The sequence below is a fragment of the Erigeron canadensis genome, chromosome 9, assembly GCF_010389155.1.
Source record: "Erigeron canadensis isolate Cc75 chromosome 9, C_canadensis_v1, whole genome shotgun sequence".
Lineage (NCBI taxonomy): Eukaryota > Viridiplantae > Streptophyta > Magnoliopsida > Asterales > Asteraceae > Erigeron > Erigeron canadensis.
The window spans coordinates 15716212-15788300 of record NC_057769.1 but is presented as its reverse complement, the minus strand read 5'-3'; the positions used below and the strand labels follow the sequence as shown (position 1 = coordinate 15788300).

Sequence of the window (72089 nt, the reverse complement as noted above, 5' to 3'; positions counted from 1 at the left end):
AACTGAGCCATAGATCTCATCAGGAAGTGCTTGGTACAAGCATGACCTAGCTCTGTTGTCAGCAGCAGTATGATCTCTTTGTTCGGCGTTCAAAAGATCAGGAGTCAAAATAGTGCGGGTAGTAGGATGACGATGCATAGCAAGTCCATTGATGATTGAGTCCTTAAGCATGTGACCATTTGTCTGTCGTTCAATGTAATCCATGAACCTTTTCTTCCAAAGTCCATAATTACCACGATAAAGAACTGGTGGTCTTGTATCAGTACCTAGAGATAATGCTTCACGAGTAGTCATTTGAAATTGATTTGTGTTGAGAATTGAATTGATTTTGAAGAAATTGGGAAACTCTGAAACGATCTAATTTTGGAATGAAATGAAATGATCTGAATTGAAATGAAAATGAAACGATTTGATTTGAAGTAAGAATGAAACGATCTGAATTGGAATTAAAATAAAACGATCTGATTTGAGATAAGAATGAAACGATCTGAATTGATTGAAGAAAGAAACGATCTGAATTTGAATTACAATGAAACAATTTGTTTTGAGATAGGAATGAAACGATCTAATCTTAAAACGATTTTCAGAAGAAGGAAAAATTCTAAGTATTCTGAAATGATTTGGGCAGAGTTTTGGTATGAAATGGAATAAAATGAATTGAGAAAAACCAATCACGAAGATCAGTTACCCAAAAATAGTTTGATTTCCAAACACATCTCTTCAGGCATTACTTCAAACTAGAGAAAATTCAAGTGAAACTTGAAACGACCTAAAAGAGATCGTTCTTCTTTCTAGGAAAACTGAAACGATCTAAAAGAGATCATTTTGGTTTCTCTTCAGAATTTCTCAATAACTTGTGTATTTTTCAAGAATTGAATTGACCAATACCAATCCAAAGGATCAGTTAGCCAGAATCAGTTCTACACAACACAACCACACTTGTCAAAACGATCTAAATTGAATCGTTTTACAAGCTACAATCACTGAAGTAAATATGAAGTATGTAAAACTGAAACGATCTAAATTAGATCGTTTTAATTTCACTTCATCTTCTCCAACAGTTCAGTTTCAACATAAAACTCCATTGATGAACCTTAAAACTTCAATAACTTTTGATTTTCTGGGAATTAGAACATGAAACCACTTGCAAACTGTTTGTTTTCACCTTAGTAACAATCCGATTAAAACAATTCACCTCAAAACATAACAGATTCAAAACCCAAATTTTGAGCAAAAAATCTCAAAATTCAAACTCGCAATTCGGATTGAATTAGAACGTGAAATTTGAGAGGATTATGTTTTTAACTATCAGGAATCTATTGGTGAACAAATAATTGTGATTTCATGTGATTTGTGAGATGATCAAATGATGAACAGTGAAGAAAACGGTTTTGGATAAAAAATTCGAATATTGATGAAAAATTGATAGAAATTGCAACAAATTGAGCTCTGGATCGTTAACGTGTAGTTATTTTTCTCTGATACCAAATGTAATCAACACGATTTTATCAACCGAATTCACATCAACAATGGTGTTTGGTTAGTGTGTGTTCTTGGTGTTTGTGTGTGTGTTGAGAGAGAATTGGGATCAAGAGTGTGTTATTTAGGTGTAATAATATGGAAAATTATGTCAAGAGTTATGCTTATGTTATGCAAAAGTCATGATTTCTAAGGAATTGAGGGCTATATATAGTCTAAACTATCCAACTATGCTAATTAACACTATTAGCCCCTCAACCTTAGAAATCATCAACTCATGACTTAACAACAAGTATGTCCATAACTTAAATTACAATGTATCACTATTTTTGGATTTCTAACAATCACTGATGTATAAATAACAAAGGAGGATGGATTGAGGCTTTTTGATATGGTGGTTTCAAGGGAAGGAAGGGTCCCATCAAAATACAATCAGGTTTCAGTGCACGAGTTCGGGATCTCAGAACATAAAGAGATGATCCCAATTCTGAGGGCAAAGCCAAAGTCTCATTTGATAGGAGCATTCTTAAAGAAGATTCAGCAGAAATTGCAGGCTAAAAATGAGATGGAGGCCAGATTGTTCGGGAATAAGGATTCCCCTCTAAAGAGCAAAGCTACCGATGCACCTTCTGGCTCAAGGGCTGCAAAGAAGTAGTTTACTCTGTAATTTTCTTGTACTTGTAATTATTTTCAACTTTTATGTACTTGTAACAAATTCTGAGATTCTGTACTGTATATATGTTGCGAGTCTTTCATTACAAGTAGATAATAGGTTTAAGTTAGAAAACTCACAAGTTAAATTTCTAAGGCATCAATGATCTATAAGATGTCCTTAGAAAATTTTCATATAACTTAAACAAAACTTGCATTTTAGACTTACAAACATGTATAGATAGAAGTCTAAAAATGCATGTAATATTTCAGAACAAATAGGGGGAATTTGTTAGCTCGAAAATCGACCAAGTATAATTTATTCAGAAATATTGAAGTTCAGAGAAAATACTTATACAGAATTTCTGAGGAGTCTCTCAGAATTAGTTCTCTGAAGCTTCGCTCAGATCAAGATCAACACATCTGAAGACATTCATTCTGAAGTCGAAGACTGAAGACTGAAGAAGAGAAACTTCTGAGAAGCAGAGCTCTGAGAAGATTCTATCTGATTGAAGATCTGAAGCCGTCCAGTGAAAAAGTATTTACAACACTTTTTCACTTATTACGAGGAAGTCTTTTTACAACACTTTAACTGCCTTTACCCGGTTAATAACTTTATACCCGGTATTGTGCTAGTTTTAGTAAAAGGTTGGGAATAAAGTATGTCAAGTCACATCAAAGAAACTTACATACTTTACCTTAAAGAAACATGTTATGGATTTGTCCTACGAATCCATAAATGCACCCAACCATATTTGTACGGCATTTGCCATGTCATCAAGACATGTTTGCCTATAAATATAAGACTTCTCACACTTGCAAAATTGCTTGGAACTTTGGCATTGCAACGTGTGATATATACTCTAAGTAAACTTACGAGTATTTCCTTGTTGTTTAGATCATTTGTATTTCAAGGTTGTTTAGATACTTTCACACTTGTGACTATCTTTGTTCCGCAACAACCTTTGTATTTTGTTTATAGAAATAAATAAAATACATTGAAAATTACATCTCGACTCCTTGCCATAATACTTGATTATATTTAGTATTTATATAGTTTCAAGCACTTGTTCTTAATTTATCTTACTTGTTCATATCCATTATCTGGATCGTAATTCTAAACTAGTCTTTATCTAGATTATAATTACTTGCCAGTCGGGTTACTTGATATACTTGTTATTATTGTTATATAATTGTGATATCTGGTATTCGACTAACATCTTGTGTAGGGGAACTCACACTGGTTGAAAGCTTGGAAAAGATCCAAAAGGATCAGAAATTGACGGATCTGAAGGTGGAGAAGCTGAATCAAGGTCAGACTGCTATGAAAGAAAATTTAAAAAAGAGCAGTTGACTTGATAGAAAAGAACCAAAGTAAGCTGATAGAGTCTCTTGATGGTCTCACTAAGGCAATCAATGAGCAAAATGAATTAAACAAGAGTACTCTGAGTCAGATTGAGAAAGGTACAACCAAGTTCACTAGAGTTGTATCCATTGAACTCAAAAATACCAACAAATCTCAATCTGAGTTCAGGAAAGAGTTAGTGGATGTCTCTAAATGTGTGGAAGCAAAATTGGCCAATCTTCACAATAATTATGTGGATTTGCACAAGGCCTGGTCTGTTAACAACTTCAGAATTGATCAAATAAGTACAAAACTCAGTGGAGTCTTTGCTACTCCTGTAAGCTCCTTCCCAGCTGATGATGACAAAAAGGGGGAGAAGAAAAGGAGTGAAGCTGAAATTGAAAAAGAAAGAATTGCAGTAGAAAAAGAAGTTGCTGAGTATCTGAGGAAGTTGGATGATAGAAATAAGAAGGCCAGAAAAGAAAGGAAAGCCAATGATGGAAGAATGGTTGTTTTTGGTTCTGAGGAAGCTGAGATAAAAATGACAGAATCTGAGTCTGGTGGCAGAGATAAGAAGGAAGAAGATGATACTGTTGAGGGGGAGACTAGTGAGAGGTTAGAAGATATTGGAGAGATAAGGAAGGATGATAATGTGGTGGAAGTTGGAGATAAAGGGAAGACCTCTCAATATGTCCCTGCACAAACTGACCCAATTCCAAAGGAAGTGATTGTTGACTCATCTTCCAGTAAAGATCAAACCACTTTGGGTCAATATATGATGAAGAAAAGAGATACTGGTGAAGGCTCAAGTGGTGTAAAGGTTCTCACTGAGGAAGAAAAGGACTGGGAGCTTGCTGCAGTGAATGCAAAAGAAATGGGCATTTCTGTTAAAGATGCAAACAAATTAATGATGGAAGACAAATTGGAGAGATTGAAGTTATCCTCTTTGGAATCTAATCCTGAGCTGGCCAAGGCACTACAAGAACAACTAATTGAAGAAGATGAAGAGTTGGCAGCTGTGGGATCAAGGAAAAATGAAAGCAAGAAGAGGAAGAAAGTGAAGGTTCACACTACTCCTTCACAGAAAGTGAGAGATGTCAAGAAAAGTGTTGAAGCTCATGCTAGATGGGAAGCTCTGGATGTGAAGAAAGTTCAAGAAAGATTAAATTACAGAAAAATATCCAGAGACTATCCTTCAAGTTCAGTTAAAAAGAAGAAAAAGTCAAACCATTCCCAGCATCAGATGTACAAGAGAAGGTTATGAAACTGCTTGGGAAACTTATGATCTAAACAATCTGTTTAATCTAGGTTATACAGAGTGGGTTGAATTACATGACATCATTTTCAACCAACCTGGCATTCATAGAGAGACTGTCTTGGAAGCACTTGAGAAGAAGTTGGCTATTGTTGTGAAAAACAAAATTAATGTGTCAAGTCTTCCAAAACCAAAGTATTATGATATGGAAGAAGATGAGTCTGAAGAGCCTCTCAAGAAAAGAAGAAGAAAACAAGTCAATCTTGATGGTCCTAAAGGAGATCACTCAGATTTCATAAAGAACTTAAATCCTTCAAAACTACTTGAGCAGTTGGCACCTGAAGCTCTAGACAAACTTCTCAACCATCTCAATCTGTCTCTACCAGTTGGTGTACAAGATGCAAGGGTTGGATTTCACATTACTGAGCCTGAGCATGGGATGTATTTTGCAAATGCAAGAGGGCAACTAGTCTTCCAGAGAATTGCAGAGATCAGGCTGGTACCTACAATGCATCTCTTTACCTTGTATAGATTTTGTATCAATTTTGGTGAGCAAGGTAACGGGTATGAGCCATTTCTGATTGATGAATGACTAGATAGAAAGATTGATGTTACAGTTACCCCTTCATTTGAAGTAAAACAAGAAACTATTGACATTTTAGGAGGTCAATAGATTTGATTTGGAAATTTTTTTTAAAGACTCCTATTTGTAATGCTTCATTTATATAAAATCAGTTTTCTTGTAAAAAGTTGTTATCAGATTGAAAAGAACCCAAAAGATATATTCAAAGGGTCATAAGCTATTAGTAATATTTTATTTGATTCTTTGTAAGCTGATAATTAGAAAAGCGTGTTTGGTTTTGTCATCATCAAATAGGGGGAGATTGTTGAGTCCCAATGCTATTTGTAAATTTCGTGATGACAAATCTGATGTATAAATACTTAGTAATCTTTTGGTTCTTGTAATCTAATCTGGATCAGACTAAGCTGACACAGCTTGCGATCTGTAACTGACCCGAATCATGCTTCATATATTGTGATTGTTTATCTTATGAAAGCAAGTGTTGTTCAAGCTGCATCAATTGCTCATAGCATTCAAACCAAGTCGAAGAGGAGGATTGAAGATAGAAGACCAAGCTGATAGTGGAAGTCAGCTTGGGATTAGCAGTCTGCTTGAAAACACTTGGACAGATTTACTCCTGACAAATGAGCGATATGTGTCTGACAATCAAGTGAAGAATGAAAACCTAGATTTTGTTGATAAGAACAAATGACGTGACTAGGAAGGTTCCTAGAATCTAGGTTGGTGACAGATATACATATGCGTGTCCATACTCTTATTGGAAGATCAAAATATTGTGCTGCAGGTTTAGGGGACCACAACTACGATGAAGGCACGATCAAATATTCCTTTGATCGTCCAACAAAAGAAGATTACGTGGCTTAATTGGATACCAAGAGAAGAATGGTTTTCGCCTATAAAAGCCACATTCCTTGTATACATATGGTGGCATTTTCCTTAGAATCATTCTTTGTATAAGTTCTCTCTATTCTTACACACAGCTTAGCCTGTAAGAAGTCAGTTTGGGCTGCTTCTCTTGAGCAAGAACTTCTTGATTGTTGTTTGTCATTTCAGGGGTTGTTTAGATATCGTAGGTTATCTTGTTTCCGCAACAACCCTGTAATTCTTTGTATAGATTATATCTTAATAACGGATTACATTTGAAAACCACAATTTGCGTTCAAGAATGATTGTTTACTGCTTTACTGTTTTATTGATTCTAGTTACTTAAAATTTATATTTTGCAATCTGAGTCTTTAAAGCTTTATTTCAAAAGATAGTTAAGAATTAAGGAAAAGTTGTATGGGACATAATAAATTATGATATTTACATGCTTACTAATTTAAAATAGTTAACATATACTAGCTCCCGATCCAGCCACATTAATTATATTTTTATTAAATTATAAACCTTATATAAATTTTAAAATATAGCAAGTTTTTACTTTTAAAAAAATTTAATATTCACGTAGACTTCTATATATGGGAACAAAATCTAGAATTATGATATTTTAAAAATAATTTAATAATAGATACGAATATGAACACCAATTATAACACAAATATTTTATCTATCTAATCTAATAAATTTATGAGACAGTTAATTTTTAACGCGTTAAACAGTATTCAGAACATGTTTGTGTATATTTTTTCTCAAAAGAATCATATTTGATTTAAAAGAAAATAAATACGTGAAAAACTTTTGGTCTCATGTACCCCGTCATGTTATCCAAAGCAACTGGAGAAGTAGGAAGAAAAAGGAGGAAGGCTTGATCTAAGCCCTTGATCGGACGACCAGGATTGATCTCCTTGTACTTTTTGGATTGCCTGCATTCTAATTATCTTTCCTATATATATATATATATAGGGTGGCTATCAAATGAGAACCAAATTAAAATGAGAACGAATGAGAACACTTAAAAACTACATTTTGATGTATTAAAAGTCCATAAAACTGACATAGTGCATAACTAATTATCATTATTTAAGTGTTTAACAACACATTGATCCGTCAAAATCAAAAAAATCACATTTTTTGTTGGATGCATCATTTTGATGAATATGCATCCAAGATGGATGCACAAAACAAAAAACGTGATTTTTTTTATTTTGACGAATCAATGTGTTGTTAAAAACTTAAATAATGATAATTAGTTATGCACTATGTTAGTTTTATGGACTTTTAATGCATCAAAATGATGTTCTTCAATGACACACCGTTCTTATTTTAAAAGTATTCTCACCGGAGTGTTACCCTATATATATATATATATATCATAGTATTGTCTTTTATGATTTATAAATATATATGTTTCATTATTTATGCTTTAACATATTTGATGTATATCATACATTCACAAACTATAATTTTTTTATTTACATTTGTAACACCCCGCTAAAGCGGAACACACAGGATGCACAGATAAGCACAATTGCACACAGTACAAGTTCAAAACACAACCATTGATCATTAAAGAACAGAAGTACGATAGTTATTACAGAACATGAATTGTACTCAGAATAGTCAATGAACAAAAGACAGAACAAGTTGTCTTTAAGTACCAAGTCTTGAACAGAACTAGCAAGAGAGGTCTTCACAGCTCCTGAACTTGTACGCTCGAACAATCGCCAAAAGAGATGAGCTTAAAGAGGAAGGCTCTTATGCTAAAGAACTATAATCCTAGCCTGAAAAGCATGTAAGTTCAAAAGGTCAACTACAAAAGTAGTTGGTGAGATTCACATAATGTACTTTTAGTTTACATATAAGTATATATGTATAATAAGAACAGGATCATAAGTTTTGTACGTTGAACCAATGTACTTCGTCATAATAAGAACTAGATCAAAAACTGCACTTTGGACATAAGTACTTTATATCGTTAAGAACTAGGTCAAGAACTGCACTTTGAACACGAGTACTTTATGATGGCATGAACAGAACGAGAACATATAATGAACTTTAGCTCAAGTACTTCAAATAAGATCTATGTCAGAACAATGACATGAACAAGAACAAGTAGTATGCATCCTCCTGAACTGTGGAGAATGAAGGTGGGCCTACCCTAAACAACGTTGTCCATAATTACCTACGGTTCATTCCCTGAACTGTGGGATATGAATTGATAGCAGTGAACAAGTACATGAACAAACTAGAACATAATGAAGATCAAGTACAGTAGTATAGATGTATTTAAGATCCTGCCCATTCAAGACTCAAATACTCTTTTAAACAGTTTAATAATCATATCATAAGTAGTCCAAGATCATAATGTAGTACGTAAGATAGTTCAAGAACATAAGTACTAGTACAAAATAGTTTTCATGCTTTTCAGTCCCCTATAAAGAACTTTGAACAAATGTAAGAAAGGGGGATTAGTGAACTCACAGTGATCTGGTACAAGCACAGAGAAAAAGTACAAAGATAGATAAGTTATATCTATCACAAGCCAAGCACGTCTCGATGGATGCCTAAGTACATAACATTGATCATAAATAAGTACATATATTAGTTCAAGTGATATTTAATCGCTGAAGTGTCCTTGATGAACTGATGATTTGGTCCTTTGAAGATCTTTGAACGTTTTGACTCAAAAGAGTTTTAAATGAACTTTAAGTACATGAACTGGACTCGAACTGAACGTCTTTGAACTCACACATAAGTACTTATCGTGTTAATGAGTTGAACATGTCTTTAATAATGAACTTTAGCCTTTAGAACTTTGATTTAATTGCTCATAGAACTTACACTTTAGTAATCAAGGTAGAACATGTCTTAAATGTACTTAATTAGGGTTTGCACTTTGTACGTTGTCTTAGATCGACTTATGAACTAGCTTTGGTGTTAGTACGTAGCCTTTGATGTGCTTAGTCAAATGATAATGATGTTATGAACTGATTTGGTGGTTAAGGATCAAGTGTGGTATGATAAAGAACAAGTACATGTTGTTTTGTAAGTGTACAAAGTCGTTTTAGGGTTTTGGATGCAGGATTGTCCTAGCTTCCCTTCAAGATCGTCCCATTGCTAGCCAAGATCGTCCCAAGGTCAGTCAAGATCGTCCCAAGGGTTCCAGGCACAAGATCGTCTCATTTAGTCTAGTACAAGATCGTCTCAGGTGTACATCAAGTGCAAGATCATTTCTAGTATTCATGAACTCAAGATCATCTTAAGGAGATAAGCATTAAGATCGTCCTAGAGGACAGGAGGCAAGATCGTCCTAATGGACAACTCAAGATCGTCCTAGGACTAAGGCAAGATTGTCCCATTCCAAGGACAGAACAAGTGTTTGAGCCAAACCAATCCAAAGGATTAGTTACCCATTAAACGTACCAACAATATCACAACACCACACAAGATCGAACGAACAAGAACCATGAACAATGAGGGCTGGCTAAGACGATCTTGGGCTCAAGATCGTCCCTCCAGGACCGTCCCAAGTGCCAAACACGGCTGAACAAGAGTAAGAACATTGCACAAAGATCTCGATTGATTCCGGGACATGTTAGAACATAGAACTTGTACATATACGCACAATAACATTAACCATTAACACTTTTAACGATTTCAAGACCATCTATTACACGAACAAGGTGTGGCACATCAAGAACAAGTTTTTCCTTCACTTTCAAAAATGGGTTTTGTAAATTAAAGCATGTTATGACCCAAATTTGTTCACACAAATGTTATTAAACACATTTAGACACAAACCCATTAATCATTAACACGATTTCATATCAAAATTTGGACCAAATCATCAAGAACATAGACTTGAAAAAGTACAATTGTAATTTGATCAAAAACTCATAATTTGTTGTTGTTACCTAAAATTTGATTCCGGAAATATGTTTTGATTATCACAAGGATGCTAAAAGTACAAATGATTTTGGTTTAACAACACAAAATCAAAGGATGAATTTAGTGTGTGAAAATGTGGCTGCACTATGTGTTTCTAGAGTGAGAAAGAAGAAAGAAAAAGAAGATGAGTATGAATGATTCTCTCTCTAGGTTTTCCATCTTATTCCTATATAAACCTTTCCCATATTTAATGAACTTAATAAATGCAAGGACCATTTGCGAACATTTTGAACTAGAACTTTAATGAACATGAACGTTTATGAACCGAACTTTAATATTTCATTGCACATAATTATGAACTCGTCATATCAATCAAGATTTAAGATCAAATTGACCTTCATATAAGCACATAATTGAGGTCTAAAGCATTTCAAGAACTTAATCAAATTGAACTGTCTGGCCGTTCTAGTGGCAAAAGTACGTTTCAAGAACTTAATTAGAACATTTCTAAGACGGTTGTTACAACATTAGTCGTAATCTGACATTTTTTTTATATTATCGTAAACTATGAATAATAATTTAACTATCAGCTATTGTATTTTATTTTTTTTATATTCTCAGTCAGCCCCGCATAATATACAGATTTAATCTAATTTAATCAATATATTTAGTTTTATAAATTTTGAGTTTATAAATTCATTTTTCTCTCTAAAATTGATACATTGTTTTAAATAAGAAATAAAAGGTATAATGCTCATATAAATTGTTATTAACAATTATTTTTTATCAAAAGTTGATTTGTAGTTATAACATCCATTTTTAAGGTGATGATAAGCAACAAATAGCATATCAAAAAATATAAATAAATATTATCTATGAATAAAATATTACAAAATATGAAATAAAATATATGCATTCAATGTTTTAGAATTATAATCGTTTATTTTTTACATATATTTTTCACATTTAAATTTACAAATTCAACAATTAACTTTATTTTAAAATATTATAAACAATCTGTGTATTTGACACAAACACAAATTTAGTAAATAGTTAAAGTAGAATAAAAATATATAAATGGACAATATATAAACAACAAAAGTAATATATTATATTATAAATTAAATTCGTAAACAATTCAATGTCTAATATACCTTAATTGTATTTAAATTTTTTTATTTTGTCATATAACCCTTATATGTGCCTCAATAATTTTTATGTGCATATTTAGTTACCTATAATATTTAGATTGGGGAAGAGAATATGACTGTTATATATTTAAGTTGGGTGAAAAACCACTCACATACTTTTTTTTAAACTATAAAAATCATGTGGGCCAAATATTTATCCAAAATATTAAAAAAATAGTATGTGAGTTTTTTTACCCAAGTTGGTGCATAAAAGGCCCATACTCATTATCTCTTTTATAAAATGATAATAATCCGTAATATTTTGATATGTATTGGGTTATCGATATTGTTGAAGTCATATTGTCTATCCTTTTTTTTTTTGGCTTCCTATTGACACCTCTCAGAAGGGGTGAAAATATAGAGCAGAAGGGGCGAAATTCGCCTCATCTAGCCTAACAAATTAAATCATCCCGTTTTGAGCTTTACGTCACCTCTACCTAACACGTCAGAGCAGAAGGGGCGAAATGGGAGATCAAAAGGGGCGAAATTATGCCAAAAGAACTTTTACCCACACCCCATCACCTTTATGTCACTTTTACCCATACTGTTTTTTACCCATACCGTTTTTTACTCATACTGTTTTTTACCCATACTGTAAATCAGCTTTATGTCACTTTTATCTGAAAATGTCGGGGGCAAAAGGGGCGAATTTCGCCCCATCTGCCATTCGCCCCTTCTGCTCTTGCTAACCTCCTGCCCTATATATGCATGTACGAATGATTCCATTTATAGTAAATTTCAAAGCGATATCCAAATATAAGGTACATCTGAATGTTGTATATTTTATAGCTAAATTAGTCATTGCTATTTTGTTGATTTATATATATATAGAGAGAGAGAGGAAAGTTATTTGTAGTACATGTACTTTTTATAGTACATGTGTAACATAACTTACTCACTTCTTCTTTCTTCTTCTTTCCATCTCCGACCACGACCACCATGATCATCTCCGACAACCACCATGATCCTCCGGCAACGGCGACCATCTCCGGCGAGACTTACACATGTGTAACTAACTTACACATGTGTAAGTACAACCTTTTTTTTAGCATTTTAGCGTTTAAAATTTCTAGGTTTTTTCCTTCGCGAGACAACCACCACCAGCCGCCATCATCTCCGACCACCCATCAACGGCGCCGGCGTCGTCAGCAAGGGCGGAGCCCGTACCGTAGCACACTGGAAAGTTAACTTACACCTTAAAACGAACCTGATTCTCGTCGGAAAGTTAACTTACACATGTGTAAGTTTCGCCGGAGATGGTCGCCGTCGCCGGAGTATCATGGTGGTGGTCGGATATGATCATGGTGGTGGTCGGAGTTGGAAGGAAGAAAGAAGAAGAAGTGTGTAAGTTAAGTTACACATGTTACACATGTACTATAAAAAGTACATGTACTACAAATAACCCGCCCCTATATATATATATACGTATATAATGTTGTATAATTTAAATGGATAAATCTGAAGATAACAACTCAGATGAGGGCGGTAATTTTGACTACGACGCTACTCCCTTTTATACTGATGAGGTATAAATCAACATATCTTTTCTTTAAGTATTTAGTTATTTAATACAAGTATGGGATTTATATTTTCTATTATAATAGTCGTTCAACTAAGTCGAAGAACTAATGGAATGGGCGCAAGCAACATCAATGTCGCTAGGTTATGTCCTAGTCAAGGGTAGATCAAACAAAGATGTAGAGGATGACGTTTCTAAAGTATTACTCATTTGTGATCGTGGTGGAACATACCGTAAGAGGAGTAAGGGCATCAAAACGAGTTTTTCAAAAAAATGTAATTGTCTATTCAAATTGCAAGGTTATTATTCGGATTCATATGGTTGGAGGGTAAATGTGATAGATCATACACATAATCATGACATAGATGATGTATATGGTCATGCATTTGCTAGACGTTTTTCTCCAGCCGAAGAAGAATGGGTACGGAGACAGTATTACTTAAACCTGAATGCGCAAGGTATTTTTGATGATTTGAGAAAGGAATTTCCAAACAACCTGTCTCTCATCAAAGATGTACACAACTTACTGGAAAGAATAAGAAACGAAGAGGCCCAGACGATTGGAAATAATCTAATGCAGGTTAGCTTTTTACTTCTACATATCCTTTGAGTTTAACATGTAGACATTAGGATTTCACAAATATATTTTATTTAAATGCAGGTGCTTTTGTCAGTGCTACAACAATTCCATTACACTTATGAGTATACAACGGACGTATATTCAAACCGGATGGAAAATCTGTTTTTTATGCACCCAAAATCATTTGAGATTTGACGTGCATTCCCTAACGTGTTGGTCATAGACTCCACCTACAAAACTAACAAATATGGAATGCCATTTGTTGAGATTGTAGGCGTCACTTCACCGGGCAAGACATTTCTTATAGCTGGTGCGTTTATAGTAAACGAACAGAAGGCCAACTATGTTTGGGTGTTACAGACTTTAAAACGGACACTTGGTGAAAGCTGGCCCGTGAGTCTTATAATTACTGATAGGGAGCTAGAACTAATGAATGCATGTCGGAATGTGGTGTTGAATGCTGCGCGACAACTCTGTAGAGTTCACATAAGGAGGAATATAATAAAACATTGTGAGCCGGTATTTAAGAATAAGGGGGCTCTTTATTCTTTTCTTCACTGTTGGAAAGTACTTATTGGATCTCACACGATTGAGGATTACATCACTAGAGATACAGCACTCCAAGAGTATTTGGATAGTTATCCAGGTATAGTTTTTTGGTGTAATCATTAGTTTTAAGTTTGGAAAAAGCTTATACATTATTCGTTTCATCATTACCATATTATTTTAATTTTCAAGTCTTTATTGTTATGTCAATTTAAGTTGGTTGTCACAATATAAGGAATTTTTTGTGTCTTGTTGGGTGGATCAACACCTCAACTTTGGCCAATACAATAGGAATAGAGTCGAGTCAGAGCATGCGCTGTTAAAGAATCACTTGAATGGCCAAATAGCGCGCCCACATAGGCTTGTTGAGTGCATTACTCATATCGTAGACGGTCAACATATAGCAATCAGAGAAAGCTTTTCAAAAAGCAAGATCAAACGCAACACATATCACGATTAACCATGCTTCAAACGACTACATGGGTTTGTTTCCCATGATGATTTGGAAATGATGCTACAAGAGATTAAACGTATCAAAGACGATGATATAGCGGGGGACCCTGCTCGTTGTGGTTGTAAGTTGTTTAACAGTTGTGGGCTACCATGTGCTTGCAGACTTGAATTCTATGTCTTGCATGGTTAGTATATCCAATTAAAATAAACCCATTTGTATAACAATGCAAAGTTAAAGATACTCATCATAATTATTGCAGGTCAAAGTATTAATTTGGATCAAATAAATATGTTTTGGAAAAAACGTGATCTTACACCGTCGACGCCTATGGAAGGAAATGATGTAGAAAAAGACGATGAGATCAACCCTGGTGTCATCGAGGAAAAAACAAATTCTTTCAAGGCAGCTTGTAAGCTCCAACCTAAATTTATAGTGAAGAGTTGGCTTAGGAAGCTAGGTGATATTTTTAACCCAAGTAAAACCCAAATCAAGGAACCCGTCATTCAAAAGAAGACGCGTGGTAGGCCCGCTACACAGAATAAGCTCGGTAAAAAGCTGCCTAATTTGAACAAGATGCCTTCGAACAGGGGACCTTCCAAGCTTGCAAAGTCCAACTCCATGCATTCATACGGATTTGATCGTACGTCAGGCACATCAAACTTCCCGGAATCACACAAAGCACCGCCAAGACAAAGCTGCCACGTGCCATCTGTATTACGTTTCGCCCCTGACACTTATTTTGATGCGTTATTCTTCCCACATACACAAAGTGCTAGACAGAGTTACTCCATGCCAGAAAATTCATATAGTTTCCCAGATCCTACTTACGACATGTCATACTTCCCGGATCCGCCTTTGAGCACGTCATACTTCCTGGAGTTGTTTGCACCAACGATGACACCACCCGTGGAGGTAACACCCAAATCCTTTTTAGAGGTGTCAATTTCTGAAATACCGGAAGTTTTTCAACCGTACGTTCGAAGAATCGTAAATGTTAAAGTTGATGGGAATTGTGGGTTTCGAGCACTAGCTGTTGCTCTAGGATTTGATGATAATGAAACTGAAAATCCGGGTTTTGAATGGGTTAGACAGGAAATGTTAGCAGAGTATAACAGTAAAAAAACATTTTACGACAAAGTCTTTGGTAAAAAGTCAAATGTGCACAAAGCCGTACAGTTTTCTTATCCAAAAGGTGGTCGTCCTCGAGAATACTGGATGTCATTGTCGGAGCATCTTATTTTGCTTGCCAATAGACTCGGTCTTGTCATAATTTGTTTAAGTATGGGGGAAAGTTCTGCTATGTTTCTTTTTTTCCAGGGTCCAGGTTCAAACATGTATCGCGATGCACCTATTTCCATTGCATTAATATGGAGTGGAATTCATTATGTCATGGTGGAACCGGAAGGAATGTACCCAATGGCAAGACCACACCCTAATTGGAAATCATCAAAGGAAATTACGAAGGGATGGACAGAACAATTTAAAGTCCAATTGGATCTCTATAAAGAATTGACTAAAAGCCCAATTAAACGCATAGTCAATGACTACGTTTAATTTTACTTATTTCCTGTATTATAATCATTTTTATGAATTGGATTGGAGAGCCCTATTCGCCTTATTTACTCGGGACCTACGCACAGAGCCCTCACTCACGAAAAAGTCTACATGCTTGTTCCAATCTCGAGGATCTATACCAATCGGAGGGTTTTCCCAAATATTGTCTTTATTTTTTACACCTCCTTTTTTAACGAACGGATCGTTCTTGAATCGAGACTTTCCATTTCTGTAATATTTGTTCAATGATGCAGTCACCCCGTTTTTTACTCCCTTTTGGATTATATTCTCTGAATGAAGCTCTTAGATGTACAGGCTCAAGTTAAAAAAATACTGCAAATGATAATAAATATCTTAGCATTGTATCACTAACTTTAAATAACAAATTTGTATTTAGTAGACGAACCCAACCTCTAGACGCAGCCAAACATGTTCCTTAGCCTCCTCAGGGACTTTCTCCCATGAATCATAGTAAAATGGCACCGACCTCGCCAAGGTTCCCAACAATGGTGCAAAATACTTTGCATTCGGTCCAACCGGATTATACGTTTCGGTTCAGATATCAAACTCGATGTCTAGCGATGCAACATTGTCATTTCTTAGCTTTTATAGCTCTAAATTCTTGGCATACGAACGCAACTTCTTACCTACAAAGGTGTGTTAAAATTAGTAAAAAGTATACTAACAACTTATAAAATACAACACAATAACACATATTAATTCAAAATTTCTTACTACTCGCAAGACATCCTGATTCTGGCTTCCAATATGGAGCCAGCGGATCACCAGCACCATCTCCGCCATGTCCTCTAGCAACATGTGTCATACTAACAAGTACTACATAAATATTTTACATGAAAAATATCATTCAAACCAAACAATTATCATACAACATGTCATAATCCAATGCTAACAAATCTAATACTTATAATAATAGTTATACCAACAATAATACTCACATTTATCTTTTTTAACTACACATTCAATCCAACTACATAAACTTTATTTTACTAATAATATTACATCTATACATTCAATCAAACTCTATATATTCCTTTTACTAATGATACATTAACAACAAATACTCACATAGTACTAATAATAATAGATGATGAAAACAACAACATAATAATTAAAATATCAAAAAAAATTATTATTACACCATAAAAACAAATAATAACTAGATCAATACCCGGTCGTTGACCGGGTTATGAAATAAATTTATACATGTATGATATATCGCACATTTACACATTGCGAGAAATATACTTTTTGGTAGGGCTGTCAATCTCGACCCAACCCGAAATAAATCAGAACGGGGTTATAAAATCTTGACCCGTGAACCTACTTACCCACTAATTAGTTGACCCACTAACCAAATATGATTCAGTATATCAAATCAAAATTTCAGTATATGATTCAGCATATCAAATCAAAATTTTCAGGTTAAGTTCAGGTTGACCCTTTAGGTTAACAGGTCGACCCACTAACCTGAAAATAATTAAAACTTTAATAATAACTTTAGTAGGTTGACCCACCAACCCATGAACCCGCCAACTCGCAAATCCATGACCCATTTGACCTAAAATCTATCCGCCAACCCATAACCCATATGACCTGTTTGACCTGAAATCAACACGTCAACCCACTAACTCATTTCACCACCAAGCCGATTTTTGTAAGGCTAGTGGGTTGGTTCGGGTTGATAGGGGAAATTGCTAACCTGATTTTTTTAGTAGGTTGGGTTAGGGTCATAGATTTTCGACCCGTCAATCCGCAAACCCGAACTCATTGGCAACCCTTTTTTTGGGTAATATCGTATATAAAAAGAGATTTGATATCTATTTTAATTTTTTGTAATTGTTTTCAATGTCGATCCACCAAACCATTTCCCCACCACACCTGACAACTCATAAACAGTTTGACATGAACCCGCAAACCTACCAACCCACCAATGACATGAAATCAACCCACCAACCAACTTAACCCGTCAACCCAATTTTTTCAAGGTTGGTGGTTGGATTCAAGTTGACAAGTTTGGGTTGTAAGTTGCACCCCTACTTTTTTTTAAGATAATATAACACTTTTCTTAGATAATACACTTTATTAAATAGCGCAACACTTTTTTAATAGTGTTTTTAAAGTATCCATTAGATAATTTTTTTAGCTATGATAACAATATATATATATGTAAATATCAAAAAGGATTTTTATTATAACTAGCATGAAGTTTTTACAGTTGATATTTATATGAAAAAAATAGTATATCAAATTTAGGAAGCATTTATTTGATTATTACTCATAGCTTTTAACTAAATATATATTTTTTAAAATTTAGCGTGCATTTTTTCTTAATAATTATCTTTTAAAATAAATTTGTTTCACCAAGAAGGGATTTTATCAAATTTGTCTAATTCGTTTCAATGGTTGTAATATTTACCCATCTTTATATTAAATAAAAGAGGATTGTTGTGACATCATCATTCCATAAATATTGCTTATTTGTCACATCCAAATTATTTCTTAAAATTAAGTTTTAAATTTTTTTAAAAAAATTATTTATGATGTCATAATCACTTTTCTTATTACAATTTATTACATTTTTATAATGTTATTTTTTTTAAAAAAATATATTTTTAATTTTTTTAATGAAAAAACACAAATAAATTATACATTGTCTTTTAAGTTTCTTCATCTAAATAATTTTGTCATAACAGATTTTTAATTATCCACATATTATGCAAGTTAATAAACTAATTATAACTTATAAGATGTACTATTTTGACTTTTGAGGATACGAGTACGGTTACTATCGCAACTTCAATGACGAAAATGTGTTTTTATAGAACTTTGATTGATATGCCTGGGTTAATTAGCTAGTTTTTATAATATAAAAGAATAATCCAATCAAAATGGTGAAACTATTTTAGTTGTCATGTTAATGAACAGAAATTTCATTTCCTAATGTCTGTATCACATATATTTTTGCTTTTCTATTTGTAATATAAAAACTATTTGTTAATTAGTTAAAAAAACATATAATACATTATAAGCCCCAATAAAAACTTCTATTTGTTCAAAATTATGTACTTAGACAAGGAACATTTCATATATAGAGCGATGCTTTAACATATTATGGCATGAAATTATATATAGCATATTCAAATATAATCTGAACTTCAACTTTATAAATCAACAACATGTAATTGAAATATTAGCCCTATTCTTGTTTTTTTAATTCTCATCAATAGTTAATACATGTTTTATTCTCATTTTTATTAAATACATGTTTAAAACTTTTAATATAACACCTTCCTTCCTAAATTATGTCTTTTATTTTCAATGGTTGAGATTAAATGTTAATTTAATTTGAAGGGAGCAAATCCATAATATTTTATCTTAGCTCCATGACCATATATATATATGTATATAATACTAATAAGATAATAATAACAATAATAACAATAATAATAATAATTATTATTAATAATAATAATAATAATAATACTAATAGAAATATCAAAAACAAAAATTATTACTCCATAAAACAAATGATAATACTAAGAACATAATAACAACTAGATCAATACCCGGTCATTGACCGGGTTAAAACCAATAAATATGAACTTTAAAATACACAAACATGTACAACTTTATATATAAAAAAACAATGAGTGCAACATCTGACTTTTTAAAATATGTTAAAAGAAGTAACCTTAAGCATAAAATCTAGTCGAAAGGTATACAATTGCAATCAAAATTACTATCCTCAAATCATCTATCTTTCTGTCTACCCAACCAATCTTACCCTGTGAACCTCACCCTTTTTAATTTTGTGGATTTAATCAGCAATTTATTCAATCACTATAGCCAGATAACAACTATTAAAACATCCTTATACAACTTTAAAAAAAGAGAGAAAGTCACCTATATATGATAATATGGCAAAACAATACATTATCTAGTCTAAAGATTGGAAATAGCATCAAGATTTAAAAAATATCAAAAGAGTTTAAGAAACAAATCATCATTAGTAAGCTAGTCCGCAAGTGCGGGGTAGCAAGGATTTGAAATGAGGATTAGTTACATTGAAACTATTTCAATCATCCAAAAAAATTACCTTCTTCTAATATACTTATATACCACAAAAAGCAAATGCTTGGATATCAAGAAAGACCTTACCAATACATAAAGGGACTTGATGAAAAATCTTCTCGTTCCTAGCCTTCTAAAAGTTGGTGACCGAGATGCAATATAATCTTATACATTAATCACACATTGAAACCCGATCCAACATGATACCGTCAGATAATTTTCAATCCACTAACCTATCAACCCGATTTTTTGGATTGGGCCCTGATTGAGCTCTTAAGTAAAATTTATTAATAACTAATGCCAATATATATGATTCAAAAATCAACCAAAATGAACTTTTCTATTTAATTCGATTATAAGTTATAAATTATGTTGTATTCATATACTTATAAGTTGTGTCTTGGTAATTATAACACAACATTATTATTATTATTATTATTATTATTATTATTATTATTATTATTATTAGTAGTAGTAGTAGTAGTAGTAGTAGTAGTAGTAGTAGTAGTAGATAATTAAAACTAACAAATTAAGGAATAACAAACATATAAAGAATCAAAACTAAAGATTTAATATGACTTAAAAAAAGGACTGATTAGTATACATGTTGTTAAAAGGAAAAACTAAAATTTGATCTCACACAAAAAATAATATATATAATAATATTATATTGTAACGTGATAAAGAATTAAGAAATATAAAAGGCGGTAATATAAGTAAAATGATGATATATAGGTATACTTATTTTCAAAAAGTTGAGGAATCATAAATTATGAGATCACAAAAAATTTCAAAAATTAAAGCTAACAATTAAAATGACTATGTATGTTTGGTTTTGACTAAACTTTTCACATCAAGCATCAATAGTTTGCACATCAGTATCTCACACCACTATCCCCTTCCATTTTTATTCTTTTATTCTATTATTACATTGCATCATACTTACAAATCATTCCTTTTTTTCCTTAAATTAAAAACCAAAAATACCTTTCTCATTTATTTACTAATCTAAACATCTTTATCTAATATATCTATAATACTCTTAATAACAGTATATATCTCTAACACTTAAAATAACTAAAATACCACATTTAACATCAAATAATTTTACATTCACCACCATCGTCGCCCCCATCACCGTCCCTATTGACGTCCCCACTGCCGCCCCCACCACCGTCACCACCACCACCTCCGCCGCATTGCGCGGACTTAAGTCTAGTTTGTTAAAACATAAAAACCATTATACGGTAAAGTTTCTTTGATGTCGTATCCCAACTGAATGTTCGAAAAAAAACATGCAAATGCTTTTAGGAGTTTAAAAGCCCCATGCTTTTAAAAATAACTCTTTTAAAAATGATAGTAATGTTTGGATATTCATTTGAGATCAATAGTCTTACCCGAAAAAAGCTTTTAAAAACCCTAAAAGGTTTTTTTTTTTTTTAAATCTATATACTAAAAAACATCATAAATACAAATGAAATTATGTACAATATCCACCTAAAAATCTTTTGCATTTGTTAAAACATCTAGGCATGTTACAACGTTTTTGTCATTAGCTTTTAACTAAGTTCACGTAATCGACAACAAAAGTTGGTATATCTATTGTATGTATGTAAATGTCCAGAAGCAACTTACACAAAATGCAAAGTTTCATCAGTTACATTATTTGTTAAACTTTAAAAGGCAAGTTTTTTAATGTGATGGTATAAAAATAGTTACATTAAATATCATAAAAGATTTACCATAGTTGGATATCATAGTTGACTTTCAATTTAAATGATGGAGATTAATTTGTGGGTTTATTTTCAATGGCTAAGATCAAAAACTAATCTTATTTTTTTCTCTTTGTAGTGGTAGCCATATATATATAATAATAAATTTAATAATAACTAGATTATTTTCCCGCGTAATACGCAAAGTAAATATATTAAATTTTTATAACAACATAATTAATTGTTATAAATATGATATGTTCAACTATCATAATATTATTACTAATAAACTTAAGTTGAAGTAACATATGTTATCAATCACATTTTTGGTATATGCGAATTAGTCCTTAATTTTCGAGAATTTTAAATAATTTTAAATCAATCATCCCTTTTAAATTATCATAGTATTTCATTTAAATAATAGATAACAATCGTAACAGTAATAAAAATAACTTTTATTCGTGTGACATTTTCATAAACAACAAAAAATATTTGTAATTGATTATGATTTTATAGATTTAGATATAAATGTGATTTAGTACAATATTAATAAAACTATATAAGTAATAATAATTATAGTAAATAGTAAATAAGTAAATTAATCTAAAAAAGGTAAATGATTTATGCAAATCAATCTAAGGGCCACATTTCATTTTTGCTTTTGATCTAATGGTTATGATTTTTTTAAGAATGATTTTAGGAGGTTGTTTTATTATTATTGGGAGGTAATAAATTAAAAAATGGTGAACGGACCTATAAATGATGCTTTTGCAGTGGTGTTGGTCAGACGGTGGTGATGGTCCGGCGGTGGTGGTCGGATCCGGTGGTGGTACTTCAACCTAATTTTTTAGAGTAAAATCAAATCAAAACAAACAACATTTAAATTTATATATATATATAAGATGTACAAATATAATTATTAAATATAAGATATATTATATTAATACCATTACCTTCACCATTATTAAAAAAGAAATTGAGTTTGGAAGAAAAAGATTCACAGGAGGTAGAGGATGTCGGTTTTAAAAAGAAAGAAAAAGTGGAGAAAAAGGGATATAGACGGAAGCAATTGAGCTTTGATTGTTACATCTACATTATATCTGCACTTCAAGGCAGTCAAAGGGGAATTAATTGCGAGAGTATATGGGGCGAATGGTCTTGGTCAGAAGAAGCGAATTTCGCCCCTTTTTCAGTCAGATATCAATAGCTAAATTCTATGGTAACAATAGTATGCGTTTTTTTTTTTCTTTCTTTCAAAATAACTCATAGTCCATACCACACATTAACCAGGGTTAGAAAATGAAGTATGATTGGAGAAAGGGTACAAACTACAAAGTGAGGACCTACATCCTAAAATCAGATATTACTACTACACTGCTTTTAATCAATGAAGCAGTGATCCCAAAAACAAAAATAAATTAAAAAAATTCTCATTTTCTCAAAAAACATACCACTACCACCAGAAAATCACATAACAATGGAGTACAATGAAATCATCACGAAAGGGTCTAGAGTAGAAGTAAGCAGTGACGAACCTGGCTTCGAGGGTGCATGGTATACTGCCACCATAGTTGACATAGTTGACAAAACACCCATAAAAAACAACCACAAAAAAACACCTAAGAAAAGATTTAACAAAAACAACACCAAAAAAACAGGGTATATAGTAAAATATGACACATTATATGAAGAAGAAGATACAAATGATAATTTATGTGAGACTGTTAAGCCTAAGTTTGTAAGACCTATACCTCCTCCCAATGGGGTGGTGGATGGTGATGACTTTAAGGTGGGTGACATCATAGATGCTTACCATAGGGATGGATGGTGGATTGGGGCTATAAAGAAAGTTTCAATTGATGTTGAAGAAAATCGGAGGACATATTTGGTTAGCTTTGAGAACCCACCCGAGGATGTTGAGTTTGAAAAAGATTTGTTGAGGATTCATGTTGACTGGGTTGACTCTTCTTGGAAGGCCCCCCTCAAAAACAAAAAGGTATACTTGTATTCTTTTTTGGTTTTTCTGAATTTTTTTCTTTTCAAACATGTTATTATTGTTGTGTTTTTGGGTTTTAGTAGATTTTTTTTATTGTGATGTTTAGTAAAAAAAAACGTAGTTCTTTTTTTTTTTTTTTTTTTTTTTTTATGTTTGATTGTTGTGTAAAAAGGCATTTCTAGCTTGATTTAGCTGTTCTATTTTATATCCTTGTGAGAGATCAATCCTCACCCTATGCCGAAGGCAGGAGGTTTTTTTCTACCATTTCGATAGAACCTGGAGGCAATCTCTATATCTTAAACTCTTACATACACCGTCGAGATACTGAGACCCAAAATCCGTGGGAGACGGTTACCTTTTTTCATTTCTTATAAAAAAAATTATTATTCCGCTAACCTTGGGCTGCCCAAGCCACACCATCAAGCAGAATCTGGCGTCGACCAGATAAAATCGAACATCACACCTTTCTTTGTACTTTGTTCGGAGGTCCGTTTTGGCTGCACACTCAACCAACTCGTTTACACAACCAGCGGATTATGTTTAGTCTAATATACTTTTAAAATATTTTAGGGGTTGACTTTTTGTTTTACTTCAAAAAGATTTTGTTTTGTTCTGTGTTTATTTACTGTGATGGAGAAAAAGGGTATATTTGTGATTGTGTATAAATTTGTATAATGTGATGTGGAAAAGACATTATTGATTGATCGAGGTTATTTCCTGGGGGTGTTTTGGGATTTTGTTTAATTAATTTAATTAATAAGCTACACTTAAAAGCAAAGACATCTTATTCCGTCCTAAGAGTAAACTATTTATCCTACCAAGAGTATTCACCAGTGTTATCATAAAAGTCATTTCCTAATAAGCAAATGCACATGGGAAATGTCTTCATGAAACACTTGAAAGTGCTTATCATGAAATAAACTGTTTAATAAGCAAATACCGAAAAGGAAAAACTTATTTATGCTATACAAATGTATTTACCTATATTATTTGTTTGTTATCGTGAACTTGTCATGCAGACATCCGAGCATGTATCAGTTGATATAAATGTGACACATACAGCTGAATCCATCAATGATGCTCAATCTGGCTTTACCACGCCTTATGAAGCAGCCAGACAAACTGCTAAGGAGAACACCAGTACCGGCTGCCTTTCTTCTCCTAGAAAGAGGAGTCGATTACAACAAAATAACGTGACTTGGATTCTCTGTTTCATTACATTGTTACCCTTTAGTATTTTTAGATTTACTGATTTTTGTCATGAATGGATATTGATAGTAGTACCTCCAAAATGTGCAGGAAAGTAATTCTGAAATGATTAAGGCAGTGGAGGGTGCAGCCCCTTATGACTTAAGGAAAACCAAGAGTAGAATTGAGAATTCGGTAGGAGCAAAGTTAAGCGGTGACAGATCCCGCGCTTCAGCAGGTGTGAAAACTTAGCTTGCATCTGTTTAGTACCCGGGTTTTGGGAGTGTTAAGATGGGCGGGTGGAGCATGTTAGCTAATGAGTTAGTGCTGGAACTTGGTCATTCTTTTGCATGGTTTGAAGTCCAACACACCCCAGTTGGTTGAGCTGACCCGAAAACAGTTATTTGACCATTTCTGTTTTGCTTATTTATTTATTTAAATAATTATGTTGTTTATGACTACAAAAAAAATATTTTTACAAAGATAATCAAATCTAAATTTTGAATAAAATGGTTTAGGAGGTTGTGTTCATTAATTATAGACATTGGGCAAGATTTAACCACTTCAACTCATTCTATATTCTATAATCTCTTATTTAACACATCGGGCACGTTTGAGATGAACACCAACCCGGATCAACCCATTTAAAAACAGATAGGTTGAACTTGCAACATCTAGTAGGCTTCATATTCTCATCTACCTTAATGGTCACATAACTGAAACTGTCCTCTTATGACCAAATCGACTATGAAGAAAATTCATAAGATAATGTCATGTGGATTAAGGTATAGGTGTCAAGAGAAAGAAAACAGTTCAGGTGCATGTGATGGAAAGAAGCGGATCTCAAGCTATGCATCAAGATTCCCCTATTCTCACTGCAGTAAGCACCTTTAGCAATCTGATGGCATAGAATAACGACTAATGAATTCACATTCACACTTTGAAAGGAATCTGTCAAAGAACAGACCGTTTTGAAGCTCTTCATCATACATTATTAGAAAATGAACACATTTGTGATAATGAGCGGTTTTTATTCTTGAAAAAACACTAGATAGGAAACAAATACATTTGTGATAATGAGCGGTTTTTACAGATATTGTCTAATTTGATGGTTTGTTACTTGGTTTTTGGTTAATGTTTCATATTTTTGCAAGAACAATGATTTGTTTGCATCCAATTACTAATTTTCATATTTTCCTAAGAACATCTATAATGATTTTTAAATTTTCCATTTACTTAAAATATGGGATCACGTCTGGTCTTTATTGAATACTTCAAAAGAATATGATACTAAAGGAAGGTTAAATATATAGTAGAATGTTCAGTCGTAGAATTCCTTTTGGGATGGAACAAATATAAATTTTGTTATTCTCGGACATATTTAGCAAATGTTCCCCTTTATTTGTTGTACCTATAAGGAAAATTCTGAAGCAGAGGAAGGTCAGAGCCGGCAGAGAACAAAGAAGGGAAGACTACTACTGTTGGAGGTAAGAAGTCTGAATTTCAAATACTCTCAGCATATTTAGCGTAATGGCTTACTTCTTCATTGTTCCTGACAGGAAACTTCGAAGACAGGGGATCACCAAACGCTTAAGAGTCCTAATGGTTTACAAGAAGGTACAATATTAGAAACATATGCGATTATAATAACTATTATTGGAAAAATGATTCAATTTTTCAAATTATAACAATTGATGAGCAGACGAAGGTCAGAGCCAGCAGAGAACAAAGAAGGGAAGACCACTACTGTTAGAGGTAGGAAGTCCAAATTTCGAATATTTGCAGGCATATATTGCATAATAGCTGACTTCTTTGTTGTTCCTAACAGGAAACTTCCAAGACGGGGGATGGCCAGATGGTTAAGAAACCTAATGGTTTACAAGAAGGTACATTATTAAATTCATGATATGTTGGGTTGACGAAACAACCCCGTTTACTATTATTGGGAAAATGATCCACTTTTTCAAACTAAGACAATTGATGATGTTGTAAACACTTGAGTATACTACGGGTGACTCTGCAAACCTTTAGACTTGTTTTACCTGTTTATAATGTTGGCAATAAAAGATGACCCAAATTGACTCCTTTTACATTAGTTGGTTGAAGCTGTCCCGTCAAATTAAGTTACATATTTTTTACAGATTAAAATTGTGCTGAGTTTGACTGTAAAAGTCATGGTAATTATATTCCTTGATGAAGTCATTGTATTCGCATGTTTGGGATGGGACTAGACTTGGAAGTTACAGTTATAAAGACCGTGTGGTGGTTGGGTAACAAGACAACATGGATTTTGATCAAAATGGATCAACATTTATTTATTTGATTCTAATAAATACTGAAGGTTTTTATCTTGAACAACAAATCTACTCTACTCCTAAAGTACCCCAAATAATCCTAAACTACCCATGCCAAGGATGGAACCCTAGACTTCACCCTAAGAGGCAAGAACCTCTATCAAATTGGCTAACCCCACATTGGTATATAATATATATTTTGAGAACCCATTTTTTTTATGAACCTTAAAAGTTAAAAACTCTTAAGTTATGTATTGGAACACATGTTTTTTTTTGTTTAACTCCTTTGATTACTTCTTCTCCAAGCCTAGTTCTCTCTAACCCATTTAAATTTAAAAATAACTTGAATTGAATGATTATTATTGGGTCGAGAGCTTCATCTCTAGTATATGAGAGTTGGGACCAAAGTGGATAATAGTCCTTTGCACAATCAACTGCATTTAGCTATGAAGAGTATTATAAAAAATACATCATCTGCAAGAAGAAACTAAAAGCATCCATTTAAACTTGAATTTAGGTAGTATGTAATTTTTGAATATTCAGATAATTCAGTAAGTATGTTTTAGATGGGTTGAACAAATTATAAGATGACTCTTTAATGATGAATCTTGTGACTTCTTGGTATCTAATGCAATATATACCAGAAAATCGAAATGCAAGGAACTTGGATTCTTCTACTTTCAATGTAGCCACTTCTGATATGGATGACATGCCTCTATCTATCTGGTATCAAGGGCTGCGTCCTCACTCAGTTTTGAATAGTAAGCTTATTTGTTTCATCAAAAGAGGTGCAAAGAGGCGGGTCAGGCAGGTCGGGTAATGGGTCGGGCAGGTCGGACATGGGACACCTTTTTCTACTTCTATTAATTAGTCTTGTTAGAAGAGATACATAAACTATATTATGTCACTTATAAGTTTTTGAATAAATGATTAAGATGGTTGGATGCGTCAAAACTGTTCTTCAGCGACTTTCTAGTCCTTCGGCTGTCTTATTTTTACTACTTTTGATATATTCCTATTTGGCCCGTTAAAGATAAAGCACATGCTGAATTGACTCATCCATAAGCAAATGGGTCAAATTTCTAACTCTAATCAACGTTTCTTATCGAACATTTTTATCATCTAATCTTTGTTTTCTGCGTATCTAGGGAGTCAAGCCATTGTTAGCAATGTTAGAACCAACAATGAGCAACAAGTTTGGCCTTTTGTCAAACAGTCTTTCTGTTGGGCCACCATTGAATCTATGGAGTTACACCAAAAGCAAAAACCACATTTCTCCCCTCTGAAGAAAATGAAAGAGGGTTGTCGTGAGGGTTACGCTCTAGCGCACATATTGACATTTGAAAATGTTGTTCGGGATGTTTTGAATTACCAGCCGAGTAATACTATTGAGAAGATCAATGACAGTCTTGAACTTTTAGATGAGCTTGAACCTCACGGGTTTGACGTAAGTGCTGTTCGGGGTCGTTTAAACACGTTTCTGAGCTCGAAAGTCAAAGTTGGAGAATTTAAGGAAGAGTTGAAGAAATTTGAGAATGACATCGAGATTTGCAATGCTGAAAAAAGGGCTGCTGATGAAGAGTTGAATGAATTGGAAGTGAAAATTCGGGAATTGCAAGAAAAGATGGTGCGAAATGTGAAATTGAAGGCGCTGAAGGATGAGGATATTAAGAGGTTGAAGTCAAATGTGGATATCATTGCTAATAAAATCACAAAAGCGGAACTTGCCATCAAAAAATTTGCAGCCACGCCATTGTAAGTAAGCATGGTCTTAGGGTTATGTTAATGGGAGTCGGAGGAATCTACTTTTGATGCCAGACTTCACCAACTAAACACAAACTTATGTTATTATCATATCTACTAGTATTACCATTTTGATGTGAAGAACTGCTGGCTTCATTTAGTGTCCTTGTAGCTAGCTAACTGAATATGGACCCTTTCTCCATCCTAATTCTAATGTGAAGAACTACTACTTGTTTATTGGTGGTGTTATTTTAGTAGTTTATGTGTCACTTAATTCATGGCTAATTGGTTCTGGTATGTGGATACAAACTCCATATGTACAATACATTTATAAAGATAGCCCATAGCTATTAACAGTAGTAGTATGATAATCTAAGATCTATGGAATGCTGTTAAAGGGGTGAATTTGGTATTACAAAGTTTTTGATTTAATATCATGATATGCTATGTAATAATACCATATTAATAAAGCCATAAATGTGAAAAGAAAACTAAAATAATAATCCCTACTTGTTATGTTTCCCTCTTTAAGGCGCCGGTCAAGGTAATCGACGGGCTGGAAAAAATTACGAGGCGTTTCTTGTGGTGTGGGTCGGATGGTGTGAATAAAATTCATTGGGTCTCATAAGATAGGGTCGCATCACCTATGGAAGCTGGTGGGCTTGGTTTATCTAAACTTTACGAGACTAACCTTGCCTTATTATCCAAGTAGTTATAGAGATTCAAGTGTGAATCTTCTAGCCTGATATGGATGAAATCATAGAAGAGAATATTTGGAGAAGAAGAGAGAGTTTATCAAATTTATGTCTGCCTCAATTCATTCCCATATGTATCTATATATACACTGATTATAACTCTTAACCGACCTAACAACCTTTCTTTCTAACTTGACAATATAAGCCCCTGAACTATTACAACATATTAAAACTACTACTTATTATTTGTTATGTAACAATACTCCCCCCTTAAGGATTGTTTGTCCTCAAACAATGGTATTCATACATGCAAACATTAATCAGAGCTCAAAATCCTCCCATGATGCTTCCAGCCATAGACAACCCCTCCCAATGGACCAATATCTTGACAGCAACCTTACCCTTCCTTTTGATCGTCTATCTATCAAGTACTGATCTTGGTTGTAGTAAGAACCTTGAGTTAGTATGTTGAGGAACAATATGTATGGCTGGTCCAATGGGTTTTATTGAGTAAAGATACCTAGCTAGACAATCTTTTGTTATGTAACAATACTCCCTCCTTAAGCAATTTTTGCCCTCAAAAATTGAAAGTATGGAACCTAGGCTGCATATTACTTCAATACTCCCAGGTCGCTTCTGCCACACCCATTCCAGTGTAATAAGCTTGCTGTTGTAGTAACCCCATAGAATCAAATGAACATCAGCACCCCAAACCAAGAAATCCAATACCGTCCATACCAATAAGAGCATCTTCTCCACTGAAATTCCCTTGCATTGACAAAGTAACAATTTAAGAGTTGGCGTCATCTTATCTTCCCATTGTTCTTTATGCATTCCATCATTGCAAACCATCAATAAGAGCCATTTAATTTCAATATATTCATCATCAGCAACATCTTTTTTAAGAACCTTCCTCATTGAGGCTGCCTTGAATCCTTCGATAACCTTTCTAGCATAAGCGAGTCCAAGACGATCAGCTGCCAACGAGTCTTCAAATGGCCAGATTGTGACTCCAACCATGTCAAACACTTCAGGAATCATATGACTTCACACAAGCAACTTCCTGAAACACAAGCTTGAAAGCACGGTGTTCGGTTGCTAAAGTATCTGGACTAGTCGAGGCATCAGAAAGAGAATCTGATGCATCAGCAGGCTTGTATTCAACTGCAATGCCGTTTTTCATTGTCATATTTCTCATTTTAGAATCGTACTTGACCACACTAGATAACTTTGGATAATGCGGATTAAGAATGCACAATTGTTTGTCCAACCAATCACAAATCCGTCTATGCATTTCCACAACTATGAACAGCCCAAGTAAACCACTACCCCTACATGTTTCACGACCTTCAAGGGCTTGGAAAATCAGTAGCTTATCCCTATCATATGGCAATTCTACCATATCCATATTAAACACTGATGAGGTGAGGTACAAATACTACCTTAGATAAATGATTTGAACGAAAGAAAAAATAAAGAAATCGTGAGGCTGTGGGAAAGAAGTGCAAAAGATGATCAATAAAAGAATCCTATAATGTTAGGATGGAGACATGGTTGGGTATGGAGAAACATGTAAGAAAGGGAGTTTCTAAAGGATAAGGCTTAGGCTTAGCCGCTCCCCCAACCAATCCCCAGCCAAATGCCAGCCGTGTCCCCAGCCAAGTGCCCAGCCGTGTGCCGAGCCAATACCCCAGCCAAATGCCGAGCCAATACCCCAGCCAAATGCCAGCCGATACCCCAGCCAAGTGCCAGCCAGCCAACTCCTAAGATATATATATATATATATTACGATAAAGAAAAGACTTCTTAAGGAATTCCTCAAGGACTTCCTCACCAAATTCCTTAAAGAACTTACTCTAAGAACTTCCTTGGGGATTCTCCCTTATTTTGCCTTTAGAAAAGACTCTTCTAACGAACAAGGATTGATTGATAGTAACAAGGATATGGACATAATATAAAAAGAATATTATAATTCGGAATGTTCTAATTATTCCTCGTACTGACATTTTGGATTTAGAAGCCAGGCCCATATCGGGCCCAAAGTACGATGTTGCCCTAATTCATGCCTATATATACATCCAATCATTATATGTCAGCATATTCAATTCAATACCATACAACTTCGCATACAATCATATTCGTACGATACACATATATTCATTACAACATTCTCTGCACATCTCCAGTACAATTAATCATCAGAATATAGATATTCACCATCATCAATTAATCATCATATATAATCATATTACATTCATATCCTCCATAGATCGATACATCTCTATGGGAAAATCATCATACACCTTAGATTCGCCAAGAATTTAGTAGGTTTGCACTACCTTGTAGGAGATCATGATGATTCTTGTGGTTAAACCCCTTTTGTGATTGAGCTCCTCATTTTCATGCTCAAACATTGGCACCATCCGTGAATTTACTGATCACTGACGGTTTTTTGGTGTTTATTTGTTTGTTTCTTGACTAAAATGGAGGAATTCACTCCTATTTCCCAGGTTGTTCCTTCTGGGTCGGGGAAGGGTATTGAGGGAGATGGATCTTCAATGATGAATCTAGAAACATCTGAAATCTCTAATGAATCAAGAGTAGATAGAGAGGTATCATCAAGCATCTCAAACAGGGACCGGTTACCAAGTCCATCAGGCTTAAAGGATATCACCTCACCAACTTGTCCACGAAGGCGCATCCCTTTATCTTCAGAGGCTGCATCAACCTCAAGATCTGACAAGGAAAGATTAAGCCCCTCCATTAAGGTTATCACTGAAAAATAAAAAAATAAAAAAAATTAGAATAAGAAAAAATAAAATATGCTAACAAGCATACAATAAAGGAAGTGAAGAAGAGAAGTTTTACATTCTCTAGTGGATCTCCTCCTAAGTATGGGGATCTCTGCCCAATCCCAATCTGGGCTAAGCCCAACCATGGCCAACATCCCTTCGGGATAAGATTTATATGGAATAGACCTAACCCGAAGTGCTTTGTAATGAGCTCTATTAATTAACACATCTGCAACTTTCTCATTAACGGATTTATTCATCAACCTATCATCAACTTTCCTACCCAAACGAAACATATTCTTGAGCTCATCCGGAACAAATGTGTCATCAACAAAGAAGTAGTCACATCGCCACAAGGAAGGCTTCAGGGGGTTGCCTATAAATTTATGGTCATTGTCTCGGAAGGTGAATATAAACCAATCACCCTTCCTGGTCAAGATAAAGAACTTTCTAAACAAGGTTAAGGAAGGGATGTAACCTAAGGCTTTGGATAGCATCTCAAAGGCAACAATTTTCCAAGCCCCGGATGGATTCAACTAAGCAACACTTATTCTATAGTGAGATAACACCTTGATAAAGAAAGGTGTAAAAGGAAGCCTAAGGTTAGAGTGGGTAAGGAAAGTCTTATACAAAGTAATCTTCCCAAGAGGTGGGGAATTAGCCATCTCATCCTCAGTAGGAAGGGAAGGATGATATCTAACAAGGTATGGATATGAACTAGTCAAGCTGAGAGATCATCACTAGTTAGGGAGGAGAGACAATCACCAATACTCTCGGGTGGTCTCCTAACCTTACTAACCTTACCCACAGTCTCACTAGTCCCCTCAATACTAGTACCCCCAACGTGGTCACTACTAGCTTCCGACATGCCAAGGGAAACACCTGTGGGCAAAGCAAAAAGAAATCCTAAGTAAGATTACATGCAAAAAGCTAGCCTTATGACTATCCTACAAAGCTATGCAAAGCTTGAAAAAAAAATATATATATATATATACAAATATTTACATATGTTTATATGCATAAGGACAAAAATCCTAGCATAAACATTAAAGAAAAACCTAGGCATCAAACATGGAAAAATCAACAGCAATTGGTTACAAGTGTATCTTTTTATAATTTCCAAATGCATGCAAAATGCTTAGATAATATTCTAGCATGGGAAGGCTAGTCAAACAAGTCAATTTTGTAAACACAATAGCAAAGTCCATCCGATCCAGTGACATACTACTACTAATCATAAAAATATATTTTATGCCTAAATACAATGGCAAATACAGGGCAAGAAAAAGATACATGGATTTATGTGCTTTTCACAAGCATTACTACAAGCCAGAAGCAATGGAAAGTATAGGTTACTCGCATTCTATACAAATATTCCAAAAAGCATGGCAAACATGAAAGTCAAACTACAATTTTTCTCATAAAAAAAAATATATATATATATACCAATCTGATTGTTCAAAAAGTCCATGTGACCAACAAAACTATTCCAAAACAAAAAGAATGGGCATACTTTTATCATTAGCAATTTTAAGATGTAACAAACATATACTCAAACAAATACCAAGTCCATGATATATATAAACCAATAATATATATCCAAAAAAAAAGGAAGCTAGTTACCTCCTGATGCTTCACACAAGAGAAGTAATGTCTGCTATAGCTCTACCAAAGCGGAACAATCAATTAAATCACCAAACTCGCAGACAAGGAACATCAAATCGTCACAATTCAACTGCAAAAGGAAAGATCAAAGTTTGTAATAAAATTTAGTCCATTTGGCATATGAAATCGTTATAGTTCAGCCGCAACAAGTTCTTTGATACAATAAATTAGTCGGCATAAACATACACCGCCAATGTGCACAACATGAAGCAAAAAGATAAGATTGATAATTTCTAATGGAAAGATTTTACCTTTGAGGAATGTGTGATGGGCCGGCTAGATGATCCTACGGATCACAAATAACAATACTGTTTTAATAAAAGTTGCTTCGATATTAAACTAAAAGGTGTTCCACCAGACTACTGATGCGTGAGGACCGAAACGTAGGTATATATACACGCTGCTTATCTCATTACGGCCCTAAAGGGAACAGAACTACAAAGACAATTAGTTCATATGCTGCTGGAATTCATATGCTGCTTTTACTAATAAAGATATACATACGAGGTATGGTAAGAAATTGATAGAAAGAAGTCACCTTGCCTTTATCTCCTTGAATCTGATTTCCCTACAACCATTAACAAAATAAGAAAGGTTCACCACTTGGATTCAGCCGCTACCAGAGAAAACTATAAAAAAAAAATAGGGATATATCTTTTGGGTCCCTTTTGGCAGCCGAAAGAGATAAAAGAGAAAAAGGAGGAGAAAATTGTGAAATCAATTATCCTTTTCCATGGCTAAGGAAATTTTAAAAGTTCAAACCCAAAATTATTAGAAGAAAAATTTTGCATATGAACTTGGGGGACTTGATGAGGTGAGGTACAAATACTACCTTAGATAAATGATTTGAACGAAAGAAAAAATAAAGAAATCGTGAGGCTGTGGGAAGAAGTGCAAAAGATGATCAATGAAAGAATCCTATAATGTTAGGATGGAGACATGGTTGGGTATGGAGAAACATGTAAGAAAGCGAGTTTCTAAAGGATAAGGCTTAGGCTTTAGCCGCTCCCCCAACAAATCCCCAGCCAAATGCCAGCCGTGTCTCCAGCCAAGTGCCCAGCCGTGTGTCGAGCCAATACCCCAGCCAAATTCCGAGCCAATACCCCAGCCAAATGCCAGCCAATACCCCAGCCAAGTGCCAGCCAGCCAACTCCTAAGATATATATATATATATATATATATATTACGATAAAGAAAAGACTTCTTAAGGAATTCCTCAAGGACTTCCTCAGCAAATTCCTTAGGAACTTCCTCAAGGATTTCCTCAGCAAATTCCTTAAAGAACTTACTCTAAGGACTTCCTTGGGGATTCTCCCTTATTTTGCCTTTAGAAAAGACTCTCCTAACGAACAATGATTAATTGATAGTAACAAGGATATGGACATAATATAAAAAGAATATTATAATTCGGAATGTTCTAATTATTTCTCGTACTGATATTTTGGATTTAGAAGCCAGGCCCATATCGGGCCCAAAGTACGATGTTGCCCTAATTCATGCCTATATATACATCCAATCATTATATGTCAGCATATTCAATTCAATACCATACAACTTCGCATACAATCATATTCGTACGATACACATATATTCATTACAACATTCTCTGCACATCTCCAGTACAATTAATCATCAGAATATAGATATTCACCATCATCAATTAATCATCATATATAATCATATTACATTCATATCCTCCATAGATCGATACATCTTTATGGGAAAATCATCATACACCTTAGATTCGCCAAGAATTTAGTAGGTTTGCACTACCTTGTAGGAGATCATGATGATTCTTGTGGTTAAACCCCTTTTGTGATTGAGCTCCTCATTTTCATGCTCAAACAAACACGTAATTACACCGTACTCCACGAACAGGGCCCTTTATGCCATCATCAAAACCATCCGCTTGAAACTTCCAAATGCTTTGTGTTTGTCCATATATCAGTTCACTTTCTGACACGACATCCTGTTCCGGCATGGAATTTAACACTTCACAAGCTTCATTAACACACTCCATCTTATCTTCTTTGAGAAACAAACTGATCTTGGTTCCATTCCCAAACTGTTCACCTTCAGTAACCCAAGTGAATAAAAACGCATCAGTTTGAGACTCCCAAATGTATTGCTCATTATCATTGTTTTTCGTAGTCATAATGACTTTTCCAGCAACCCGATAAATGCAATATAAACCAACACTAAACTGCCCATTTTCAGATAATTTTAAACATAAACCTGATCTCTTTCTTATCACCCCCTGTAATAACTTGTTAGTAATCAAAACAACAGCCCCTTGGGTCAATAAATAGCTAGCAATAAATTCTGCTATGGCCAAATCAGTTAACATTGCTATCTTTGTATTACATCCATATATTAAACCATCAACTGCCATTGTAGACCCCAAAATAGTTTCAATCAAACTGTCCTTCTCACTCTTAACCACATCTACTTCTTTCAATGCATCACATTTACCCCTGTAGCAGTCCCCTTCACTCTTGACCGCCTCTACTTCTTTCCATCTCACATATGTTTTCATGTAATCATTCCACCCTAGAATGCTGTCCCTACTCGATTTATTAGCAGCAACCCACCTATATGAATCCTTATGCACATGGTTCATCCATATCTGTTGATTTAAATCAAGAATATGAAACAAACCTCCACAACTCTTATCAGAATCCACTGCCTTCTTAACACCACTCTCCGTAGCAGTCTTCGACAAGGAATCGGTGTATATCTCGCTAGCATACCTTACACAAATAACCCAACCCGATTTCCAACCAAAGATTCCATACCCAATACTCCTTCCTTATGAGATTTTTGTCCCCAAAAATCACCAACACATACATCTCTAAAAGTATGGAAATCCAAAACCTCACCATGACTAACTTCCAAAACTATATCGGTATTTAATCCACCAATTTCATTCCTAAAATACCTAGAAACAAGACTCTTACCATCATTCATCTCAACAATCACATCGTTAGTCACAACTACAGTGACATCTTTTTCGTACTCACTAATCTCATGAATCACAATTTTATCCTCATATTTTTCACTTAGAAGAGTCTCACAAGTATAGATATCACCAATTTCAGCCTCAATTTCATCCAAAATTCGGTTAGGCATTTCATCAAACACCTTATATGCACTATTTATATTTTCAGAGTCATCTATTGAATCTTTAACATCAGTCCTCTGTTCTAAATCTGTAACACTAACAAACTCATCGATAATGTTTTCTTGCATCATCCCACTCCTAAAATACTCATTATCTTTCATCAATTCCTCAAGAGTAACATTAACATCAAACTTTAAATCTTTGTTATAAAAAGAAGAATTAGAATCAAATGGAGAAAAAGAATCTTGTAAACTATTAGAATCAATTTTTAAAGCCAATGAAATCACATCTTCCACCATAATGCAGCTATATTGATGGCAATCAACAAAAATTTCCCTAATTTCAGGTTCTAGACCACAAATGAACAGATATATACCGTAAAATTCGGAGATTTCTTCAGAATTTCTAACCTGATTGAATAATTGCCGAAACTTATTACAGTAATCAGTAAGAGCACCTTCCTGGTTGAATGCAATTAATCGCTCCATTACTAGTTACCCTAATTTCTTCAATGGAATTTTTTTTTTAATCGGATAGTTCACCGGAGAAGAAAAGTTCCACGGAGATAATCTCACAAAAAAGAAGGCGAACAAGAGTTCCAATTACTACTGATTTTAAGGAGAAAGAGAATCAAGTAGTCGCTGGAATCTTAATCGGAAACCTAATCGGAGTTGGAACCGAAAGCACGCCGGAGGATCGATGGCTCTGGATACCAATTGATAGGGATGAAATCATAGAAGAGAATATTTGGAGAAGAAGAGAGAGTTTATCAAATTTATGTCTGCCTCAATTCATTCCCATATGTATCTATATATACACTGATTATAACTCCTAACCGACCTAACAACCTTTCTTTCTAACTTGACAATATAAGCCCCTGAACTATTACAACATATTAACACTACTACTTATTATTTGTTATGTAACATAGCCTATGGAAGGAAGTGATTCTGTGATTCTAGAAATCCATGAAAAGAGAATAGGATGGGATTCTTTTCCGGTTAACCACCAGATTTCTAGATCCTGGAGCAAAATTGTGAAAGCTATCGATTCAATTAAAGTTAAAGGTGTCGGGGTTCATCGGGTTTTAAGAGCTAACTGTGGGAATGGTATTGACATGCTTCTGTTGGAGTAAACATGATTCGATTCGAGTGATAAAACATCTCCAATCATCCTATGAAACCTGTAAGAACATTAAAGCATAATTGCTATTGATTTCGGGTTCCCATAACAAGGTGATTGAGTAATAATGGGATGAGTAATTCGGCTGGAACATGATGCACGAATTTGAGAGGAATACCCACACGAACTTTAGGGTTTATTATGTGTTGGGATTAACCTTAACTTAGGGTTAATGACTCTCTATTTATAAGAAGAGTATTTACACATTCAACCCCTTTGGTGTTTAATGTGTGCATCATTAGTCCTTTTAGCTTACAATCACCTAATGGGAAAACCCTATACTACGTCTCTGAGAGTAAATAAGCCCATTATATATTTACTAGACATAGGGATTTCAGTTATCGTCAATTTTCATATCAGGAATGACACATGATCAGTGACGGTCACCCTAACGTGGTTCCAACATTCTCCCACTTGACCAAGCGATCATTTATCTATGAGTATTCAAATAAGTTCCGGAATAATACTCATTTTGTTTTAAACCGAAATCATAGCCAATAAGTACAGTCGTAGAGAAGAACATCAACTCGGGACCCCCACTAGTCAAACTATGACTCAAATTTAAAACTAATAAGCAATGATCAATTGACTAAGACAAATTTTGTTATGTAATGTCTTTACACTGTTATGCGCTCGAAGTGTAACTAATAGACAAACAAAATCTGAACAAGGAGGAAAATTTTTCATTAACATAATAATAATGACCAATAAGTACAACATGCTATCATAATGGGTCTTTTAGTAAGCCTCATCTTCGATACGTATCCTACGAAGATTTTAGGAGAAAGACCTTCGGTCATTGGATCTAGTAGCATATTATGTGTACTTATGTACTCAATACAAAGAACATTTTCCTCAATCCGTCCACGTAAAACAAATACTTTGTATCGATATACATCTCAGCTCCAGTTGAACTGTTACTGTTCAAAGAATTACGGTAGCTGAGTTATCACAGTAAAGCTTCAATGGCCTAATAATAAAGTTGATGACTTTCGAGTCCACTGACCAGGTTCTTTAACAACATCTCATGACATGAAATTATGAACGTTCAGACATCATGGTAGACGTTGCAGTCAGTTTCTACTTATGACTCCGTCAAAAGATAGGTTTGCCAGCTAATCATAAATATACATCCATAAGTAGATTTCTTATTGGAATTAAAACATCCCACTACTTCTAAGTTGTCACTTCTTCTATAAACTAATATGTAGTCTTTGGTCCTACGAAGATATCGTAGAACCTTTAGCTGCTTTTCAGTGTGCTATTATGGGATTAAATAGTTAACTCCCAAGCATACCGGTAATGTAAGCGATATCTGAACTAGTACAGACCTGAGCGTACATAATGCTCTCAACTACTTATGAGTAAGGTATCATCCTCATTTGCCCTTTCTTTAATCTCAATGTTCAGACTTTGGAAACAATCACATACATTTCCTTTTACTAATAGATCTATAGTGGGTGTGTAGTGTTGCATGTTATGGCGTTCTATGATATGTTCAATATAAGCCTTTTGAGAAAGAACTAGAACATCATTACGCCTATCCCGATATATTTCAATACCTGTGACATTAAAGGCATCACCGAGATCTTTTATGTCGACATTCTGCGAAAAGTAAACGCTTCGACTCATGCAACATATCCAAGTTGTTACTTGCAAGTATATCATCCACGTGCAAAACAAAGATTGTAAATTTACTCCCACTGATCTTGAGATAGGTGCATTAATCCACTTGATTTTCTTAGGAAGTCTTGTCCTCTTATGACTTCATTAAACTTAACGTACCATTTTAGTGATGCTTGCTTCAACCCGTATATGGACTTTTTCAACTTGCAGATCATGTGCTCTTTACCTTATGGAACTTTAGGTTCACATGTATTCGTCTTATTGCAAGTTTCCATTCTGGAAAGTGGTCTTGACATCCATCTAATGTAACTCTAAATCATAATGAGATACGAATGTCATGATGATCCTTAAGGAATATTTATGAGACATGAGATAAGGTCTCTTGATAATTGATTCCTTCATTTTGAGTAAAGCCCTTCGCAAATGGTTATGGCCTTATAGCGTGTGACGTTTCCATTCGGGTCTAATTTGGTTTTGAAGATCCACTTACAACTTATAATTCAACCAAGTCCCAAATGTCATTATGCTATATGGAATTAAGCTCTCAAATTATGGCTTCTTTCCACTAAGTGGCCTGATCGCTATTAATGGCTTCTTAATAAGGAATAAGCTTAGTAAGCTTTCCAATGCCCTCAACTTCAGTAAGTTATGAAATCATCAAATTTTATGGTCATGAGTGACCTAGATGATCTCCTGAGTTGATTTTTAGGTTTAGTAATGAAGATGCTTTAGCATTATTAATAAGATGCTTTAACATTAGTAGTATCCTGATTAGGAGGATTAGGAGAAGACAGATCAGTGACATTAGGAGCAGCGTTGGGTACAAGAGGAGTTATCGGAGGAGTAATAATAACCGACGAGTGGTTCCCCCCGTTTCTTGTACTTCCTGCAAATCTTAAGTTATGATTTGTCGTGCTCCCACTGATCTCTTAGTTCTCAAGAAATGTGACATGCTACGTGTCAATAATGCTAATAGTGTAGGAAAGACAGTAAAATTAATAACCGATAAAGAAACAGGTAAGGGATTTAGGATTCAGTTTCTTTAAGTTAGGGTTATTGAGTTATGTTTTGGCAGAACAGCCTCATACGTTCATATATTTTAGACTCAGTTTCTTTTCTGTTCAGGAGTCTTAAGGACAGATTCTAATGGAACTCTCATTGAGTATATGAACAGTTGTGCGTAAGACCATAGTCCAAAGGAAAGTAGGTAAGTTAGTGTTGACAAACATACTTTTCACCATGTCCATTAAGGTTCTATTTCTCCTTTTAGCAACATAAAATTTTGTTGAGGAGAACCAAACATGGTATATTGGTTACCTATGTCTTGTTCCTTTCAAAAGTTATGGAAAGGATTAAGAGCTTAACCAATATCAATATGTCAACCATAATACTCACCTCTTCTATCTGATCTCACAACTTTTATTTTATGATCAAGTTGGTTTAAAACCAAAGTTATAAGATCAATAAAAGTCTCTAAGGGTTCAGATCAAATATAGGTGCATATAATGTGAATAATCGTTAATGATTCTAATAAATGATGCATGGATGCGGGATTGGGGCCACTAACATCAGAGTGAATTATTTCCAACAAGTTGGAACTTCTAGTGGCTCCTTTCTTAATCCCTTAAGCCATTGAATACATGTTTCAAAATCACAAAAGTCAAGAGAATGCAATATTCCATCATTTATGAGTCGTATCATGAAAACTCGTGAAATGTGACCAAGATGTTTATGCCACATTATGGAGGAATTCTCTAATTATTTAGGTGATTTTATCTTTGTTTTAGTTATGTCATCAATATTAGGAGACAACAAAGACTGTGAGAAATTATGATCTAGTTCTAACTTACACAACAATTCATCAAAGAAACATGACCAAGAAATCCATTATTATGAGTAATGACAATCTCGTCGTAACCATGAATAATTACATAATTTTCAAGGTCTTAAACTAGAGAAATAGATACAAGGTTCCGAGAAATTCTCGGTACACATAAGGTATCCACTAGTCTAATACACTTTCAAGTGTTTATATGTAAATCATAAGTCTCCATGGTTTCGACATATAAGAGATCAACCCTTCCAACTCTAAGCTTTCTTTGGTCATTTGATAGCTTCTGGATTGTATGGAACTCCCTTATAGAGTTGATAACATGAATCATAGAACTAGAATCACTCATACATGTATTAATAAGTACATCAAACATAAATAAATCAAATATTACATGAAATAAGTTACCTTTATTAGCTAGCAGTTCCTTGAAATTAAGGCAATCTGGGCACAATGAGAATTTGCAGTTAGGATTGCTAGTCAAGGACTTAAATCTAGAAGCAACAACACCATGATTAGCCTTTTGAACTTTATTTGCAGTATTATTATTGTCATATCTTTCCTCTTAATGGAATTAGCAGTGGTAGTAAGGTGAACACTTTAGGTTGGCCCAACTTAAGACGAACATTTTCTTGTACACACATTGCATTTAGTTCACTCATCGACCATTTGTCCTTCATAGCACTAAAGTTAATTTTGAAGGTGTCAAAATGAGCATGCAATGAGGTCAATGCACAAGAAAATTATCAAAGACTTTCAATTTTAGGACTTTTAAACTTATGAGTCATGTCAGTCATATTCATTATGTGTTCACAAACACTGCTATTTCCTTTGTTCTTAAGTTACTTGCATACGCTTTATACATTCCCTCAGATACTTTAATTGATGAAGTTCCTGATCATCATTAGTGACAAGCGATTCACCTTATCCCACTTTATTACAATTCGCTTTTTGAGCTGCAGAAAAGTTAGCAGTAACAGCAGTGGGTTCATTATGGCGAATGACATAGTCAAGGTCTAGCATCTTCAGAGTTAGAGGTAATTAATCCTTTCATAAAGCAAAGTTTGCACAAATAAGTGGCTTAATGCGTAAGTTAGGTACTACAGTGGAAATAAGGAGGATGTCAATTTATGATACAAGTAATAGAAGATTATTAAAGTAATGCCTAAAACTAAGGGCAATAAGATTATAGTGACATAATTAGCTATCTAAGACAGACTAAGCAATATCAATAAAACTAATGGAACTAAAGTAATGCCTAAACTTAACTAAGGGCTAATAATAATGTTCCTTATAATAACATAATTAGATATCTAAGTGTGATAACACGATTTCAGTCCTGGATTCACAAATTCAATGATGGATTTGGATGTGTGTGTGTTCTTGGTATTTTAGTGTGTGTTTTTGAGAGAGAGAGGAAAGATTGGTATTAAGTGTGTGTAACTGTTACAGGAATGAAGGAAATGGGTGAAAGGCTTATGATTTTTAAGGTGTGAGGGAGTATTTATAGACTAACTATACATTTATGCTAATTATCACATCTAGTCCCTCATCCTTAAAAATCATTTAACTATGACTTAACAACAAGTAAGTCCACTAACTTAAATTACAATTTATCACTATTTTTGGATTTCTAACATTCTCCCCCTTAGTGATATATTGTAATGAATGAAGTAGGTGTTATCTTTGTCTTGTAGGAATGAATTTGATGAGCCCGGTGGTGAAGACAATTGGTATGTAGACACAAGTCTTTAGCGAACTTGATTCAGTCTTGGTCTTGGACTTCTTGAAGTTAAATCATGAAGTGATTTTGAATGTTCCTTTTTGAACAGAGAATGAAATCAGAGTTGTCTTTTGAGGTGCGGAAGGTATGAATTTGTCTTTGATTCTTCAATCTTCAACTCTTGAGTGAAATTCAACTTCTTGAAATGAAGTATCATGAACTTGTACTCTCCCCCTTGATATATGCATTGGAGCTTCTTGAACAAGTGTAATTGTATGACTTTGAAGATCTTCAATGAAGTATGTTGATGAAGGCTCTTTTGAAGCATTACTTCTTTGTCTTGAATCTTCTAACCAATCTTACAACTTTTTGTAGCTTTGATCTTTGTCACATTGACTTGAACACTTTGGAGAGTAAACATCTGAATGAAGTTTGGATAAGTCTCTTATGAAGTAATCATGCTCCCCCTCAATTTATGAGAATAAACCTTGTTGGAGCATCTTTGAACATTTGTTCCATCTTGAGAGAATACCCTTTCATCTTCGGTTTCATTCTTATCGTTGTATTCATCTCAGTTCTTCTTTTTCAAATCAAGATCTCAATCAACTAAAATCTAGTGAACATTTGAGCTCATTTGACTGAAATGTTTTGAAAATCTTTGACACATTAACCTGAACGATCCATAGCTAAATTTTATGTAATTTTCATACACAAACAAACAAACACCTTTTCACATACTAACTCCATAATAATTGCACAAACCAAGCACAAACTCTTCTTATTTCTTTCCTAATCAATCATAATCTTTTTCTCCCCCTCATAATGACAAAACTGGAAACCAATGTCATTATGCAAACATTGATTGATAAAATGCTAAAAGAAATATCACAATCCAAAACTAGATTTACATGGAGAAATATCAACCATCAACGCATCAACCCAAACAATTAGCCCATCCCAAAGAATCCTAAGGGTAACTAAAATGTAAGGTTGAAGTTGTTGATACAAACGTTATAGTATGGTGTTGGTGGTTTTTGTGTTTGTGAGATGAGAAATGAAACCGGATAAGAATGATCCGTTAACATGTTCAAAAATCAAAAGGATTAATGAAATGACCGATATAAATGTATAACATTTTTCGGATTTCCTATGTATCATTGAGACATGCACAAATCAATGTTCTAACATAATTCGGTCTGGGGCTTTTCAACCACTAGATTACTCCAAAGAATATAAATCATGGTTAGTACAGCCGAAGCATTCGATAACCACAATCTATTATCCTTAAAGACTTTTAGGTAAAATCCGAGGTCACTGTTAGACTTCTCGTTCACTCAATAATCACATAAATGTAATTATGAGACCTACGTTCAACGTTGGAAAAGATGTTAGCATTGGTAGGATTTCCATTTGATCATCGTGGAATATCAAAAGATATCACTACAAATGTTCCGGCTATATCACATAGATAAGCAATAATATCACAAAGATATGACTTGAATGTGTCTTAAAGAAATGAATAATGATCAAATTAATGATCAATCAAGATAGCTCTAGACACAACGTGATCAAATGAAGTCGGGGACTGGAGCAGAATGTCGCCTTTATTCAATATCAACATCTTCCAAATGAAGAGTCAATAGAAATGTGAAAATCTCTGTGAGAATTGAAACAAGTATTTGTTAAGAAACACTTGAGTGGTTAGGTAAAGATGTGCATCGCTTCACTGGGTCCATGAAGACTTCTTCAATACCGAGATATCAACAAATAACATCCGATAGAAACGTGTTTTAACCCGGCGATTTGAGAATTTAGGGAAGGGTATCATTTCTTTTAATCATTTTCTCACAACATATCACCTTAACCTCTCACTTTTCGACTTTACTCCCTCCATCCTATTTGCACAAAAACATCATCACTCAAAATACCTTCACTATCTAATGAAAGAAGTGAATACTCCGGGGTTAGAACTTATCGGCGATGATGAAGTTCATGGAGTAAATTTTGAGAAGAAGTTGATCGCTCATGTGCAAAGTAATCACCGAACTTCTTTTGATTGAAAATCATTGGAAAATCATCAAACGTGTGTATGGAAAAAAATTTAAAACACATTTGAAGTTTTGAAAGATTTTGAAATCACAAACTCCCCCTTAATCTATGCAAGAATAGATCAAAATGTTTTCCATAGAAAGGTAGAGCAAAAATTGGTTTTTGTGAAATCAAAAAGAGTAAAATCTTGGTTGTGATATATACAGAAAAATTTGAGAGTCTAATGTGAACAAGATTTTTCAATTGAGAAACACAAAGTTTTGTTTCATCAACAATGTTAATAATAAGAATGCTAGGGAATACACAAAGGCGTTCGATCCTTCGCATCTTACATCAACAAGTTGGATGCAATAAAATATTTAAGCAAACTTGTTTTGAAAGCAATCAACTGCTATGACACATACATCTTGATATAAGATCACTTGGAAGTATACAAAGGCGTTCGATTCCTTGTTTTCTTATATCAATCTATATGTATAACAACAGAATCTTAAAAATGAATAATTCATGAAGATTTAAAATTTGATAACTTTAAATAAAGTATTTGAAGAGCGGGTTACATACAGAGTATATGTAAGCCTCTTTGAAATAAATAAAACTATGAAGCACGGGTTATACACAAAGTATGTATAAGCCACTGTGAAATAAATAAAACAATGAAGTACGGGTTACATATATGGTATATGTAAACCATCATGGAAAAAAAAACTTTTTGTTTGATTTTCAAGATTTTCTATTTTTGTATTTGCTTTTATCTTTTCAAATTTTGTATTTTGTTTTTCTAGAATGTATCAAGAACAAAATAATTTAAGGTTCAAGATTTAACATGTCAAGCTTAGAGATAAGAAAGTTAAACCTCTTTTTGTCCAATGGTTTTGTGAACAAATCTGCAAGTTGATAGTCAGTTCCAACAAAGTAGAGCTCGATGTCACCTTTCTCAATATGATCTTTGCGAAAATGATATCTCAGATCAATATGCTTTGATCGAGAATGGTTTACTAAGTTGACAACAATAGCAATGGCACTCTGAGAATCCCAATAGATAGGGATATGATCATATTTCATACCATAATCAGTTAGTTGCGTCTTCATCCATAACACTTGAGCACAACAACTAGCCGCAGCCACATATTCAGCTTCAGCCGTTGATAGTGACACACAATACCGTTTCTTGGAAGACTAACTCACAATTTTATCACTTAAAAATTGTAAAGTACCGGAAGTGCTCTTGCGATCAAGCTTACAACCTGCATGATCTGCATCTGAATAAGCAGTTAGATTGAATCTAGTATCCCTTGGATACCAGAGACCTAAATTGGGTGTACCCTTCAGATAACAAAATAGTCATTTCACAGCTTGAAAATGTAAATCAGTTGGAGCAGCTTGATACCTAGCACACATACATGTTGCAAACATTATATCTAGGCGAGATGCTGTAAGATATAACAATGAACCAATCATACTTCTATATCTCTTTTGGTCAAATGGTTTCCCATTTTTATCACCATTAATACTTGTACAAGCAGCCATTGGAGTTGAAATTGAAGAACAAGTAGTCATATCAAACTTTTTCAACATGTCATGAATATACTTACCGTGTGATATGAAAATACCATTTGGTAGTTGTTTGATTTGAAGACCCAAAAAGTAGTTCATTTCCCCAATCATGCTCATTTCAAAATGATTAACCATTAGAGATGAAAAGTTTCGGCAAAATGTTTGACTGGTTGACCCAAAGAAAATGTCATCAACATATATTTGGACAAGAAGAACATGCTTACCTTGTTTGTGAATGAAAAGGGTAGGGTCAATTGTGCCTTTGGTAAAGCCACCTCTTAATAAGAAAATAGTTAAGGAATCATACCATGCACGGGGTGCTTGCTTAAGACCATAGAGAGCCTTATCTAACCTGTAGACATGGTTTGGCCTTTTAGGATCAACAAAACCTTCTGGTTGTTCAACGTAAACTTCTTCTTTGAGGTCACCATTCAAGAAAGCTGTCTTCACATCCATTTGAAACACAGTGAAGTTTCAGAATGCGGCATAAGCTAAGAAAATCCGAATGGCCTCCATTCTTGCAACTGGAGCAAAAGTTTCGTCGAAATCAACACCTGGTTGTTGTCAATAACCCTTTGCAACAAGTCGAGCTTTGTTCCTTACTACCACTCCATTCTCATCCTTCTTGTTTTTGAAAATCCACTTTGTCCCAATTGGATAATCTTTTCTCGGATTTGGAACTAATCTCCATACTTTCAGTCTTTCAAATTGTGCGAGTTCATCTTGCATTGCTTTAACCCACTCCGGATCACGGAGAGCTTTGGAGACTGTTTTGGTTTCGATATTGGTAAGAGAAATTGCAACAAGACACTCGTTTACTGAAGTACGGGTAGTTACTCCGGCTTGTGGATCTCCAATAATTTGATCAGTAGGATGATCTTTCTGCATACGTGCCCATTTGCGATCATGAGGAAGATGATCTTGTTGTTGAACATCAACATCATCATCAAACATTGAGTTTTGTTGAGAGAGGGAATCATTACTCGGTAGAACTCTTTCCTCATAAGCTGGATGATCAAAGTCAAGTGGCACATACACATTTGGAGTGTTCATTGGATTGTTGTTTGAGTAAATCGAAGAGGTTGTTCTTGAACATTCTGTTGAGTAGAATTATCAGGAGAGGGTGGTGAAGAAGAATCATTAGAAGTAGATGAAGAACTACTACTAGAAGAAGAATCTCCTTGCTTTGAAGAGCTTGATGATGATTCATGATTGTTGACAGGAACTGGATCGTTGATTTGAATTGGTTCATTGGTTGGAATTGGTTCAACGATGACTTGAGGTTCTTTATCATGAATCGGTTTGGAATGATAGAATTCTTCAAAAAGAATATCTAATTTATCACTTGTTGGAGTTGGAAACTTCTTGAATTTAGATGCTAAGGTAGAAGTCCTTGTTGAAGTACTTGAATCATTACTTGTTGGTAGCAAACTTTCTTGTTCAAAGATCATGCCCGACATCTCATCAAACCAAACATTCATTGATTCTTGAATTGTGTTTGTTCGGCGATTGTAGATTCGATAGGCAATTGATGTCTTGGAATAACCAACAAAGTAACCTTCATCACCTTTCTTCTCGAACTTTCCAAGGTTCTCCCAATCATTCAAAGTGTAACAAACACACCCAAATATATGGAAATAGTTGATGTTAGGTTTGCGTTTGTTAATAACCTCATAAGGAGTCTTTTCGAAACGCTGATTGATGATGGACCGATTTTGAGTGTGACAAGCAGTGTCAACAGCTTCAGCCCACATATTTGATGGCAACTTGGAATAAGCAAGCATTGTTCTTGCTGCTTCCACTAGCGTTCGAATTCTCCTTTCAACGACACCATTTTGTTGAGGAGTGCGAACCGCAGAGAATTGATGAGTAATGCCTTTTGATTTGCAAAATTCATCAAAAACGGCATCTTTGAACTCAGTTCCGTTATCCAAACGGATGTAACGAACTGGAAGTTGAAGATTTACATGAGTAGAAGTGATGAAATCGATCAGAATCTGAGTTGTTTCATCTTTGGATGCAAGAAAGTTGACCCAAGTATATCTTGAAAAATCAACAACAATAACCAAGATTTATTTCTTCCCATTTCGGCTTTGTACTTTCATCGGCCCACAAAGATCCATGTGAAGCAAATGAAGAGGTGCTAATGAGTTTGGAGATTTCTTTGGTTTATGAGAAGCTCTTTTAATCTTTCCAACAGATGCTTGTTTATGGATCCATGTTCACTTTCATACTTATAGTCAGGCAAGCCTTCAACAAGATGCTTGTTGACCAAAGCATTGATAGTTTGAAAATTTAGATGAGAAAGCCTTCTATGCCATAACCAAGAATTCTTCGATGTAGCCTTTGAAATGAGACAAATATTATCGGTTGGTTGGTTATCATCGAGATTGACGGTAAAAGATTATCATCACGGTCGCCATAAAGAATGTCGACTCCTTCTAGAGTTTGAACCTTGCAAAGAGATTGTCGAAAAAGAACTTGAAGATTGTTGTCACAGAATTGTCCAACACTGAACAAGTTATGACTTAATCCTTCAACATAGTGAACTTTCTTGATGACAATTCCATTGCGTTCAATGTCTCCATAACCTAAGATAGGAGCAAAATTGTTGTTTCCAAAGCGGACAATTCCCATGAATTGTTCGATAAAGTTCTTGAGCAATGCTTTATTGCCAGTCATGTATTTTGAACACCCGGAATCGAGTATCCAAACACAAATGGTTATTTCCTGCAATCAAAGAAATTTAACCGACTTTAGGTACCCACTTGAAGACGGGTCCTTTGTGGTTAGTTAACACAGGCAGGGTATATAACTTAGGAAATGCATGCAAACATGCTTTAGAATCAACATAAGCATTAACAAGCACATTATCAACAAGCACATTTGGATAAAAAGTATGAACATTCACACGGGAATTAAAGGTAACATGTCTACAAGCATTCACACCAACCACACGAGAACATGAATTAACATTGTTTACAAGCTCACAAGGCTTTGCCTTGGCATCATTAACATTGTCTAACAAAGATGACTTAAAAGATGAATTGTTTGACTTAAAAGAAACACTTTTCTTCTTATTACCAGCCTTTCTCCTTCGCCTTTTTTTCTTTTTCTCAACATTAGTGAACTTAGGTACTAAAGACTTAGGTACCCATTTAGTATCACTATTTATGCTCTTTCCACCTGTTGAATTGAAACTAAAAAGATTAGAACGATGGGAATTAAACACTTTCATCTTGTTAGGAGCTTTTGGAGGTTAAGAAACTTCATGTTTCTTTGGTTTATCATGAGAAAACCATCCATATCTATCCCTATATCTAGTCGCACCATTTGATATATCCCTAGTTAGCAAAACTGAGCAAGACTTAGATACCTTAGGTAAAGAACTAGATTGAGAGTTAGATGAAGAAACCTTAGGATTGTCTTCCGGAAGTTTCACTTTGGTGTACTTTGTTCTGGGAGTGGTCTCAGCTTGTTTGGTTTTGACATGCTTATCCGGGGTAGGAACTTTTGGTTCTAACTTAATAGTCTTTGGTTCAGTCTTGACGAGTTTGGTCTTAACTCGTTCCTTTGAGTAGTATGAAGTTGGAGCTTTGAAAATTGGATTCTGAGGTTTAGATTTCTCTTTTGTTTCAACTTTGATTTTGGTAGATTCAATCTTTTTCTCTGTTTCTGACTCAAAAACATGTTCTCCCTCCATGAATTTATCAAAATCATCTTTAGTGAAATCATTTGGAAAATTAAATTGCACTGGAGAGTGATTTGTTTTAGATTTTTTCAAAAGTTTTGAACAATTAGAAATCTTGGTGTCCAACTTCACATTACGGGTAGTCTCTGAAATTAGGTCAACTTGAACTGACACATCTTCGGTTTCACAAGAAAATTGAGTAGAAGTATCAACACCTATACTAGTACTAAGCTTAGGGTGAACAACTAACTCTTCAAGAGTATTGCATGTGAAAAACCTATAAAAATACCATATCAAAACTAAACTATGCGCAAGTTCGTCATAAGATAAATCAGATTGCACATAATCATCAGCTATAGAGGTAGTTGTATCTTGATAAGTACATTCAAGAGAATCAGTCAAGGTCTGAGTGGAGGAATTTGAAAATGAAACACAAGTAGTTTGGGTTGAATGGTCTACTAAATCAATTAGATCAGTTTGAGTAGCAGCATTCTCACAAACTTTCTTAGCATGTACAACAACCAATTTATCCTCTGAATTTGGACTTTGAGACTTGAGATGATCAATGACTTTTTGTTGAGAATCCACCTTTTATTGTAAACCTTCTATTTGTTTTTCCAAAAATGTTGATGGAATATACATTTTAGTTGGTTTAGGTGGAGGACTGACAGATTCTTGGTTTTGAAAATTCGATGCAATTTCTTCCAATTTAAAAATTGAAGACTCTTTTGTTTCGTAAGAAGCATTTAGAGCATCATAATTAACCAAAAATTCATCTTTTGGTTTCTCAACTTCATCGGTCTCAAATACGTTATCCAATGGACGAATAAATTGTTGTACCATACCAAGTCGAAGAAATTGTTCATCATACAAAGATTCTATTTCATCCTTGGCTTTTTGCAATGGTGTGATATTCTCAAATCCCAACCCGAGAAGAAGATCATCTTTTGCAATTTTTGACTTGTTAAAATAGGCAGTGAAATCCAAGATAGGGTTTTGTTCAACTTTATATAACTTCTCTTGATAGAAAAGTATATTCTTTTTAAATTCCTTAACTTGTTTTTCAAGATTTTCAATCTCAACGCCTTTTAGAAAACAAGTATGATTTAAGTCAGAAATCTTCCTTTCGAGTTCAACATTGTTTGGTTTAGCTTCTTGAAGCTTCTTATTGAGAATATCAACATCCATTTGTCTAGCATTTGCCTGAAGCCATTCATTGGTCTTTTGAATTTCAAGATCTTGATTGGCTTTTTCAAGATCTTGAATGGTCTTTTCAAGATTATGACATTTTTGTAATAACTTAGAATCAGGAGAGGCATTCAACTCATATTCTTTAACCAACACTTGGTCTTTATATGATTGAAAGTTTTGTTTAATAGCATCATGTTCAAAAAGTATTTTTGAATGTTCTTCAAGAAGTTTTGAAAAATCACTTTTAGACAATAAAATACTATTTTGCAATTTTTTGTTTTTGTTGGCTAAAGACTTAATATGAGTTATCAAGTTTGACAAAGCTAATCTACATGACTCTTTATCCTTAATTGATGAAAAAGTAGAGTCGAGATTTACCTCATCATCCGGGTACTCATCATCAGTGCGTTCTGCTTCAAAAACCTTGTCCTTGGTCAACCTCGCCATAAAGCAAACATTAGCAGAGAGATCTTCATCTTCATCATTGGAGAGTAATAGCCATTTGTCATCTTCAGCAAGCAATGCATGACCGGCTTCCACTTGTTTGGCTAACAACATCTTCTGCTTGTAATACTCATAGTTCCGCTTTCGAGGTTACTTGCAATCAATAGCAAAATGACCTGGTATTCCATAATTGTAGCACCTTTTATCTGATGTTTTACCCTTCTCAACAACTTGTTTCTCAAATCCTTCCTTCTTCTCAACATGTTTTGATCCACTTCCTTCACTTTGCTCATAACTCTTTGAATGATAGTGTTCCTTCTTTGGAAATGCACTTGTAGAAGAAGTGCGGAGATTGTTGTTTGTTGGCCTCGCTTAGTAGAATTTCTTCTTGAAATGCTTAGTTACCGCGGCAAGAGCTTGATATAGTTCATCTGAGACACCATCTCTTGAAGCCATCAAATCATCTCCCTCCTCATCAGATGAAGAAACAACTACCATTTGCCTTTTAAGAGCTTTAGAAACCTTCTTTTCAACAATCAATGCCAAAGGATCAGAAGATACAACTTCTGGCATTTTTCTTGATGAAGCTTTGTTTAGAACTTGATGTTCGTTGAGTTTGAAGGATTCATGAAGATTATGGATGGTGAACTTGGTCAGATTTTGATGTTGCTTAATCTGTGTTCCAAAATCTTCCCATTCTGGACCAAGAGCTTTGATGAATTTGATGTTTAACTCAATCTCTGATTTCTTGACATTGTTCTTCCTAAGTTCATTTATGACATTGCAGATGCTACATTAGACAGCCTCTAGAGATTCATTTGGCAATTTGCTGAAGTTGTCAAACTCAGTCAACACATTTGTCAATCTTATTGTTGAAGTCACGTCAGATCCTTCCATTTGTCTTGCCACCTCATCCCATATTTCCTTGGCTGTATCATAAGAATCAACAGAGCCATAGATGTCATCTGGTAGAGCTTTGTATAAGCATGATCTAGCTCTATTATCTGCAGTTGTTCTATCTTTTTGTTCAGCATTCAAAAGATCAAGAGTGGGTATTACACCAGTAGTAGGATGGCGATGAACTGCAAGTCCATTAAGAATGAAATCTTTAAGCAGGTGACTATTTGGTTGACATTCCACATAGTCCATAAATCTTTTCTTCCATAGTCCATAGAAACCACGGTAGAGAACTGGAGGTCTTGTATCTGAACCCAATGTCAATGCTTCACGAGAAGCCATTTGAAATTGATTTGATTTGAAAATTGAGTTGAAATAAGAGTTGAATAAAATTGGAAATGAAACGATTTAGAGAAAGATCGTCCTAGAAGATCGTTCTAGGATGAAGATCGTCTTGAGTGAAAGACATTTGAAACGATTTTGAATGAGATCGTCTTGGAAACTTTGAAAGAAATTTGGCTAAGTATGGAATGAAATTTAAATTGAAGTAAGTTTTGGAATTGAATTCAAGAAATGAAATGAAATGAAATGAATTGAAATGAAACGATCTTGAGAGAATCGTTTTGGAATTCTGGAAATGAGACGGTCTTGGAGTAAGATCGTCCTAAAGTTGATTACTTGAAGAAATTCTCTAAGTATTTTTGTAAAAATTCGACAGAGTTTCAGTATGAAATGGATTGAAAGAAATTTGAGCAAAACCAATCAATGAGATTAGTTACCCAGGAAGTGTGTGATTCCCAATCACAACGACTTCAAAAGAGCAACCAAACCACAACAACTTTTCAAAGAAACTGGGACGATCTTGTCAGGATCGTCCTAGAATCAGTGAGCTGAGACGATCTTGAGGAGATCGTCCTAGCTTTCTGTCACAAAATTTTCAAGTATCAAATACTTTTTAAGTATTTGAATTGACCAAACCAATCCTTTCGGATTAATTAGCCACAAACAAATACTTCACACCACAACCACTTGCCAGAACGATCTTGAGGAGATCATCCTTCAAGCCACAAAGCTTAAAGTATGAAAAGTGAAATATCAAGCACTGAGACGATCTGATGAAGATCGTCCTAGTGAGAATCGTCCTAGCATCATCTTCTTCATCATAAAAACTGGTATTTTCAAAAACTCCATTGATGACTTCTAAAAACTTCAATATCTTTCAAATTACGGAGAGTTATGGCTTGAAATAACTTGCAAAATGTTTGTTTTCACCTCCGCAACAAATCCTTAAACAAAATTCAGCAAAAAACACAACAGGATCAAATCCCAAATTTTAGCGCCAAAAACTAAAAAAATTCAATCTCGAGTTATAGATTGAATTGGAACTTGAAACTTGACAGGATTATGTTTTAAACTATCAGGAATCTATTAGTGAACAAAAATCTATGATTTTGTGTGATTTGAGAGGTGAAAAATGATGAAATAGTGGACGGATAGAAAAACGGTTTTCGAATTTGATTTTTGATGAATTTGAGATCGAATTCAGTTATGGATCGATATCAGAATGATGTTTTGCTCTGATACCACATGTGATAACACGATTTCAGTCCTCGATTCACAGATTCAATGATGGATTTGGATGTGTGTGTGTTCTTGGAGTTTTAGTGTGTGTTTTTGAGAGAGAGAGGAAAGATTGGTATTAAGTGTGTGTAATTGTTACAGGAATGAAGGAAATGGGTGAAAGGCTTATGATTTTTAAGGTGTGAGGGAGTATTTATAGTCTAACTATACATTTATACTAATTATCACATCTAGTCCCTCATCCTTAGAAATTATTTAACTATGACTTAACAACAAGTAAGTACACTAACTTAAATTACAATTTATCAATATTTTTGGATTTCTAACACTAAGGCTTATTAAGTAATGTTGTAGATGCAGATTCGTTGTGACAATCGCAACATAGATTTGATTATCGTTTATGTTTTTAGGAAGTTGTGTGTAATCATTTAATGATTACGTTTGAACTTCAATATTATATCTGTTTATGTTTTATATTGTGTTTGTGTGTTATATATTGTTTTGCAGGTACAAGAACATAGAATCAAGGTTTATAAGTGTCGTAGAACACTTAAACGATGATTGGATGTTATGTACGAGCCAAACGAAGCCAAACAAAGAACATATGGGTCGTCCCTCGTGCTGACGTCATCAGCATGAAGGATCAGCCTCATGCTGACGTCAGCACGAGGCAGATCGGTTTGTTTATTGTTTCGAGCCTAATACGTAATTAAGGCCTAAGCCCATACGATCCAATACTTAACTAGTATAAATACAAGACCTAATCTACGAAATTAGGTTAATGATTTTCGAATCCTTGTTAGTTATTCATGAATTTACGAGCTAAGGTTAATTGTTCCTTCGTGTGTTCTCCTACACGAACCACAAGCCTTGTGCATCTCCTTGGGTTGATTAATTACTTATTAATTAACAAAAGGCAATAGCAATCTAGTTATCTCAAGAGGATTCCGCACTCTTGACATAACGAATCGCGTCTTATTACGATCCACGCAACAATAGGGCACCTTACAAATGTCTCTAAAAGTAATGGAACTAACGTAATGCCTATAATACGTACGAGGCTAAAATAATGTTCCTAAGAATAATGAGACTAAGAACATTATATTAATGAAGCTAGTGATAAGTAAATCTATTGTAAACACCAAAACAATAAGTTAACATAAGGCTCTACTTAGAATTTACATCACCTTTAGGCAGAAGTAACTAATATCTAAGTACAAATGAGCATTAGGTCATGCAACACAACGCTTATCTTTTGACCTTTGGACACAAAATCAAGAATCGTGTATATTATTGATAAGTCATATTTGAATATATATTAAATGGTCTAAAAATGATTATATAGATTAGTTTTCTATTTGAATATGCCTACTTTGATATATATTTTGTAAATTTCAAGTTTAAACTTGAGTGGATAAAATATAGCTTAAAAATGATTAAGTATTCAAATGAAGTGGCAATGATATAACATGAAGCAAGAGATCAAATGATAAAACAAAAAGTCAAAAATGTTGTTGAGTTGCTGTTGACTTTTGACCAACCAAAGCCATATACTCGTTTTTCATTAAATTTGGCATATGGCCATTTACTAAAAGAGAGAATTAGTTTTGGTTTGGGCTGCTCTCTTGCTTGGATCGACTCCATCATCACAAAAAGGAAAAAGGCCCATCATTAATATTTGTATTATATGGTGTTTTTGGAAAATCAGCTAGAAGAACCCTCACGTGGGACGTGGTCATCAAGAAAGAGTTTATATATATATATATACTTTGTTATGCGTTCTTGGCCAATCACATAATATATCGACAGAATTAATTCGAAGGGAGCGGCCGACTATTATTCTCGAAACAAATATCATTCGGCAGAATATATATTGTGCGAACGAAAAGAAAGCTGCGGACGAATAGAAAGAAAAAGTCGATCATCATCACCATGCCACAACTATTTTCTATATCAAACTTTGGTCAAGATATCGATGTCCGGCTAAGGTTTTTGCAATCTCCCCCGATGAACAATTGTTAGTTAATTTATTTAATAAACTTTACTTCAGTCACGTAAACATTGTTCTTTTTATATTAAAATTCATATGACTAATTAAGTATTTTATTCACTATTATTTGATTTGGATTTTCGTAAGACAACTTATTGCGAGTTAATGATTTGTGCCGAGTCCACCTAGTTTAGGGATTAAAACAAGTCATTTAATTAACATAGGTTGTGCCCAAAACTGTTTTTATCAAGTAATAAAATTATGTCTATGTAATTTAGAATAAATACTCGGTAAAGTTTATTAAGTAAATTAACGCGACTTTTGGGATTCGGGAGGGATGCGCTTTTTATTATTGTTTAGAAGTTCTCTTTTTAATTTTGTCTTGTTTTATTAGTTAAGTCTAGTTAATTAATTTTATCTTTGCTTTAGTTAATTAAAATTACTTTTAGTATTGTCTTTAAAATTCACAGAAATTGTTAAAACTTGACTATAACCACAGACGCTCCTCGCGGGAACGATACCCACTTACCCTATCTAGTATAAGGTATTTAGGTTTATTTTTGATTGATACTTCGACGTCGATCAATTATGCATGAAGATAATCCTTTTTAGCACACAAAGAATATTGAATCACCTTTGGGTAGAATCAATATACTAAGTGTTCATTATGCCAAAAGAAAAAGAACGCACCATGAGAATCACATTTGACCTTTGGGCACAAATGATGAAACCATGTACATTAGTGCGAAGCCCCACATACTACGGGGGTCCGGGGGCAGCGCCCCTGGGAGCGGGGGTCCAAGGGGTGGCAGCCCCTGGCTCCCTTAAAGTCCTATGGCAAAAATGTCTAAGAAAAAATTATTTTTGAAAAATTAGAGACAAATTCAGCCACAAAATTATAGGAAAAAATAGTAAGCACGAACACATTCATCAGCTAAGATCGTCTTTGGTATACACAAACTTAAGTAATAACTTGTGATCACGTAAGCACAAAGTTAGGTAATAGTTCGTGATAACATAAGCACAAAGTCATCATAAGTCATGTTGACATTGGAACAAAAATATCATTAAGTCGTGAGGACATAAGCACAAAGATATCATAAACTCGTGATGATGTCAGCACGAAGATGTCATACATTCGTGATGACGTAAGCACGAGCTTGTAGTTAATTCGTGTATAGAGATAAGCTGAAGTTCGTGTGATGACGTAAGCGTGAAGGTGACGTAAGCGCGAAGAGCAGCAGAAACCATGATGATGTCAGCACGAAGATGACGTCAGCGCGAAGATGACGTAAGCGTGAAGTGGTCTTTAGTCCATGATGACGGCAGCATAAGATGACGTCAGCGCGAGGATGACATCAGCACGATGTGGGCTTTAGTTCGTGATGACGTCAGCACGAACTCGTGATGACGTCAGCACGAACTCGTGATGACGTCAGCACGAAGTTCTTATTCTGCAGATTTTTAGTTCGCGAAATTCATCAAATTCAAACCGAATCACGACTTATTGTTCGTAACGAGGCTCTGATACCACATGTTGGAATAAACATGATTCGATTCAAGTGATAAAACATCCTCAATCGTCCTGTAGAACCTATAAGAACATTAAAGCATAATTGCTATTGATTTCGGGTTCCCATAACAAGGTGATTGAGTAATAATGGGATGAGTAATTCGGCTGGAACATGATGCACGAATTTGAGAGGAATACCCACACGAATTTTAGGGTTTATTATGTGTTGGGATTAACTTTAACTTAGGGTTAATGACTCTCTATTTATAAGGAGAGTATTTACACATTCAACCCTTTTAGTGTTTAATGTGTGCATCATTAGTCCTCTTAGTTTACAATCACCTAATGGGAAACCTTATACTGTTAAAATATGATCACATAAAATGAACGTATGTCCGGAAAGTATTTAAGCCTACGGGGTCACACCTCAACATGAATGTAACTATAATTAATTAATATAATATATGTAATTTATTAATTAATTTGATCACGAAAAACTAACGATGGTCCGTTAAAAGGGTTAATAGTTAACGGTACTTAACTAACGGACTTAACGAAGGAGAGTTGTAATTAGGAAACAATTAGGAAACCCTCTAGATTGTTAAGAAGGGGCCGGTCATGTGAAGGGTTTCACAAACCCTTTGCTTGGTCATTAAGTTTCCTGATCCTATAAATACAAACCTATTCTTAGTTGTTTTATATACAATTAAAATAGAAAAGGGTTTTTTCTCTCCTCTCTTGCTCTCTTTCTCTCTCTCGACCGAAACTCAAACCCAATAGGGTTTTGATTTTCGGTTCTTAGCTAGGAAAAAGGGTTTTCGGTTTAGCTAGGTTTTCGGGAATAAACAAAGGGTTGTTCGTTCATGATCAAGTACTAGCATACATACATTCCAACGTTGTCTGTGCAATAGTAGAGAGGTTTAATTTAAACCTTATTATAAAGTTTTCTTGCTTTATTCTCTTCAATTTAAGGTACATGTTTTCTCTCTTGGTTAATTAATTAACTACATAGAATTTATATTCCGCTGCGTGCTTTGTGATTTGATTTGATAATAGTTATATAAACTAACAGTGGTATCACGAGCCTACTACGTATGTTTTTAATTACCAATAAATCTGAAGGGGGGTTAGGGTTCTTGATCTTCAAATTTTCGGCTATATATATATATTTAAATTGATTTTGTAATTTAATTACATTATTTAAATAAGAAAAAGGTTTTATATATATATATGGTTCGAAATTTTTTCCAGAAAAATATAAAAAAATTGTTTTTAGGGTTCCTAATCCAAGTTTTGATTAATTGCATGTTTATGTGATAAATTGCCTGTAAATATATGTGTACCTTTATTTTTAATGGTTAAAAAGAAGTAAAAATCATGAATTTTTCATACAAATTATTCATGATTCTTACTTAGATATATTGATATGAAATCTTGATCATTAGGGTTATTTATGCTAGATTATTGAAGAATTAATTGTGTGACAATGTGATTATGCTTTGTGAAATTTCCTGTTTGACACCAGTTCACTAAAAAAATGATAACTAATCAACCGTAACGAGTTGGAAGCTTAAATTGTTACAGTAGATGCTTGACTCATAGTGCTACAACTTTCGTGTTTTGTGCTAAGCCCAGTTCGGCCTTCTTCAGGGCCAGAATTGGTCGTCCAGATGCTGGATTTTCCAGATCAGCATCTTGTAATTATGGTAGATAAATTTGTTATTATATTTTTGGCTTACGCAATCAAGGTAACTTGATGTATGTGGTCTCTTTCCTTATGAAAGAGGAGCCAAATCTTATACCATAGTGACCAAAATTAGGTTGATTACCTTAAATCGTTAAGTTGTATATTTAGTAACTTACCTTAATTGTTAAGTTGTATATTTAGTAACTTACCTTAATTGTTAAATTATATTTTTAGTAAGTTTAATTTTGCTTATTTTATGAAAATTGTATGCAAAATTTGTTTTTTAGAAAATATAAACTTGACTAACCAATATCGAAATAGAGATTTTTTTTAATAAAATTGGAGTTTTACAACCTTGAGATACACCGGCTCACCCATTTGAACAACCTCTAAGAGAGGTATAAGTCGGAGTGCGCTAACCTTCTAAAAGGGCGGGTTTTTAATTGCGTTCATCGTAAACCTTTTCCCTTGCACTTCTTTGTGCGTTCAAATGGAGCTACCGAGCTCTCTTGTGTTGTTAAGACTATACAAAGGATTTTATTATGTTTAGAAGATATGCATGAATCTTCGAAACATAACTTTTTGATCACATATCAAATTGAATGACCCAAAAAACTTAAGTCATTTGCCATCCAATTTGTCAAGGACACATGGGGTCGTTGTTTTACTCATTGGTACACAGTGGTGAAATGGCGATTGGATGGAGATACCCATTCACTGGTACACAGTGGTGGTCAATTTTGCACGTTCTTAGTTGGACGACTTAAAGCGAGTTAAGCGGTGAGACCTTGACCCGTGGCAAAAGATAGGACAAAACATGACTATAAAAGATCACTTGATGAATCAAGTGTCTTACGTAGGTCCCATACTTTCTAGGAATTGCACTTGTAATGCAATTATTGTAACATCCCAAATCTTGTTATCGTCTATGTTGACCTTTATGTTAGTCAACTCTGACTTTGTCCGTTAAGAAGTTATATACAGTTTAATGTGTGTCAATTAAGTAGAAAAATGTGTGTCGTCATTATGTGTGATTAAAAGTGACGATAAATTGTTTACCGTTAACACCTTTTATGTTGTGTGTATTTCCGTTACGCAATAAGCTAAGTTAAATGTAGTTGTCTTGCATGTGGGCCCTATGTGTTGGTGTCTAATTTCTTACTAATCGTAATGAGTGGTTTAGGGTGAACCCAATAACATTTTATTCTAGTGTTAGACTCATTTAAAAAAAATACCTGAATGAAACATTGTCACGGCTTGTAGTGTAGTTGGCCCAAAATAAGAAAATTGAGAAGGCCCAAAGCCTTTTCGTTGCAGGATTGTAGTACGTGTACAACAAGGGTTAAATAAAAGAATAACATCTTGGCGTTGTTTGTGGCTGGTGCGACGACAAGAAAAATAATAATAATAGGTATTGTGTTGCTCTTGGTTGGTATAGCCGCAATCAATATAAAGCATTGGTTATTGTCTTCTATCAATATCCAAAAGAAAAGAATTACTGTAAGTTGGTTTTGTGGTGCTTTTTCTCCTTGTCGGCTATCGTCTCAACAATAGTTGTCGAGAATACATAACAAGCTTGGTAAATTATTATTCGTTGTTTGTGAAGCTGCAAAAGGTAAGATAACTTACTTTTGACACATGAAGGACACAACAAAACATAGATTTGATAAATTAATTATCTCCCCATTTTATGTTGTTTAAAATATCTCATGCATATGTTGGGTATGGGATATATGTGGGGGGTGATTGGGATATTATTTATGCATGCTTAGTAGTTATGATCTCTATTGTGATATTATGATTTAAAGTAGTTTATGAGTCACATCATTGATGCATGCTTAGTAGTTATATTGTGATAATGTGGACTAAGGTGGTTTGTGGATATTTGTGGACTTGTACACATAGTACACTAGACATGATTTATGTTGCCATGTCACGTGCACGTTAAGGGGCCTTAATGTGATAAAGTGGATTAAAGTAGACAAAGTGGATTAAAGTAGATAAAGTGGATTTGTGGACATTATTAAGTGTGTAAAGTCTCGAGCACTAAAGTGGAAAAGAGTTAAGCTTAACCCACACTAGTCTAGTTGGCTAATGTGCAAAGTGGATCACTCGAGGGTACCGTACATACTCTCGTGTGACATAACCTAAAGTGGTAGAGTATTTCTGGGTGGCGTGGTTGACCATTAGTGTGTAACGGACTACTCATGGATATGGTTATGCCTATCCGTAACGACAACGATGGACCACCGTAAGGTCAACCCATCACGTCGGGTGTGAGGTTTCCCTGTGAGGTCTTGTGACCGCCTTCACACAAAACCTTTAAAGCTGTAAATAATTGGCATAACCTAATGTGGATTAAAGTGGATAAATGTGGAATTATTGAGTGGATTATTGAGGATTGTTAGGCACATTATAAGGTTGATGAACTATATTATGTGTGATTATGTGGATGTGTATGTGTGGTGCCTATACATATGTGTGAGATGATTTCTTATGAAATGTTTTAATTGGCAAATCTTGTTTTGTACTAACCTGTTATCTTACTCGACTTTTTAAGCTGACACTTGTGTTTTGTGGAAATGTGTTGTGCCCTCAGGTTAGGCGTTGATCAGTGGCTTGGTAGCTTGCATGTGAGATGGATAGCTTTTATTGAAGCTTATGGACGTTGACTTTAGTTACCCGTAGTTGAATAATTCAAGTAGACATTTACTTAGCCAGTTGGCCTTTACTATGTTGGTTATTTTATTAGTTGATTGTGGATTTCAGTTGGATTATTGGGATGATACTGTTGGTACACCTTTTCAAACATTTATTATGTTTTATTGATTTCGTTAGGAATCAAATGGGATTTTTAAACGTCGTTTCCGCATTTTGTTAACGGAGTTTTGTTTAATGTTTAAAATTTTTTTGAAATCCACATTTTTATAAAGCAGGGTGTTACAATTATTGCTCGTCACTTACCTTTTGAGTGCAATCATTTCTAGCAGATCAACTGATGAAATTGTTGTATGTCAATTGGATCCTAGCCTTAATGAAATTAATTGTTTATTTTATAAAAATTAGGTAATTAATTTCTTAAGGATTTATTATCGAAAATACCGATAATTGAACTTGAATCTGTTTTGTAAAAGGCAACAAATCCTTCACAAAACATACACCAATCGGCTTTCAGGTCGATGTTAGAAAGAGAAAACTTTCTAAAACCAATTTCAATGACTGTTTTGTCAATAAAGAATTATTCTAAGAGTTGAAAAGAAAACCGATGTCATTTGAAACTCAAATACCGCTATTCCTGATGCGAATGCCACTGCTTTGCAGTTGGAAGCATAAAATACTCGGTACAATAGACATATTGAGGTTGCTTATTTGATGCTAGAAGCATGTCTCCTCAGCTTCAAAAAGCAATTCGGATTGCAAAATCCGTGTGATATGATCAAATAACTCAAGTCTATGTACGGAAAACAAGTTGGAGTTGAATTACTTGAGTTAATTGAGTCACTCCATAACTTGAACACGAGTATGGGAAACCGGTAAGTGCTCATGTACTCAAGATGAAGAGTCACTTTGAGCAATTATGGAAAGGTTAAAACTATGCATTTCTTCAGCCGATTTTTATGGGCATAAAAGACAATTACAATTTTGCATAGCATAGTTGGACTTCATATCAAGTTGATTGAGTATGAAGAAAACCTTTCAAGAAATCTGAGATACCCCAAGTTCTTATGATCAAGGGGGGAATGGTTTAGAAAGCAAAATAACAATAAAGCTAAAGGCAAGAACTTCGGTAAGAGAAAAAAAAAGGGGTTATTCTCAAAACCGTAAAAGACCCTTTGGAAAAAGGAGCATACGGCTAAAGACCAGGCTTGTCATCACTATGCTATAGTGAGACACTGGAAGAGGAATTGTCCTAAGTATCTAGCTGAGTTGAACAAGAAGAAGAAGCAAGTTGGTTTAACCAGTTCTTCAAGTATCTTCTTACTGAATTATAAGTGTTGATGAGATTCAAATGATAATTCAATAGCAAAAGAGTCAAGTTAACTTGGTATCTATCTTTGACATGGTCATCTTGTTTAATTTTTGTCAAGAAATGCATTTAAAAGCTTCCATGTGAAGATATCTTATAAATCAAATGATGAATCATTTGATAAATGCGTGTCTTCGGCATTATCATTAGCAAGAAACGCATTAAAAGTCTTCAATGTGAAGAGATCTTACAAATCAAATGATGAATCGTTTGATAAATGCGTGTCTTTCGAATTACCGTTAGCAAGAAAAGCATTGAAAAACTTCAACGTGAAGGGATCTTACAATCAAATGATTAATCATAACCATTTGACAAATGCATGTCTTGTGTTTTCGGCAAGATGACAAGAATACCCTTTCCGCATAAAACCGGAAAGGGCTAAGGAACTACTTGGACTAATACATATCGATGTATGTCAAGGAAAAATGCTAGCTACTTCATTATTCTATGAATAATTTCAGTCGTTATGGTTATGTTTACTTGCTTAAACATAAACATAAAGTCTTTGAAACATTCAAAGAGTTTAAAAATGAAGTAGAAAATCAACTCGGTAAAACCATCAAGATTCTTCGTTCGGATCGAGGTGGTGAATACTTAGCCAAGAGTTTAAGGATTATCTTAAAGCATGTGGAATTGTCCAACAGCTTACTCCTCCATATACTCTTCAGCATAATGGAGTGTCTGAAAGGAGAAATCGAACCTTGCTAGACATGGTAAGATCAATGATGACCCGTACAACTCTCCCAATTTCGTTTTGGGATTATGATCTAGAGACTGTTGTACGCATTCTCAATATGGTTCCAACCAAGAAGGTTGACAAGACGCCGTACGAATTATGGCATGGTGATGTCCCTAATTTGTCTTACTTAAGAGTCTGGGATGTGAGGCACTTGTGAAGCGCGATACGCCTGACAAACTTAAACCCAAAACTACTAAGTGCATCTTTGTCGGATACCCTAAGGAAACGATGGGTTACGACTTCTATGATCCCGCCAAAAACACTGTTCGTGTTGCTCGATATGCTGAATTCTTTGAAAAGAAATTAGTTCAAGAGAACAATAGGAGGGTTGTAGAACTTGATGAGACTCAAGAGGAAGATGTGTCGCCTTCTGAAACTCCCAGCAATCATCAACTTGGGGGGGGGGGGGAAATGTTCAAAGTGATGAACCTCAAGTCGATGATAATGAAGCGATTCCACTTCGTAGGTCCGAAAGGACAAGACGTCCTACCGAAAGACTATGTCTGATGGTAGAAGAAGACGTTGTTGGAGATCTCGATGAGCCTCCGAATTTCAAAGCTGCATTATCAGATCCGGAATCTGACGAATGGCTTGAAGCTACGAAGGTGGAAATGAAATCCATGAAAGACAATCAAGTTTGGAGCTTGGTTGATCTTCCACAAAATGCTCAAACTGTTGGGTGTAAGTGGATCTTCAAAATGAAGACGGACATGGATGGAAATGTACACACCTATAAAGCTCGCCTCGTGGCGAAAGGATATACTTAACGTTTCAGTGTTGATTATGATGAGACCTTTTCTCCGGTTGCAGACATTAGAGCTATTAGGATTCTCTTAGCGATAGCAGCGTACTATGATCTTGAGATATGACAAATGGATGTTAAGACTGCCTTCTTAAATGGTTACTTGGATGAAGAAGTCTATATGGATCAACCTGAAGGTTTTATTGATCCAAAACATCCCAACAAAGTATGCAAGCTTCAAAGGCCCATTTATGGACTAAAGCAAGCATCAAGAAGTTGGAATAAACGGTTTGATGAAGAAATCAAAAAGTTTGGTTTTGTTCAAAATCCCGATGAGCCATGTGTATATCGCAAAGCTACTGGGAGTAATGTTACTTTCCTTGTCTTATATGTCGATGACATATTGATCATAGGAAAACATATTCCAATGTTGGAAGATGTTAAATCCCATCTTGGAAAGTGTTTTGCCATGAAAGATTTAGGTGAAGCAACATTTATTCTTGCAATCAACATCTACCGAGATAGATTAAAGCGGTTGTTTAGACTAAGTCAAAGTACTTATATTGATAAGATCTTGAAGAACGGTGCTTCTACACCTAATGAGGTGGAGTGAATGCGAAAAAACCCTTATGCTACGGCTGTGGGATCTATTATGTATGCGGTAAGATGCACTAGACCTGATATTGCGTTCGCGCAAAATATAGTTAGCCACTATCAGCAAAATCCTGGATAGGATCATTGAATTGCTGTAAATGATATTCTTAAGTACATGTGTGCTACTAAAGAATTATTCTTGGTTTATGGTTGAAATCCCGATCAAAAATTCAAATGGTAATAGAATTTGTGATGTTGGATTTCAGACTGATAAATATGATTCAAAATATCAGTCGGGATACGTCTTCATTATTTAAATGAAGGCACGGTGGAATGCTATGAGCTATAAACCACAGTTGTCATATCTGCAACAGAGTCTGAGTACATTGCCGCCTCAGAAGCCGCAATGGAAGCAGTCTGGATAAGGAAGTTCATTAGCGGGCTAAACGTGATCCCCTCAAATGACTTACCCACTGATTTGTACTGTGATAATACTAGTACATTAATCATTGCCAATGAACCCGGACTTAGCTGATCGTGAGCAGATCGAACTAGGGGAAATCAAATTACTCAAAGTTCACACAGGTTTTAACTTAGCTGATCCTTTCACAAAAGCTTTGTCTAGGCCCAAGCTTGAAAGGCATGCCGAGGGCATAGGAATTAAATTAGCTAGTTATTTCATGTAAATCTGTTGTTCGGTATTTGGATAAGGGATGTTAAACAATTTATATTTTTCATAATGAAATAAAGTACTTGATATGTTTATTTCATTCAATATTAAATTGTGTCCTATATTTGTATGTTTAATCTTTGAATATTTTATTTAATATTTTATCAAATATTCTAAATTGTCCATTGTCGATTAATTATATGGGAATATAATTAAACTAAAGACAAATCTGAGTGATTGGTTATATTATTGGAATATATAATGGATGGTCCCACCAAACTCACATGATATCCATAATTGATGCATATCAACTACCCCACTAACGAATTATCACTTTATGGATCGTTGTCATTAAGTGAAATTCATAAATGGTTACTTTTATTGATCCTTTGACTTGAGATACAAGTAGGTCAGCATGTATGAATCGCACCTACTAGATGTAGTTCTAACTCACCTGAATAAGGGGGTACATAAAGGGCTATTTTCAGAAAGCGTCGTGAAGTAGGATGACTGACACGTGTAGTCAATATAGGATTTGTTCCTTCAATTTTAAAAGTTGAAGTATGATACCATTGGCGCCCTCATTTGACTAATTAAGATGTTTGCATGGTCGTGCCCAAATAAATCCAGATTGTTCTCAATTATATTTGGTAATCATTAATTAGCTATTGAATGAGAAACATAATCGTTAAATTATGAAATGACCTTGATCCATATTCATATTTAACAAGGTATCTGAACAAAGGGATAATAAATGCCTTAACCGTTTAAATATATTTTAAGAAACTATACTTAAATTTTTTCGGGAGCATTGGCGTGTTGCTAGACGCTAACCAATGTTATTACCTTCATTCATTACGAGCTCAAGTGGGAGCTGTTAGAATATGATCACGTAAAATGAACGTATGTCCGGAAAGTATTTAAGCCTACGGGTCACACCTTAACATGAATGTAACTATAATTAATTAATATATTAAATATAATTTATTAATTAATTTGATCACGAAAAACTAACGATGGTCCGTTAAAAGGGTTAATAGTTAACGGTACTTAACTAACGGACTTAACGAAGGAGAGTTGTAATTAGGAAACCCTCTAGACTGTTCTAGAAGGGGCCGATCATGTGAAGGGTTTCACAAACCCTTTGCTTGGTCATTAAGTTTCCTAATCCTATAAATACAAACCTATTCTTAGTTGGTTTATATACAATTAAAATAGAAAAGGGTTTTTTCTCTCCTCTTTTGCTCTCTCTCTCTTGGCCGAAACTCAAACCCAATAGGGTTTTGGTTTTCGGTTCTTAGCTAGGAAAAAAGGTTTTCGGTTTAGCTAGGTTTTCGGGTTTAAACAAAGGGTTGTTCGTTCGTGATCAAGTACTAGCATACATACATTCCAACGTTGTGTATGCAATCGTAGAGAGGTTTAATTTAAACCTTATTATAAAGGTTTCTTGCTTTATTCTCTCCAATTTAAGGTACACGTTTTCTCTCTTGATTAATTAATTAACTACATAGAATTTATATTCCGCTGCGTGCTTTGTGATTTGGTTTGATAATAGTTATATAACCCAACATATACTACGTCTCTAAGAGTAAATAAGTCCATTATATATTTACTAGACATAGGAATTTCAGTTATCGTCAATTATCATATCAGGAATGACACATGATCAGTGACGGTCACCCTAACGTTGTTCCAACTGCTTCAGGCTCGACTTCTGGATTGGAAACGCGACTTTAAAGGAAAGCTTTCCTTTACAGTTCAAGCTCGAGAAAGAAAAGAAATGCATGGTGAGAAGACCGATTTGATTGGGAGACCAGGAGTTTCACAGGCAGGTGGCAATGGTCTAAAGTTCCTAGTACAGTTGAGGAGCTGGAGGAATGGAAAAGTTTATTTCTTTTGTTGGGAGACTATCGGCTCTCCAATGAACCTGATAAATGGGTTTGGAGGGGTGCAGACAACAATGTCATGACGGTAAAAACTGTGAAATAATTTATGAGAAATGCTAATGATTTGAGTAACAGGTATGTGGTGCCTTGGTCGTCTTGGGTTCCGAAAAAGATTAATATCTTCATGTGGAGGTTAGTCATGGATCATATACCTATGGTGGAAGCATTGAAGAGTCGCAATTGTTTCTTTTCTAATGATCTATGCGTATTGTGTGATGATGGGCCTGATTCTGTGAATCACCTATTCTGTTCATGTTTTGTGACTTCCGGGCTATGGTAGTTTGTTAGCTCGTGGGCTAAGGCAAGTCCGTTCTTCATCTTCACTACGAAGGATTTAGTAAAGATCCATCAGTATGTGGGTATTGGAAAGAAGGAACAAATAGCTCTCAAAGGTATTGTTATGATCGTTTGTTGGTTCATTTGGAAATCTAGGAATGAAAAAAGGTTTTCGAATGTTGATGTCTAAGGTTGACAAAATTATTCGTGAGATTAAGGCTATGGTGTTTCTTTGGTATAAGAATAGAAAGAAAGGCGTCTCTATTGATTGGAAAGATTGGTGTAGATTATGCAAGTATTTTGTATATGTTGTATGAACCGATGTTGTGTCGAGATGTTTTGTGAATAAACTGATACCTTTCAGAAAAAGAAAAAAAAATAAGATAAACAGTTATACTAAGATATGTATTGAAGTGTTAATGACATCATTGGGCTATTTCAGTAATGCATAATTTTTAGATTGACATTATGTAGATGTAATTTTGTATTGCTTCTAGCATAACATTGAGTGTCATTCAAATTAAATTACATGGTCTGGACTGCGTCACTGCGATGCCATAGAATGGCTCCCAAAGGAAAACTAAATGCCGTAGAATGGCTCCTCAAAGGAAAAATCAAGCATGTCAACCCTAAGGTTCGAACCCACAACGTATGGATGTATTGTAATATGATCACGTTATAATAAATGCATGTCCGAAAATCATTTAAGCCTACGGGGTTAAACAAAATGACACGTAAACTTTATATATTTAATTAATGTATTAAAGTAATATATTAATTAAAACGATCATTTAAATAATTAACTAAAGTAATTAAAAATATTAATAGTGTTTAATTAATAGAAAATGAGGTGTTGATTGAAATTAGGAATTAAGAGTTGTTTCTTAATTCCATTATAGGGGGCCAAAAATCACAAGGCTTCTAGGCCTTGAAATTACTTGGTTTCTAAGTCAAAAACCCTTTAATCTTAGCCTATAAATATAATGCAAGGGTTAAGGGTTTCTACACACATTTACAATACAATCAATTGTGAAAAACTCTCCTCTCTCTCCCTCTTTCTCTTGTTCGGCCGAAACCCTCAGAGGGTTTTCGGTTTTGGTGCTTTTCGAGATTAAGGGTATTACACAAAGGTTTTTGTGAGTTCGTGATCGGATACTAGCATACGATATAGGGGTGTCAAGTGTTCGATCATAGAGGGGTTTTAGTTTTGACCTTAATATAGTAATAATAATCATTATTAATTTTATTGGAAATTTTGCGCAAAGGTACACATATTCTATTCATTACTTTGTTAATTAATATAATTTCATATATGTTTCTATTCCGCTGCGTACTTGTGATTTATTATATGTTTATGTTCATATATTTTAACAGGATGGAACCCCAAATGCATCAGCTAGTTGACGCATGTAATTAAGGCATGTTTAACTTTAAAAGTTATATTAATAAACTAGATGGGTGCCCGCGTGATGCGTCGGCATCTATACAAGACGTACGATGCGGCAGCGTCAATACAAAACGTGCGACGTGTTATGACGACGATAACTTGCAACGTGAATTTGAATTTCACTTGCGTTAGGTTTGATAATGGTCATGTAATACTAACAGATAAGTACAAACATAAACTTGAAATTTCGTTATTTTTGCTCTTATATGATAAATTCTTCCAATTTCATTTCAAGTAAAAAACTCCGACTAAACCACCCATTTGATATATCATTTTAACTAAAGACTTAAATGCAAGAATGGTCCTGTGGTTTGTCACTTTTTGCAACCGCAGTCCCTTTTTTGATTTTTTTGCAACCTTGGTCATTGAAAATATGTTTCAGTTGCAACAGTGGTCCCTCACTAACGAAACCGTTAGTTAGTGTCGTTAAGTTCTCATGTGACTAGCACATGAGAGGTATTAATGTGCTTCCTCTAACATAAATAGAGGGGTGTTCAAAAGTATTCGTATCTGATAGTGGATTTGAATATCCGAAATATTTAAAATTTTCAAGATAAGATAAGAATAATATCCCTTTTAGATATCCGAAGTTTTCAAAAATCTTTACCTAAATCTAAATCCAAATCTGAACCGAAACTTGAATATCCGATATTTCAAATAATACTGGATTGGATTTTTAAATAACGTGTTTGGATAAAAATACTTTTGAACACCCTATGTTTGTGTAGCTGGAAGAACATTAATACCCCTCATGTGCTACTCACATAAAAACTTAACGACACTAATTAACGATTCTGTTAGTGAGGGACCGCCGTTGCAACTGAAACATATCTTCAGGGACCACGGTTGCAAAAAAATCAAGAGAGGGACTGTCGTTGTAAAAAGTGACAAACCACAGGGACCATTCTTGCATTTAACTCTTAACTAAAAATAAAAAGATAAAAAATTAACCAAACTGATCAACTCGCAGCCATAAGATCATGATATGGTTGATGCATGCAAGAAGGGCTAAATAGCAAGGTTGCTAGTCTTGCGATATCATCCCTTGTATTGTATATTTATTTTTATTTTTCAAAAGATAAGATTAGATTAGTTGTGAGATTTTGTCTAAATATTATTCGGTGAATGAGAATTTATAATATTTAGTTCAAGGTTTCATGCGAGTGTTTACATAAATGATCATTGCATTCATTTCATCATTCTCTCCCAACCTGACATACTATGAAGTGAAAGCATCATTTGGAAATGATACGGAGGAAGACAAAAATGAATTTTCTTTTTGTAAATTTATCCTGAAAATCATTTACAGAAATAGCTAGCTAGAAGTCCTTTTCAACCTTTTCAACCTTTTGTGTTAGTTACATGTATCCCAAATACTTACCTAATAAAATTCAAATTTATGACTTCTTACGATTACATTAGGACGGTTGATCATTGTGATTTATACCCACAACAATTG

General features: G+C 34.4%; 3 protein-coding genes across 5 annotated transcripts; 2 read left to right on the top strand and 1 right to left on the bottom strand.

Moving 5' to 3' along the window:
• The first annotated feature begins 12901 nt into the window (after positions 1-12901).
• Positions 12902-13567, top strand: LOC122583270. The gene is made up of 2 exons (XM_043755693.1): positions 12902-13372; positions 13454-13567. The coding sequence occupies exons 1-2, from the start codon at positions 12902-12904 to the stop codon at positions 13565-13567; spliced, it is 585 nt and encodes a 194-aa protein (XP_043611628.1).
• A 9574-nt stretch (positions 13568-23141) lies between these two features.
• On the top strand, positions 23142-29191 carry LOC122583269 (DUF724 domain-containing protein 2-like). Its single transcript, XM_043755692.1, has 10 exons — positions 23142-23729; positions 24749-24922; positions 25029-25155; positions 25703-25797; positions 26336-26404; positions 26477-26534; positions 26620-26672; positions 26746-26803; positions 27856-27972; positions 28360-29191. The coding sequence occupies exons 1-10, from the start codon at positions 23211-23213 to the stop codon at positions 28968-28970; spliced, it is 1881 nt and encodes a 626-aa protein (XP_043611627.1). The 5' UTR covers positions 23142-23210; the 3' UTR covers positions 28971-29191.
• Positions 29192-31739: 2548 nt separating this feature from the next.
• On the bottom strand, positions 31740-34958 carry LOC122582644. Of its 3 annotated transcripts, none has more exons than XM_043755065.1 (5): positions 34645-34958; positions 34358-34526; positions 34065-34176; positions 32518-33323; positions 31740-32424 (listed from the first exon to the last, which is right to left on the bottom strand). In XM_043755065.1, the coding sequence occupies exons 4-5, from the start codon at positions 32936-32938 to the stop codon at positions 32081-32083; spliced, it is 765 nt and encodes a 254-aa protein (XP_043611000.1). In that variant the 5' UTR covers positions 32939-33323; positions 34065-34176; positions 34358-34526; positions 34645-34958; the 3' UTR covers positions 31740-32080. The 3 variants fall into 3 exon arrangements, with proteins under 3 accessions (XP_043611000.1, XP_043611001.1, XP_043611002.1); XM_043755066.1 differs by having other exon boundaries at positions 34358-34392; XM_043755067.1 differs by lacking the exon at positions 34358-34526.
• Between the last annotated feature and the right edge of the window lie 37131 nt (positions 34959-72089).

Coding starts and splice junctions, on each gene's coding strand:
- LOC122583270 (XM_043755693.1), top strand. CDS start 12,902: ATGGAATGGGCGCAAGCAACATCAATGTCGCTAGGTTATGTCCTAGTC. Junction 13,373..13,453: donor TTGGAAATAATCTAATGCAG/GTTAGCTTTTTA, acceptor ATTTAAATGCAG/GTGCTTTTGTCAGTGCTACA.
- LOC122583269 (XM_043755692.1), top strand. CDS start 23,211: ATGGAGTACAATGAAATCATCACGAAAGGGTCTAGAGTAGAAGTAAGC. Junction 25,798..26,335: donor ATTCCCCTATTCTCACTGCA/GTAAGCACCTTT, acceptor TGTACCTATAAG/GAAAATTCTGAAGCAGAGGA. Junction 26,405..26,476: donor GAAGACTACTACTGTTGGAG/GTAAGAAGTCTG, acceptor TGTTCCTGACAG/GAAACTTCGAAGACAGGGGA.
- LOC122582644 (XM_043755065.1), bottom strand. CDS start 32,938: ATGCTATCCAAAGCCTTAGGTTACATCCCTTCCTTAACCTTGTTTAGA. Junction 32,425..32,517: donor GAGGAGATCCACTAGAGAAT/GTAAAACTTCTC, acceptor TTTATTTTTCAG/TGATAACCTTAATGGAGGGG.